At 34.3% G+C, this 72089-nt stretch overlaps 6 protein-coding genes across 11 annotated transcripts in view; 2 read left to right on the forward strand and 4 right to left on the reverse strand.

Annotated features, from left to right (window-relative positions):
* The first annotated feature begins 4631 nt into the window (after positions 1-4631).
* Positions 4632-7417, forward strand: LOC118027856 (monofunctional riboflavin biosynthesis protein RIBA 3, chloroplastic-like). 4 transcript variants are annotated; one of them, XR_004683905.2, is made up of 6 exons: positions 4632-5037; positions 5119-5171; positions 5967-6066; positions 6167-6472; positions 6774-6937; positions 7083-7417. XR_004683905.2 is itself a non-coding variant. In XM_073405727.1 (6 exons), exons 5-6 carry the CDS (start codon positions 6767-6769, stop codon positions 7374-7376), a joined length of 465 nt encoding a protein of 154 aa, XP_073261828.1. In that variant the 5' UTR covers positions 4634-5037; positions 5119-5171; positions 5967-6066; positions 6167-6472; positions 6716-6766; the 3' UTR covers positions 7377-7417. The 4 variants fall into 4 exon arrangements, 3 of the variants coding, with proteins under 3 accessions (XP_073261828.1, XP_073261827.1, XP_073261826.1); XM_073405727.1 differs by having other exon boundaries at positions 4634-5037; positions 6716-6937; XM_073405725.1 differs by having other exon boundaries at positions 4635-5037; positions 6732-6937.
* A 4133-nt stretch (positions 7418-11550) lies between these two features.
* On the forward strand, positions 11551-15815 carry LOC118027854 (uncharacterized). Of its 2 annotated transcripts, XM_035031340.2 has the most exons (6): positions 11551-11679; positions 11766-11822; positions 11934-11976; positions 12587-14237; positions 14945-15032; positions 15270-15815. In XM_035031340.2, exons 1-6 carry the CDS (start codon positions 11588-11590, stop codon positions 15304-15306), a joined length of 1968 nt encoding a protein of 655 aa, XP_034887231.1. In that variant the 5' UTR covers positions 11551-11587; the 3' UTR covers positions 15307-15815. The 2 variants fall into 2 exon arrangements, with proteins under 2 accessions (XP_034887231.1, XP_034887233.1); XM_035031342.2 differs by lacking the exons at positions 11551-11679; positions 11934-11976 and having other exon boundaries at positions 11804-11822.
* A 180-nt stretch (positions 15816-15995) lies between these two features.
* Positions 15996-19156, reverse strand: LOC118027855 (peroxisomal membrane protein 13). 2 transcript variants are annotated; one of them, XM_035031344.2, is made up of 5 exons: positions 18982-19156; positions 17882-18121; positions 17450-17790; positions 16963-17055; positions 15996-16456 (listed from the first exon to the last, which is right to left on the reverse strand). In XM_035031344.2, exons 1-5 carry the CDS (start codon positions 19004-19006, stop codon positions 16235-16237), a joined length of 921 nt encoding a protein of 306 aa, XP_034887235.1. In that variant the 5' UTR covers positions 19007-19156; the 3' UTR covers positions 15996-16234. The 2 variants fall into 2 exon arrangements, with proteins under 2 accessions (XP_034887235.1, XP_034887236.1); XM_035031345.2 differs by having other exon boundaries at positions 17882-18112; positions 18982-19151.
* A 4265-nt stretch (positions 19157-23421) lies between these two features.
* Positions 23422-30047, reverse strand: LOC118027845 (protein NLP8). Its single transcript, XM_035031335.2, has 6 exons — positions 29747-30047; positions 27863-29118; positions 26595-26639; positions 25644-26402; positions 25407-25530; positions 23422-25070 (listed from the first exon to the last, which is right to left on the reverse strand). Exons 2-6 carry the CDS (start codon positions 28802-28804, stop codon positions 23977-23979), a joined length of 2964 nt encoding a protein of 987 aa, XP_034887226.1. The 5' UTR covers positions 28805-29118; positions 29747-30047; the 3' UTR covers positions 23422-23976.
* Positions 30048-44342: 14295 nt separating this feature from the next.
* LOC118027880 (DELLA protein GAI1-like) lies at positions 44343-44720 on the reverse strand. Its single transcript, XM_035031378.1, has one exon. It carries the CDS (start codon positions 44718-44720, stop codon positions 44343-44345), a length of 378 nt encoding a protein of 125 aa, XP_034887269.1.
* A 17135-nt stretch (positions 44721-61855) lies between these two features.
* The window catches only part of LOC118027842 (uncharacterized), a 165043-nt gene continuing 154809 nt past the window's right edge, over positions 61856-72089 (reverse strand). The window contains exons 6-10 of the mRNA XM_073405588.1: positions 63029-63121; positions 62796-62933; positions 62479-62594; positions 62308-62377; positions 61856-62228 (exon numbers count right to left, since the gene is read on the reverse strand). Of these exons, the coding sequence (XP_073261689.1) occupies positions 61998-62228; positions 62308-62377; positions 62479-62594; positions 62796-62933; positions 63029-63121 (648 nt within the window). The 3' untranslated portion in view covers positions 61856-61997. The remainder of the gene's footprint in view (positions 62229-62307; positions 62378-62478; positions 62595-62795; positions 62934-63028; positions 63122-72089) is intronic.

Below are 72089 nucleotides of genomic sequence, written 5' to 3' on the forward strand. Positions count from 1 at the left end.
AAAAAATTTAAAACAATATTCAAGATTTTAATATCTTATATGAAAAAATTAAAAAAAAACAACAACTCATGTAAATGTATACTATATATAAAGTAAATAATGTGTTAAAATAGTGGTTTTAGTTTAAAGGATAAAAACAAATTATTAAAACCATAGTTATCAAGATTTATTTAAAGATAATGTTCTTAAAAAAAGAAAAAAAGTTGAGTTATCTAGGTTTAGCCAGGGGTGTGCAAAAAAACCGAAAAACCGAATAAACTGAAAAAACCGAGAAAAAATTAACCGAAAAAACCAAACCGAAAAAAAAAATCGATTAAACCGATTAGAATAGTTAGGAAAAATCCCGGTTCGGTTCGGTTTTTCGGTTTTGTAATGCAGGAACCGGTTAACCCGGACCGGACCGAACCGGTTAAAAAAAATATATAAATAGAAAAATTATTCTCTCCTCTCACTCTTTCTCTCCAACCCTAGCCCCCTCTCACTTTTTCTCTCCATCCCCCTCCCAGCAGCCCCCTCCCCTCCCCCTCCCACTCTTTCTCTCCATCCCCCTTCCCCTCTCGGCCTCTCCCTTGCAGCAGCCCCCTCTCCCTCTCCCTCCCGTTGAATACAGAACTGGTTTGATTTTTGATTTTTTTTATATATAAAACATGGGTTTTGTTTTTAGCTTCTGGATTTTCTTTTAATTGCAGGGAAGATAAGATTTATTTGTATAAGAAGATTTGAGATTTTGATTTTAAAAAATCGGGTTTTGATTTTTGGCATTTGGGTATTTGAAAAATATAGGAAAAACCATGTTTATTTTGCAAGAAATTTTGGGTTTTGATTTATAGCAGAGTTTTGGATTTGGAATGAAATCAATGGTGTTGATTTTTGGGTTTTAATTCGTTTGTGACTTTGTGTATAGGTTGTCTCGGTTTTTTGAAATAAAAAACCAAACTGGACCGGACCGAAACCTGTCGGTTTGACTCGGTTTCAGTTCGGTTTCGTTTTTTTTTTTTCAAAAAAAAAGAGAGAACCGGTTTGATTTTTTTTTTTCAGTTCAAAACCAAACTGAACCGAAAATACTCACCCCTAGATTTAGGTTTTGTTGGGTGAATTATAGATTAACTTATTGCGTCACTTGAGTTTGACTGAATCAATATCTTAAACATGTCAAAAATAAACTTAATCCATGCTAATAAACTCTGAGTTAGCGGGTCATCGGGAACTTGAGAACTATGATTTGATAAACAATTAGACTAAATTAATTATTTTAGGATCCTAATTCATGCAAAAAAAAAAAAAAAATACTAACTTCATTTTTCTTGTGTAGAAAATGTGCAGCTAGTATTGAATCCATAGGAATAGGACGGCACCATAGAAGAAAAAATGCAGCATTGCATCTCTTATTGCCAAATTCTTGAGTAATTAAAGCTGAAATCTCTTAATGCTACAGTCATCATCTTCTTCTCAAATTCTAAGCACTATATATGCCAGCAATGCCCAAATAAACCAGCTGAAGTCTTATTGAAGCTGTAAGCCTGATCATGATGATCTACAATTCTACAAATTACCCTATCCAAGTTCAGTGGCGGTTCCCATGGCTAACCTGGTTTTATTTCCCCTTTGTTTTAATATATTTCCTAATTTCCATTTAGTTTTCCAATTTCCCGATCACAAACTAATAAAAAATCACAATGAATTTTCAAACAACTTGTAATCCATGACAAGTTAATTTTAAAGTAATTATTTAAAACAAAAAATAATCTAGAATAAGATTTTTTTTTGTGTGATTTTTGTTTGCATTGTTGTTTTTATTTCCCCTATCTCATATTTTTAAGATTGTTAATATTTCCAATAAAAATATTGACTTGAAAAATAATTAAGGTTGTTTAACTCGATGAGGGCTATGACTAAATCACAAAATAGATAGATTACCCAATTTGACTTGTGCACATTAACAATGTCATCGAACCATTCTTTTTATAAATAAAACATTGCACCACTATTTTGATGATATTAGTACATATATAGAAGCTTCAATTTTATTAAGCACATTTCAAACTTTAAATTTGCAATTCTTGTTGTTAAAAACCACGCTAATAATTGTTACTTATTTTTTTATATAAAAAAAGATTTTATTAAAAAAAAAAAAAACCAGTTTAAAGCTAATTCTTTATGGTGAATGATCTTATACTATGGCTGGCTAACTAATGTATGATCCAGCAATCAGAATGCCGTTACAAATGCCTTTGTTCGCTCACAGTGAAAACAATCAACTACTAATGTGCGTGTGTTTATAATTGTGACATTGTTAAGCAAACAAGCAGCAGAGCAAGGTTATGCTGATAGGTTACGAATTGCATGCGACAAAGGCACCCACCAGGGTTCTTGATCTGTGATGTCGGCAAGGCAGACAAGGACATCTCTGCAAGATTTAGGTAGGAGCTGTTGGAACAAGAACTTGAGAACAAGCTGCATATACGGATATAAATTAAGAACAGGTAAGGTTTAGTTCTTTCTTGAGTAGTTGAACATTTACAAGGGGCACAAAGAACCAAGGATGACACGGAAGAAGATGATGGCCATGGAGCTGCGATGTTGTAGGTCAAGTCACATGCATAGCTGAACCCCGTCGATTTGTCCAATATAACATCGGCAGGCAAGCTTCGAAGTAGACACAATACAATTAAACGGCAAAGAAAAATTATTATTGTTATTATTAAATAGTTGATTCCTTTTCGGAACTGTTGCCCAGATTATCAAAAACAGGAGCTGGCTGTGTGAAATTTTCAAAAACAAACTTAATCAATTGGATGCTGTGTAAATTATTATTGTTATTACTGAATGCTAGACATGTAAAAAGGCTTATGTGTAAGTAACTGAGAAGAGATGCTTGCATGTTTGATTTTGTTAATGAGGAAATGAACCGTGGTATTGACAGACACGCCATGAGTAAACACAAGTAAGAAATGTGGTGGCACGTGATTTGACGTACGGTCAACTCCTTCGCACCACTACAAAACGAACCCTTCAAGAGATGGAGGTATCATGCAACACACAAACACTAGAAGTGATTGATTGAGAGCTAGCTAGTAATACAGAAATCGTGCATGGAGATGATCAGCAAGAAGGTTAGTGGTTCGATGCTGCTGCTAGTGGCCTTCACATTTATGGCTGCCTTTGCTCATTCCACCCTAGCCATGCGGCTGATTCCACCACTTTCAAACATTATGTATGCCCAAGGCGAAGCTAATTGCATCGATAAAGGTGGGTTTTGCATGTTTAACCCTATGAGCTGTTGCGGTTCTATGGGATGCTTATATCCAATGGGGATATGCTTTTGATGATCAACGTCCTATCAACTTTTAGCTAATGTGTAATAAAGTCATGTGTATCATGACCAATGCTCGTTATTTTCTGTTTTGATGTTGTTGTTGAAAGGGCTGTGAGAGGTTTGGGGAAGAAGACAATAAAATGGATAAGATCGGTTGTGTTCCTCGTACATATTTTGTTCTTGTTTTATCAGCTATGATTTTTATTTTCTTACAATACTTTCTGCTTGCATAAAATAGGAACTTTAGACTGCGTTTGGTGGTGCGTTTTAACCTGCGTTTCGTTAAATTTTGAAAATTTTTTTTTTTACTAAAATTGAGTTCGGTTTGTACTTTTTAGATCATTTTGATGTGCTGATGTCAAAAATGATTTTTAAAAAATAAAAAAACATCATTGGCATGTATTTCGGCACGAAAAGCTATTTAAAAAGCAACCGCTACCACACTACCAAACACGCTCGCATAGCTACTGGTCCCTAATGATTTGTTTTATTACCTGTGATTTTTTTAATAGTTTGTGATCGGGAAATTGGAAAACTAAAGGGAAATTAGGAAATATATTAATACAAAAGGGAAATAAAACCAGGTTAGCCATGGGAACGCAGTGAACTTAGATAGGGTACGTTGTAGAATTGTAGATCATCTTCTCACTGTGAAGTCACCACTACCGATATCATCCACCGCCGCTGACAGCGTCCCAATCAAAGCCAAACGCAGGAACCATGGTGCACATCACCGAACTTCCTCCACATCCCTCCAACACCTTTCAAACAAAAACTCACCAAAAGCACCTAGACTCCCAACAACAATCTCAAACACAGAGCTCTGTCAACTCTTTCCAATTTGTAGTGCACGTCTTCTATGAAGGATTCCCGAGCTGGGTGGATGGAAAAACCCTCAAAACTTATTTCATGAAGATGGGTAAGATTCAAAGGTTGTTCATATCTAGAAAACGCACGAAAGCAGTAAAACGGTTTGGTTTCGTAACAATTGCGTCCAATTTCTCCGATAAGGTTCTCACTGAATGCATGAATGACCTAAGGTACGGGCAATATAACCTGAAGGCAAATACTGCAAGACACTTTAAGAAATATATGAAAATAACTGAGAAGAACACTACTAGAAAAAGGGCCAATTAGCATCTGAATTTAGCAACGGATAACTCCGTTGCTAAATTCAGCAACAGATTTGCAACGGATTACATATATATTAATATTTTAATATCAGCAACAGATTTTAGTAACGGAAAATCCGTTGCTGATTAAAAAAATAATTATTTAAATTATAATATAAAACCAAAATTACGAGCATCGTTGATTACATTTACAAGGATGAAATCTGAGCCGTTTATTTATCGCTGGCTTTGGTAAATCTCACTTGCACTCTCCCCCCACACCGAAATGCAAATTAACAGAGACCAAATGAACAAAACCAACAGATGCAAATTAATGATCTTCCACTCTTCCAGTCTCCTTCATCCCTAACAACACCGATCCATAACTGTAGAAAAATCACCCTCTCTTCATCGATTTGTTTTTCCTTTATCCCAAACATTTCATCTTCTTCGCGTCTTCAGCGGTGCTAATTTTTTTTCTTCATCTTCTTCTCCTTCATCTGAACAAATCGAACCAGACCCATCATTAATATCACCATCGAACATGCTGATTTAAGGTTTCTCCTTGTAAACAGGTTGGGTGTTTCACGGTTTTCTTCAATAGTTCAGGTAAGTAATTAAGGGTTTTTGTTTTTGTTTGTTGCAATTTAACTTGCACTAACAATTTTTCACCAACTTTCCCAATCTTAGGTTTTTTTCTGTCCTGTAGAACAATCTCGGTCACCTGTAACTCAAGAACACAAGTAACTTTTTTTTTTCAATGCTTTGAATAATGGTTTTAGGCTATTAATTCGATAATATAGGGGTTTAGAAATGTTTTTACCATGATCTAGAACCTAATTATGCATGTGTAATTGATAATTTATCAAAACCCCCAATTCAATTTTTAGGGTTACGGTTCATAAATTTTTTGATGTCCCAGTAGTTGAGCTATAATAATTTTTGCTTCCCTTTGGTTTCTTTTTGCCAGTAGATAGTTGTTTTCCCCCATGAGATACGTTCATATCATTGTGTAAATGGGATGCTTTTTTCTCTTCAAACTACTGTTTTGTAAGATCCAATGCTCTATCTCCACATTTTCTCATCTCCTCAGGCATATAATAATTGTCTTTAAACAAAGCAAGGCTTTTATCACCTTTACTCCCATTTTCTCTCGGGTCACAGCCTAATGTTTTATTTTCCTGAACTTTTCCAGTCAAAGTAGCTTTTGCACTCGGTTCATGAATCTTGCAAGTTTGTTGGCTAAATAATTCCTTCTTTGCCCCTCTCAAATTGGCTCTGAATATTATACCCTGTTGTAACTTGCTACCCTGTTGCTTCAACTTTTTACATTGTAATGTTCTACTTCTATAATTTTGAAGTGTTACAGCAGCGTATGGATGTTGTTAAAATGTAGAGAGTCTAGCAACTGGTTAACCTGTGATGCATTTTCTTCTTCTGTAGCAGTCCAAGTGTTTCTTTTTTTCTTTTTTTTTTCTTGCTGTGATTTGATTATTTTTATTCTATTTTTTATTGACACAATTATTATACACATCCAGAACAAGAGGTGGGCTTTTGTTTTTGAAGCATCTCCAGTTCCATAGACTGTGCCAGCTTATACACTGACCTCTTGTTTCCCTACATGGTCACGAGTTCAAGGTCTGTTCTAGCTAGCTAGCTAGCTAATAGAAGTATATTTAGCTAATTATTAGCACGCTGTCATTAACATAATTTCCAATTAATGATGGTTCTATTGCAGCTTTCGGGGACTTTTAGAGACTTCTCGTGGTATAAGAACAGGAGTAGACCTGTTCAAATGAGTCCTACATGTTGGGCTACTGGGGTTGGAAGTGCGTCTGATGAGAGTTTTTTGAAGGGAAGTGAAAATGGGTCTCTGTTGGGAGCTTTTGATGAGTCTGCTTCTGCACCATTTGTGACACTTGAAGCTGAAATTACTCCTGAAACCATTGATTTCTTCGTCAGTGATGCAGAGGGCGATCCTGACTGCCCAACCGAAGGGTACTCTTCAATTGAGCAGGCACTCCATACTTTACGTGAGGGATAGGTAAATCTTCTCTCCGTCATTCTATATTTGCGGACTATTTTCTGCTTACTTCTGTAGAACTTTGATGATCGATCTCCTTTAGTTTTTCTACTTTGAAGTCAGCAAAAACAATTATACCTGCCGTGTGCGCTCGAGAAATAATGCAGAAAAAAGACCAGAATTATGACCGCAATAAAATTTCCATTATGATCTAACCATAAATAATCATGGGTTAAATGTTAACCATGACTGCAAATCTTTCAGTTTGTAATTGTTGTAGACGATGAAAATAGGGATATTGAAGGAAACCTTATCATGGCAGCATCTCTTGCAAGTCCTCAGCAGGTGTCATTTCTGATTAAGAATGGATCAGTAATTGTTTCGGTAGGCATGAAAGAGGAGGATCTTGAAAGACTTAAGCTTCCTCTGATGTCGCCAGAGACAGAGAACGAAGATTCATCTGCCCCCACGTTCACAGTCACTGTGGTATGTTTTAATTCTTAGATCTTAATAGATATCCATTTCACTCCTGTGTATATAATCCTACTAAAGAAAAGTTCTTTGTAATCCTATAAGTCATTAAAATCTGTTAAACATGTTTGATTAACTATCATTTTCCCCTGCTTTTCAGGATGCAAAATCTGGAACATGTACTGGAGTATCAGCATCAGACAGGGCTAAGACTGTTCTTGCTCTTTCTTCTCCTGAGACCAAGCCTGAAGATTTTAGAAGGCCAGGCCATGTGTTTCCACTCAAGTATCGCAACGGTGGGGTTTTAAGAAGAGCTGGCCCATACAGAGGCTTCTATAGATTTGGTGATGTGGGCTGGATTGCCACCAGTTTCTGTTCTTTTCGGCAATTTATTGATCCAGAAGACGGTTCTATAGCAAGAAAAATAGATTATTTTTATTCTATTTTTTATTAATGACACAATTATTTTTAATATTAAATTATGTTGGTTGCATATATTCCATAACTTTTAAAATATCCATAAATAATTAAATAAATAAATTAATTAAAATTCATTTTAATAAATAAATAATAATTAATTTAATAAAAAATAATATAATCACCAACAGAGAATCAGATTCTCTGTTGGTGATTGTGAATCAGCAACGGAGAATCCGTTGCTGATTCACAAAATTAGCAACGGATTTATCCGTTGCTAAACTGAGCAACAGATAATCCGTTGTTAGTTTTGCAACGGATAATCCGTTGCTAACTCTTAGCAACGGATAATCCGTTGCTGCCAAATCAGCAACGGATAAATCCGTTGCTAAAAAATCAGCAACGACAAATCTGCATCCGATTTTTGTCGTTGCTGATTCCGTTGCTAAAACAATTTAGCAACGGATTTTAGTGTTATTTGCAACGGAGTAGTCCGTTGCTAATTAATCCATTTTTTTGTAGTGGAAGCTGCTGGGAAAGACAAAACACAAAGCCAAACAATCTGTCCCAAAAAAGGAACAAGACAGTAGAAGTTATAAGGAGGTCCTGAGTCCGAGCAAAACAGATCATGTTTATGAACCAAAGCAATCTGGAGACACCGGCTCACAATCTTGTGTTGAAGAGGTTCGCTACAATATCAGTACTGGTGACAGTTTATGGCTAATTAACTATAAAAGTCCCGTTGGGACTCTTCTGGACGACGTTGATTGCATGGAAATTAGTTACCTTCATACTCATTTTTGTCATAATAAAGAGGAATGAGTAAAACAATGTTATCTTTTTATTCAACTTTTATTATTTGTGGCAATGGAGACAAGAATCGGAATCATTAATTTGTTTTTATTTATTTATTTATTGTACTTTCACTTGTTTTTAATCATCATTATTGAATACATATTATATGATATAGCAAAAAATATTATTGAATTTTGTTATATATTTCATCTCGGATTTGGATTCACGTCAATCATTTAATATTTGTAGTATTCAATGCCAACACACGCTCTGGTATTATTATAACTATAAGTTTCTATTAAAATTTATTTTAAATTCTTGGATAAGAATACATGATAAAGAAAATTATAAAATATTATTGGAAGAAAGTATAGTAAAATATCATAATTTCATAGAAAAGTTTCAGCATTTATTGAAACTATCACTTTGATCATGTTTCGACGTGTGCCAATTATCCTAAAAATAGTTGGTTTAGTTGTCGTTGTCGCGAATATTAGATTTTTTAAAACATATATTCATAGCAAAATAATAAATTTAATTTTTTTTAAAATAATTTATAAAATTTTGTTAGATAAATTTAAAGTTTTTAGGATTTATACAAAATTACATGAAGTTTAGATGTTTTTTTTTGTTTTAAATAATTATTTTAAGATTGAGTTGTCGTGAACTACAAGTCATCTAAGTGCTTGATTTATAATGGTAATTCATACGAACCACAAGTAAAAATTTTCTAAAAAAATCTCATAAATCATTTAAAAAAAAAGAAATTGTTAAAAGTTAGTATAAACAAAGGTGTTGTTAAAAAATTCAAAATGAATTTAACATCCCCGCAATTGTATTTTTCTTGTAATTTTGATGAATTACTATTATTTATCTCATCTTGAAAAGTAAGATATAAAAATATAAAAATTACATTTTTTATAACCTAAATTTTTGATTAATCAACATATCAACCTATCCTATCATGTCGTATGCATAAATTATATTTTCGTATATATGTTTCTTACCTCATTGACAAAGAGCTTGTGCTAAAAATGTATATCTTTAACTAGACCGACCGCTAGAAGTTAAAAGGTTGCCCACGAGATCAAATAAGCACCTTACTTTAATTGGTTATGACATCATACTTACAAACTTGAGCTTGTTGTATTTAGTTTATTTATTTATTTATTTCCTTTTCTATATATGTCATCCTTGCCCTCAATTTCACACTCAAATTTTTTTTTTACCGGTTATATAAATTATTTTTTTATCGGTCAAGTTAAATAAATCATATTAAAAGAAATTCTACATGTTTAATTCTAAACCTAAGCTAGGCAAAATGTAAGAGAATTTTTTCTTCAATCTTGTCTTCTTTTTTTTTTATCATTTATTTGGATTGTTTTTAGATCAGTCAAGTCAACTATGTTAGGTTAAAGTAAATCTCATACATTTAATTTTAAAACAAGCTAAACAAGGATTCGAGTCGGAAGGTTTTTTTTCCATTCAACTTTGTCATCAAACTTTTTTTAACGGTCATTCAAGTTATTTTTGGACCGACAAGTAGATTAGGGCATGTAAAGAAACTCCTATATGGCTTAATTTTAAATCTAGTCCAGGCAAGGAGTCATATCAAAAAAAATTTCTTTCTTTCAATTGTCTTTTTTTCTCAATTTTGTCCTCACCTTTTTTTTAATGGTCATTGGGTTGTTTTTGAACCTGCTAATTTGACCAAGCCATATCAAGATAACTCTCACATAGTTAATTTTAAATCGGGCTATGCAAGGAGTCAGATCATAAGATTTTTTTCATTTAATTGTATTTTTTTTTCTCAATTCCTTCCTCAAACTTTTTTTAACTATCATTTAAGTTGTTTTTAGATTTTTAAAGTTAACTGGGTCATGTTGGGGCAATTCTTATACAGTCTAATTTTAAACTAAAGCTGGATAAGGAGTCAGGTATGAAGGTTTTCAGAGCTGATATGTTGGACCAAATTTAATGATAATGCCAAATAATTCTTGATGACCTAAATATTTTTTATTACGTTCAAAAATAAATTTTAATCTAACCCATAATATTACGCAAGCCTATTAACTAATTTCATTCGAAGGAGTTTCAGGACTTGTTAAATTGGTTTTAAAATAGGTTTTATGACCTGTTGTATTTTGCATTGGTTCTTGATTTCTTTTGGTGATTTAAGCTCTAAAAATACATTTTACAACTTGTTTTCAATATCTAAAATTATTTATAAACACTCTATAAATCTTACCAAATTCATTTTCAATATAAAAAATAGCCTATAGAGTCTCTCTAAAAGTCAAAACTAAATAAATAATTTTTTTAAAAATCCTAATCTACTTTTTTTTACAAGATTAAAGTACAACACTAAACTATTCTTGAAAGACAAACTCATTAACATTAATATTAATTTTTTTTATGTTTCAAAAATGTTGTCATTCGAACACTTTCTTTCTCTTTAATATTTTGTAGCAACTTTTTCTTTCATCTCTTAACATCCAATAACTAAAACATATAAAATAAAATTTATGATCAAAATGTGAAATTCTAAAGCAATAAGAACCAAATAATAGGCAGATTGAAACTTTATGGAACAAATTGAAATTTTATGTGACCAATATATGAATGGGGGGATGTTTAGTTTGTTTTTGTTAAACGTGGTTATTCTTCTTTTAGTTTCTTTTTTAGTTACCTAAAATAACTTCAAAGAATGAACTTATAAATATAAAAAGTTCCATTATCCAAATAATATATATATATATATATATATATATATATATATGGAATAACTTTTAACTTTGAGTCATTCAAAAGTTTTTTATAAATAACTTTTTAGAAAAACAAATGTTGAGTTAGAAGTTTGCTTAGAAGGAAATAATTAAATCATTTGAGCAATAAAAATAATACAAGTCATAATTAAAAAAAATTGAGTTAAAAATGTTAACTTTTAATTAAAGCAAAAAAAATTACTTAATTCTAAAATAAAATTTTGATTTAAATAAAAAATTATTTCCAATAAGAGATATTTATGACAATTTCTTTTAATAAAATAATTTTAAAAAAAAATCTAATAAAAAATATTTATGGCAATTTCTTCTAATAAAAAAATTAAAACTAAACGCAAATAAAATATCATTTAAAATACAAGCATATAGCACAAACGGCATTTTCATTACCAGGTATCATGGGTGGTGCCTGGCGACAGCTTTACAATTTTCCCACGATACCCCCTGATTATGGGCCCGGTCTCCATTTGTAAGCCCAAATATCTATCAATTAGCCCAAGCTTTATTGTAGGGTACTTGGGCTTCATGTATTACCTATTAAATAAAATGGGCCTTGACTAGCCTACTTCCCTGGCCCACGTAATTGTTTTTTTCTATATATATAAAACAACTCTCTTGCCCAGCTACCTTGCGCTAAAACCTCAAAATCAAAACCCCTAATTTCTAATGAATGGAAGCCAAATTAGGGCTTTACCGAACAGATGGGGCAGCTATAATTACACATGAAAAACACAAAGAGAAGATTCTTAAGCTCAAAAGAAGGTCAGTTTGCTTCCCATTCAGCTTCAAAGATAAAAACTTTTTCAACTTTTCAAGCTACTAACCAAACTGGGTCTTTTGAAATGCAGGTGGTTATTAGGACTACCTTTTTCAAAATATGAAGACAAGAATTTTCATAAATATGTGTAAGTCAGTTTCTTTTTTTCTTTTTTAACATAAATTTGGTTACTTTTTATTATTTTTTATTGTGATAATAATAGTAATAATTTGTGTTTTTTTTTTTTTTTTTTTTGTAGTGTTTCTAGGTTTGTGCCTGAATCTTTGCAAAGGGATGATGATGTAAGTTGAATTACAAGTGGGTTTTTGTTTTTGTTGGAAAATATTTAGTGTTGAAGTCAGGGGATTATATCAATAATGAGTAATTAGAAGTGGGTTTTTAGTTTCATCGAGGAATACTTAGTGTTTGAGTCATGGTTTATATTAATAATGATAATTTGCAAGTGGGTTTTTAATTTTATTGAGAAATAGGTGGTGTATAAGTTAGGGTGATCATATGAACAATGAGTAATTGGAAGTGGGCTTTTAGTTTTGTTGGGAAATAGTTAGTGTTTAAGTCAGGGTGATATGTAGTTTATACACTTTATTTTTTTTGTATTTGTGTGGAATTTCATAGAGTTTTGTAGACTTTTTTTTCATGGTCTCCATGTGAATGGAAAGGAGGCATGAAGGGGAAAATATGAATTGCATATTGTTCTGTCCGTGTTAATTAATTGGAAAAGAATTTGGACTTTAAGATGGTTTTAAAAGGTGATGATTTTATCTTAGTTGTAGATGAGATTTATATTATCTGCGAACCCTTGAGCATGAATATGTGTTTCTCTCTAGCTTGTGTGGCTTGCCATACATCCTGAAGTTTTGACATTCATATTTTGCATGTTTTGTTCACCAGATATTTTATGAGAAAGTAAAAGAGTATGTTGAAGAAGCTTTTGGCGCATGTAATGCTAAAAGAGAGGCTTATATTGCTCCAGACTCTAAACTTTTATTTGACAGAACCAAGATGAAAAGAATGCTCTTATCACGCTTGGATGCTCTGAACAATAAAGGGCTTCACCTTATTGCTATGTTACTTACAGGAGGTGCAGTCAATTTTGAAACCACTCGTAAAAAAATGAAAGAGGTGATTAAACAATCAAGATTTCTTAGGGATCCAAATTGTGATCATGACCAAACAGAAATTTTGATGCTGCTGTATCAACTAATCAATAGCCCTCAAAATTTTAGAGAGAATTGTTTGGCATTGGTGAATTCCACATTTCAATCTCATCATTCTGCAGCTATTCAAGTATTGGATGGACTAGAGGACTTGCCAACTGAAGCCCTGCTTGCAATGCGCAGAAAACTTAGTGGTGTCCCAGCAAGCATTCCCCGTTTACTGAAGAAGAAATACAATCGCTGTCGAGATAGTGTGATTCATTACATAAGGAAGACTAGCGAGAAAATGCTTTCAGAAATTGATGGAGGGGATGAGCTGCAGGAACCACTAGCCAAAGCACTTGGGATTGCAGGTTTATCTGTAAAGCTAACATCAGGCTCTCTAAATTCCTCTTTGAACGACTTCTGTCAATTCTCTCCAGAAATAAAAGTCTTGCAGAATGAGATATTGAAGGCTCTCTGGTTACTAGGAATGAAGAAGCTTAAATTACCGGAGGTGCAAACTTTGCAGCTTCTGCTGGACCCAAAGGCTGATGTACCAAAAGGAAGTCTGCGAACAGCGATGAATAAATTGTTAACAGAATATCTTTTCGAGTGCAGTGAGTTTAGTACCGTTCCTAAACCTTTAACAGAAGCTCTTGCTATTATCAACAGGAGTTCTTGCAAAACCCGGAGTGGATGCTACCCGAAGGAGCAAATTGAAGAAGAGGTGGAATGCATTTTAGGTTTAAGTTCTGAGATAAAGCAGGTGGTTTGGGATGTTTTTCCTCATCATGAATTTGACGAGGATTTTGCTGATGCTTATGTGGAAGAGTCGGAAGAAAGTGATGGTGGAGATGATGATTTTGTCTCTGATCATCACAATATTGGTGAAGGTAAATCATATTCAATTGATTGGAATTACCAAGAAGAGAGTTGTGGGGAGCATATACCAATGGACTCCTCTCCACCTATCTCAAACCCTAACACAAGTTGTGGTCCTACTCTGTTCCATGAAACAAGAAATCATAATGTAGATGTCAGTAAGTTGAGCATAGCAACATTTGGGACATCTAGTGTAAATGAAGATGACTTGTCCGGGCACCATTCTCCAAATGGAAATTCAAAAGTCCATTCTTCAATTAGAAATGAACCTGAAAAGGGTGCTGCAATTGATCCAGGAAACTCTCAGGATGTATCACCACCTTCTACCTTCTGCTTGAAAGGGAAAAACATAGGTGGTAACCTATACCTTGGCATCCAAGAGATCTGTGACGAGACGAGTATGGTTGCTTACAATCTCATTGGTTACTTAATGGAGGGGCTGGCACGGAAAGAGGGCTTGGATTTAGATTTGGGAGATATTTCTTATCTCAGAGGTGATAAGTCAAGCAAAGAAAATCAAGGTAGTGAACTTGTTTTTTCTTTTTTTCAAATATGCATGCCCCCCTAACTACAGAAATTATCCCAGAGAGAACATAAAGATGGTGCTATTATGGTTGTCACTCTGGTTAAATTTTATCCTGTATTGGAAGTGAACTGACAGAAATGTTCGAAGTCTTAGAGAACACATGGTATCTTTAATATTAAGAGTTAAAATCAATCCTCTTCTGACAAGCGAAGTTTGTGAGTCAAACCTTTGCTCGTCTCTCGGTTAATCATGCTTTGAGAGAGACTAAAATATTGCTGCTTCAAGTATCAATATTTTTTTCATGTGTCATTGATTTATAACCCACCTTGACTTGTTTTTTGTTTTTTATGTTGTATTTTTGTTGCAATCTGCATACTAAGTAAAGCAAATGTCACTGGGGCACCCGATAAATATCATTAACCATATCACCTTCATTTTTCCTTCCTTTCTTTTGTCTGCTTTCATTGCACAAAATTCTGGAGGATAGAATCTGCTATGGAATATTTTTCCAATAGTTGTCTAATTCATCATTTTAGCGATCTGGTTTACTTATTTTGCATTTGTTTTTAGAAACAAAGAGTTACTAGGTAAACCTATTAAGGAATTGATTGTGGAAGTATGGTCCACCTGGTATTTACTCTATGAACCTATATTGCCTATGCTAGGAATGCAATTAATGAGGTCTTCCATTTGTATTTGCAGAAGACAGAAAGAAATCTTCTGAGAATAATGTGGCTGGTTCAGATATTGCTCAAGTTGTTGAAGAGTTACTACCTTCCCTCCCGAAGAGGTAATAGAATTTGATTCTCTTTTTATTATAACTTGATGCATAATACTGGTGTGTCCAGTCCACATTTTGATGCAATACTATAAGTTATAGAATGAAACTGAGTGTTTTTTCGATACCGGGCTTAAATAATGTTAATAAATGCAGCATTAGGAAGAGATAGAATTATGTAAAATGAACTATAATGTATCTAGATCTTTTTTTTCGATAGCATTGATATTTGGGATCTTGTGACTGCAGTGAGAGCACAAGGTTAAAGGACTTGATGGCCACATAGCAGAACTCGTCGAGACTTTCATGGAACGTTTCTGAGCATTCCACAACAAAAGAAAAAAATATAAGCAGCTTGGTTTGTCATTCAAGCTTGCAATTTTAAGATTTTCTCCATTCTTCCCGATGTTTAGCAATGAGTTGTGAACTGCCAAGGAAAGCCATTTTGGACGGCAACAAAGATGGTTGACACCCTCATCAATTATGACTGGTCATTATACAGAGTTGCGACAGGATTTTAATCGCCTGTTCTAACGGCCATGTTTTGTGATCAAGGTTAGCTAGATGAATCATACCCGTGCCCCCATCCAAGAAGGATGTTGGACAAGCTTACTCGAAGACAGCAACTTCATAGTCAATTTTGACCAGAGTTCAGTGAAGCTGTTACAATTAAAATCACACGATGTAATAATCATTTGCTGTTCGTTGATCTGGAACAGCTAAAATTTTGCCTCAACATGTATACGTTGACATTGCAGTCAAGTTATGAGAAAGAACTAGCACGTTTGTTTTGTATCTTCCCATTTTCCTTACATTTTGATTTTCTAACCCCTGTGAAGCTGGAAATATTTATATATGATAAAAGACTGCCAATATTGAAAACTCCATTTTCTTGCATTGTTGAGTTGTGCTGGTTTAGTACCCTTTCTTGTTCCCCATCAAGCGGAGATAAACCTTTAAACACAACTTCACAAATTTGATGAAGAACCTTCACAGTTAAATCCAACATCCAAACCAAGTTTTCAGCACACCAATATTTGTTCTCGCTATTAAATTTAGATCAAATACAAATTGATTTTGCTAAGGTTACAAAGATTACATTTCATTTCACACTGGAAGTTCCATGCGCAGACCATGTCGCTGAGGATTACACCAGAGATGTCTTTTCTATCAATAAAGAATATCAGATTCGCTCCATAAGAGATGTTATTTCCTCATTTGCCAGCATCATTCTCCCAAACATTGTCCCAAGAACCACTTGGAGCAGCCTTTGGTCCTTCAATGTAGCGAGAGTTCGCATTTGTACCTTCAGGTCCTGGAAGAGGAAGTCCATTGGGACCTTGTGGGTTAACCATTCTGGGCTTTGTTCTGATCCCCAGCAGCCTCAATACAAATCTAGCCAACTCTCCATACAACATGCCTGAGCGATCGAAAAGCTGACAAAAGAACAACAATTAACTAATTAAGGATTTGGACAGCAAAAGACAGATGTTCCTTGTGCTGCAGTTCAAAGAATTTTGAATTTCGAAAGATGGCCGTCTAGAAACTTCAACTCAGAGAAAGTGATATACTATGAAACACAATAAAAGCCCTCCAGCCATTAATACTGCACTTAAATATGAAATGGGAATTAAATACAAGCACTCTCACAAACAGTGGAAGAAATTGCTTCCGAGTGTAATGCATACCATGAAGTGATCGTGATCACACTCAATTACAGAACTTACCACTAAGGTTAACACCTTTGCAGAAGGTAGCTTAAGTGAATGAGAACCAGTTAATACTATCAAGTTGGATAGCATAGGTTTGTTCATGCTCAATGGCAGTATCAGAAACAGAAAGAAGCTAAAGTGTAGAGAGCTAGAAAATGTAAGCAAACATTTGAGTGGCAATCACTTATCCAGTAAATAACAAAGTGCAAGGAAAAAGATAGGGAGAAAACCTGCAGAAGCGCAGTCATGAACATGTGAAAAGCCTGTGTATTCTGGTCTATGAGAATTGATAAGCGGCCAAAGAAGTTCACCACTCCTTGCAACTGCCATCATTGAGAAAATGGTGAAGGTCCAGAAAAGAATAAAATATATTTAACTAACTAGAAATGTTGGTGAACTAATTAATAACATTGTAGCAATTTGCAACCATGAAAAAAGAGTTCAAGAGTAAGCAGTAGACAATCTTAGTACAAGCAGCAAAACAATTTTATTGCCTCATGCAAAGCTGCAAATTTTTTTTATCGATGCAACCAAGTAAAACACAGATAAAAATCCATTAGACTATTGATAATCTAATTTGAAGAAGTCTCAGGTCTTAACCAACTACGAGTTTGATAAACCTTTAGCTGGGCCAAGTCTATTAATAAAATATATCTACACCTCCAACCATTTCTCGAAACAGGATATATAACTAGTCAAAAGAAAACCATGTCTTACGACTCGAAGAAATGAAATCCAGAACCCCGGTGGAGATGGAGGTTCACCAAATGGATTATTAGGGTCTTGAACTCCATAAGGACCACCCATGCCCATTCCATAACCACCCATTGCGCCTCCAAAACCACTATTGTACATTCCACCACCATTCATCCCAGAACCATAAAGCCCACCATACCCGCCTCGATACATGCTGTTTCCATACATCCCTCCACCATATAATCCTCCAACCCCTCCATATGATCCTCCAACCCCACCATATGATCCTCCAACCCCACCATATGATGAGCCATAGGTCCCTGAACCATATCCGGAATTATAGTTCAGAGTGGAATTATAACCTGAGTCAGGTTAAGAGAAAAAAAAAAAAGTTAAAAAAGATTCAACCATCAGACCGTAGAGTAAAACTTTATATTGCTAATCATTACTCACCTCCATAGTTGCCAGTGCTATAACTTTGCTCCCAAGGTCTTGCAGGAAGAGGCCTACCAACAGCATTTGTGTTATTTGTGGTATTACCTGAACTTTGAACAATTTCTCCAGGTCTTGCAGTTCCTGAAGCTTCAACAACATCACTTGTGCTGCCAGCTGATGGTGGTTTAAAAGGTGTAGCACCAGAAGAACCACCAGATTGCTCCCATGGTTTTGGAGGAGGATTGTTAGCTGCAATATCTAACCACATGATTATCTCACAGAAAAAAAATCTTACAAAGTAAAGCAGAGGAAAATTAAAATACACCTAAAGAGTTAGCAAGGCCAAAAGATTGTATGCAGAGAAGATAAATGACATGATTTTTACAGAGCTAATAAAAAGCATCTTGGCAGTTAAGTTCAGCTCAAGGAAAATACATTTTCAGCATCATCAACATTTCACAAAATGAATCACAGAAAGTTGAGACATTCGAAAAAGATGAAAAAAGAGAAGGCAGTGATCAAAGTCAATGCAAGAGAGAAAAGGAAAGAATAAACTTTTACACAAAAAGCTAAAAATCATGTTTCCTAAGCATCTTCCAAAAACAACTCGAGCATAGCTTAGAATCAGAGCAAGTCTCCACATGATTACAGAACCTTTTGGATTTCACAACTTCATCTCATAGTCCTAACAAAAAATCTGAAGAAATTCTATTCCATCATCAAAGACAAAATCCCATAAAAAAGTTCACAATTTTCTAACCTAAAACGACCTTCAGACTATTATTGTAACTGTCAACAACACCAAACCCAATATTCCTTTATCAAATAAAAAATACCCCATTTCTTCTTTTCTTTTCTTTCACATTTTTCTCACCTACCAAACAAAACCCAACTTCACAAACCCATAGTTACAATCAAAAACCCATAAAGATCCCATCTTTAAAACCAAACAAAACCTCCCATCATCTCTTGATTACTAATATCCCAAACCCATAAATCAATCCTCTTTCATTTCAACTACAAATATCATCTCAAAATAAAAAGGGTAAGCACATAAAGCTTGAATCATAATTTGAGAGAATCAGAAAGATGGGTTTTTGTTGTTTTTCAAGACAAACCTGATGGCTGAGGATTAGATGCCATGTGAGTTGAAGAGACAAGGCATCAGTTGTTGGTAAGACCAAGGCACCAGCTACTGCAAAAGCAAAACCAGGAAAAGAGTTGTCTTTATTTTATTTTTATTTTTCTTTCTTTTTAAAAAATTTTATTTCCTTTTTATTATTTCGTGATTGTTATTATTACACTCTCTTGCCTCTCCGTTACAAGGATCCAGTTGTGTTTACTGTAGCTTTTATGTAGCTGACATGGTCTTTTCCTTTCCTATTGCCAACAGACTTGTGGAAATCATATAGTTATAAAACTCAACTCATTCCATAATCAATCTCAAAATTCTTTGCCTGGTTCAAAGCCTAGGCCATGGATTAACCTAGTTAATCCAAATCAACATTTCAAGATTTTTGTTTGAAAAGCAAAAAACGTTGTGGTTTTGAAAACTCTTTTAAAAAAGTCGAATAGAATCTCAGCTAGGTATTGACTAAAGTATGAAATAATTTTGTAGGTTAATATATTTTAATTAGGCTAATTTTCAATATGAAATTAATAACATTAGTCAAGATATACGAGAATAATAATTAACTATATGATGAATATCTATTTGAATTAATGAATTGATTTGAATAAATGAGTTTTTTTATAGTTATTATTTTGAATTGAAAATTACATAGTTTTATTACATTTATGAACTTAATATATGTATATGTATTTGTGTTCTGTGATGAATATTTCCTAATTATTCCATTATGAATTATCATTAATCTATCTATTTATTTAATCAAAAAAAGTTAATAACCATAAAACTATCAGAGCCAGAAAAGGTTTTATATGAGTGGTTTATTCCATATTAAAAATGTGTAAATATAATTAAAGAATTAATCATAAATAAGACAAAGAAGTTTTTGAAAAAGATAAACAATGTAGTATTCTAGAATTCTATTTTTTTTTTTTTCAAAGTTCTAGTGTTTGAAATCAAGATAGGGCATCAAGATGCATAATCATTTTGGAGAAAGTGATTAATTGATACAAAGTTTTTGAAAAGCAATTTGCAATTCATGAAAAAAAATAATAGATTAATTTTTCTTACAAAATATTTTTAATTTAAATGAAACAAAATTGTTTTATAGATTATAACGATGTCATTCTCTTACAACAAAGTAATTTGAAAGTAATAAAAAGATAAAGAAAAGACTTACAATTATTAGTTGTAATAAGGATGTTATCAGAAAATTTCCTTATGGTTCATTGCCAAGTATGCTAAACCATGATTTTTCAAGAATGTGAACCTAAATAGTATGATTTGTCAGTATTATGCCAACAAACAAGCATGACTTATTGTGATTTTATTCCAAGATTATGTTAAACAACATGGTAGAAAAATGGATGGAAGAAAAATCCTCTTACATGTTGAAAATTATATTTCTCATCCAAAAATTATTAAAGGTTCAAAAAATATTGAATTATTTTTCTTGCCACACAATATAATATCAAATAATTAGCCTCAAGGATTACACGAGCTTTCAAAATGTATTATCATTGTTGATTTTATCAAAATTCTTTAAAGGGTTATGAAATTGTAATCTCAAATTCAAGAAAGATAAATGTTTTAGATATAACTTGTAATCTCAGCTTGGATAACAATTATTTAAGAAAGTATAGTTATAAATTGTTTTCAACATGGTAAAATTATGTCTATAAATAATGTGGCTTCAGAGAATTTGAATCAACACTAAGATAATGGAGGCATTCAACAATTGCATGTTCTAATAAAATAATTGAAGTATAGTAATATAATAAATATTGAATATCTTTTGAGCTATCTCTAAGAAAACGAGCAACTTTAAAATTGTTAAGTGAAGTAAATTATCGAGAATAACATAAAAATAACAAAAAAGATAAAGTTGAAGATAATAATTTTGCATTGAAGCCTATCTCATGCAAGAAGCTTTGAAAGCAGTAGTTGCATTGCATAATTTTGTATTGCAATACAAAAACACTATACAATAGTTCCATAATGAACTAAGAAAAGTTAGATGAGGTTCAATGAGACTTCAACTTTTTGAAAAAACAAGTAATATTAGAGTTATATTTTACAGGGGTCTTTTGATTTAGTCATATGTGTGTATAATTTTAATTTATAAAGAGATTATTAATTTATATTTCAAGTGAGATTTATGTGTCTCTTTTTATGTATTATCTTATAAGTTAGTGAATTATTAATTTACCATAGTAGTCTAAGTTGAGACCAATAAAAATTATTATTTAATCAAAACTAGTAACTTATCATTATTATAATGTAACAGTAGTTTATATTATCTAGGAGAAGCATTTCAAAAGTTATCAAATTATACTTTACATAAGGATGAGCAAAAGTTTTAAAAAATCAATTAAACTGAACCCTAAAAAAAACTTAATTAAATTGATTAGAATATTTAAAAAACCTGATCAGTTCTGTTTGGTTTTATAAACTTGAAACTGAAATATCAAATTGAACCGAAATTAATAAAAAAATCAAACAAAAAAAACAGAGTCAAATCGAAAAACTGAACCAAACCGAAATCAAAGCCATTAAAAATTACAAAAAAAAACCCCCCAAAAAAATATAGTTTTTGGTTTTAAATATAAAATAACGTAATTAAACCGAAACTGAACCAAAACCGGTCAGTTGGGTTTTGGTTTTTGTTCTAGATAACCGAACCGAACCAAAACAGGTCGGTTTATACCGGTTTTAATTTTTAAAATAAAAAACTTGATTTGGTTATTTTTTTAGGTAAAAACCAAACCAAACAATAAATAGAGTGTGTTTGGCATTGCGGTAGCTGTTGCGGTTGTGGTTTGAAAAAAGTTGTTTTATAAAAAGTACTTTTAGTTGAGGTTGGTTTGAAAAAATAAGTGTTTGGTTAAAACTGTGGTTGAAATTAAGGTTGAATAAAAAGTAGTTTAATGTGTTTGGTTAAAAATGCTTTTAATGTATTTCAAGAAACCATCTATAATTCTATTATCTACAAAATACATCCGACAAAAACTACAATTTTCATAATTTTTTAGCATATAATAAAATTAGATAAAGTATTATAATGTATAAAATTCATTCTGACTTTTTTTTTTAATTTACACTAAAAAAAAAAAAAAAAAAGAAGAAGAAGAAGAAGAAGAAGAAGAAGTAGTCTGCGTGCAAGTGAACAGTGCAAGAGAATTGCACTGTTCACTTAAAAATAGTGAACAGTGCAATTCCTTGCACTGTTCACATGAACAGTGCACCACAATGCACTGTTCACGTTAATTGCAATGAACAGTGCAATTAACGTAAACAGTAAACAAAAAGCGACGAATTCTTGCTTCTCAAATGCTGCGTTTCCAACGCAGAAAAAAGGTGGGTCCCAGTGAACAGCACGCCTCAATTTTAATTAACCAAACGGCTGCAACTGCGTTTTCAATAAAACGCAGCCGCAGCCGCAGCCGCAGCCGCAGAGCCAAACGGGCTCATAATCACCTCTACCTCCAAAGCAATGAAGATTCATGCCTTATTTGTTAACTCGATCCAACCCACTTTCCCAATTAAACTGCAAAAACCGAATTGTGAAAAAAAATTTGATTAAATTGATTAGAATATTTAAAAAACCAACCGGTTCGGTTTGGTTTAATAAGCTTAAAACCAAACTGAACCAAAATTAATAAAAAAACCGAGCCAACCGAAACCAAACCCATTAGAAATTATAAAAAAAAACCCAATATAGTTTTTGGTTTTTAATATAAAATAACTGAACTGAACCAAAACTGAATCAAAATCAAACCGAATCTAAACCAGTTAGTTGGGTTTTAATTTTTGTTCTAAAATAACCGAACCAAATTGAAACTGATCGGTTTAAACCAGTTTCAGTTTTTTAAAAAAAATATTAGTTTGGTTATTTTTTAAAATAAAAATCAAACCAAATCAAAATTATCACTCTTATCTCCAAAACAATGAGGATTCATGCCTCATTTGTTAACTCGGTCCAACCCGCTTTGCAAAGATATTAGAAAGCTTTGCTGCTTCAAATTTCTTTTCTTTGGGTTTGGTAATGTCGGTAGAATACTCTATACAATACTCTTTAATCATAGAAAGAACCCTTTAATCTTTAAATTCTCTAGTATTTCAAGAATTACCAAATCATAAACCCTCCAGCCATAGGGTGGAGCTAACTAGATTCCAGATTAAATATGATCATACATCAAATGCAGTTGCTTTGTGAAAATGTTTGTGCACAGTGAATGCTTTTGCTCAATGAGTTCCATTGATCTGGTCAATCATTTTAACGTTTATTGATTATCTAGTAGCTTATACACCTACAAAGAAGATTACAGGAGTGTGCATTTGTGCTTATCTGTGTAATGCTGTCATGTCATGCTCCTTCACAATGCTGACAGACAAGGAAGCTTGACAGCTATAGTAGAAAAGGAACACCTTCAAACTTGAACATTGCCACTGTCTCTAATTGATATGTAATCCCTGTACAATCTAGATTTAAGGGCTCCCCGGTACATAACATCAGAATACAGTGCCCCGATTGTTTCTACAACTACAACCTCCTTTGCCACTACTAGCATATACAACACTACATATTAACATATAATATTTCATACAAAATCATATCTCCTTTACTTTTTCCTAGTTTTATCCCCTCTCTTTCTTTTCTGGAATTCTGACAACCAATCCTGGAAGATAAGTTTGTGCTGGGATTGTTCAGTTGTACTTTTTGGAAGTCGAGCGGCAATTCAACGCCAAAGAACAGCATGTCTTCCACTCTGTGGCTGATTTTTATAAACTTCAAAGAAAGAAATGCAGAGAATGTATAGCCAGTTCATATTCCCCATTCCAACTTCCATAGTTTTACTCACCTAGTATGATGCAGAACCTGCATAATCATGAAATCTCTGGAAAAAGCAAGACACTAGCTAGAAGGTAGAAGAAAGACACTAGCAGAAGTCAGAGATGGCCCATGGAACGCATCACCCATGTGCTAGGAGCTTCCTACCAAAAAGCTATTGCTGCTGCCAGAGCTTCCCATTACAAAAGGCGCAACAGCATCACGAACAAGGAACTTCACATTACGAGTCCCAGCATATTCCATTATCTCCAGACACTCCTGCAAGTCAGAGTCACTCACCAACAGTACCCACTCATCTTCGTCATCTAGATACTTGAGTTGGAATGTTCCAGTTTGCAATTTGAACCTATTTGATACTTCTTTGTAGAGCTGCAAACATCCCGCTGATGGATCAAACTTGAAGCGGATTATATCTTCTTTGTAACTGGCTTTTACAGTAATTTTTAAATCACCATCACAAAAACTAGTTTGCACTTTTGAATGCTTCCTCTCCTCAAAGCTCGAAGAGCTTGATATACTGCCATGCATCATGGAACCAGTGCCATTTGATGAGTCAGTCATGCTTGAAGAAGTAGGCTGGTTATGTTCTACATTTCCATCGTCACCCTCCATTTTGGTATCCATCTCCTTGGCGAAGGAGCTTGAGCTTTGAGACACAAAGTGAGAGTCGAAATTCTCTAGTATAATACCACCATTTTGCACGCCCCATTTGTTGCCTGCTTTTGCAAGAGAACCCGTGATGTCATTTTCAAGACAAGCCCAAGGTCCAGAGCCAAAGTTAGCCTGCTCACATAATCCAGCATCCATTGCAGCTGACTTGGCATCTTCACTACAATCAATCACATGAACGCAAGACTCCTTTAATACTCCCCTGCTACCTATATGACATTCTTCATTTTCTACTTTAACAGTAGAATTATTGCCATCAGTACAAGGAGCTGGACGTACAGAAACTACATCATGGTTAGCTGGATCAGAATTTCTATTGGACAGATTTTTCTCTTGAAATACAAAACCATTTCGAAGATCAAATTCTTGCATCATGGCTCCCCCAGCAATGAAACCACCTGCGGTGGGATCAAATTTCAGCCCTCCTTCTACCCCCTGAACAGTGTCAAGCACAGTCTGTATTTTTTTTAATGAGCGGTTCACCTTGTTTATCTTGCGGGATGGCCATCTGGATATTCCATGTTGTCTGCAAATTCTTTTCAGTGTTGTGGGGCAAACTACACAAGAAAGAAATTTAAAGATTAACTACAAATTCTTCTAAAAGATGGCTAAAAGGCTATCCTATCCTAATAAGATCTTTTGATAAAGGACTTTGGGAAAAGAACTAACACAAGGTAACCACCAACACTTCATCATGAATTACTAGTTTCATCAATACCAGGAATAAAAGAACCTTGGTTAATGAAGCTAAATGATCTAAAAAAGAATTTCAATAGTGGAAAATGACAATTTCTTGACTCAAATGAAAAGTTTTTCCGAAAGTTTAGACATTCATTCAGAAAGTTTAGATACCAAGTCTGATTTAATAATTATATACATGGCATGGAGCTCACCACCAATGCTTTTGGCAGCATCCTTGAGACTTCCAGAAAAGTATTGCTGAAGAACGCTCAGGCTCACAGTTTTCTCTGCTGTGCTTCTCTTTTTCTCCACCTGTCTTCTAGATCCACTCATTTTCTATGCAAAATATTCATAAAAAAAGAGTTAGAAATCAATACAATAAGCATGCTATTACTTCTTTTTCAGGAAAGTAACCAAAAGGGACAGAAATATGTCTTCAAGGAAGTTACCTGTTCATTAGAGCTATTTGATTCTGTTTGATCATTTTTTGAACCAGACATATTAAAAAGCATCTTGGCAGCCGAATTCAAGCTTCCTTCTGATAATGCAGTTTGAGAGCTGCCCTTTGAAATGGACATTGGTCTGACGCTTGGAACTGCTTCTTTTGGCAAACCATCTTCAGAACATTCCTGCCTAACAAATTCTGTCTCTGAAACCGTTCTCAAACTCTTACAAATTCTCTGCATGGTACCTGAGAGATTGTTCAACAGGAGTTGTTGGTCTGAACTGCCGTCTATATTGACAGGGAGAAAGAACTCTAAAATATAGTCCTCATCACCAGTGTAGGTGCTTCTTAGCCTGATTGCAACTGCAGCATTCAGACCATACTTGCGTGCATGATGAACAAGTGGATACTCATTTATATCATATGCCTTCACATCAGAGAAGAAGAATGGATGATTTGATTGTAGTGCTTTTCCAGCTATACCTTGCCCTTCCTCGATATAATGTTCTGCACATGCATGCACAAAACCTTGCATTTTTCTGTCATTCACATAGCAAGCTGTATCTTCAATGCACAATACACATTTACCACTTGACCTTGAATTGGCTTCCCTGACACGCACTTTCATGATTTCATCAAGAGCTTCCTCAGTATAATTGCAAGGAATCCACGTGAGAGCCAGTGGCAATCTATGTGCATGGCATACAGCTCGTAGAACATCAGCTATTTCAGACAAGGCAGCTTTTTTGTTGCTTGAGAGACACTGAAAAGTAATAATTTCCCTTAGATTAAGTGCTGAGTGAAAACAGAAGAGTTTAAAGCGAAAGCCATGTCATCTTTTTCTCTTAGTTTATTTAACTATCAATTTGCAGGCATCTGGTTTCCCCCCTTTCTTTTGGGTGTGAATGCTAGAACTATCCAATAAAAAAAGAAAAAGGAAGTTGCTGATAAATACCTGAGGAAGAAGTCGAGGAGGTGCAGTACTCCGTAAGTTCACAGCCTGCAAACCATCAAGTCAACAATTAGGGTACCATCTGAAATATATTTGCACATAAAAGTTTGGATTCTGATTCATATGGTAGCCACATAAAACAACTGGCAAGCTTTAATCATTGGTGCATAAATTTCAAGATGCAAAAATTGTCCGAGTGATGAAAATAAAGAGCTTTAAGAAGTAAGATGCTTCAAGGAAACCAAAAGGCATAGACTTTTATACACTCAACTAACTCAGGAGAATCCTTAGGTTGCATTTGGTTCAGAGTTGAAGGTTAGAGGTTAAGTGTTAAGGTATGAAGTGTTAATGGGGTAAGAAAATGGTTGAAGTGTGAAGTGTTAAAGGGGTAAGAAAAAGGTTGAAGTGTTAAGTGTTAAAGATGTTTGGTAAGTGTATCAAAATATAAGATGGCGGGGTTCAATAAATTTTTAAAATAAAAATTTATAGAAAATAATTAAAAATTAGGAAACGAAGTGTATTAGTAGGGCCTAATAGGGCCAAATAAGGAAAATGAAAGGAGAAATTGAGCGGTGAGGTGGAGGAAGGGAGAGAAATGCACAAAAATAAAAATAAAATTTTTTTTAACCCCTTTAACAAAGAAAGTTACCAAACAAGATTAATGGGGGTAAAAAATTAAGCCCCTTTTTGGTGGTTAAAAGTTTACCAAACAAGATTAAAAGGGGTTAAAAGTTAACCACTTTAACCCATTTTAATCTAAAATCAAAACCTTAGATGTATCAGTAGTTGTTTTAGAAGTATAAAAACAAAATCCAGGTAGTTAAAGATGTATTCCCATCATATGCAACAATTTTGCTTGCATCCTTAAATGATGCAGAATATTCAAGATAACAAAGTAATTCCCAGCAGAGAAATCTAACATTTTCTTCATAAAAATGCATCATATTATGGTTCTAAAACATAATATCGAGGGAAAGGAATTTATCCGTCAACAAAATACCAAGAATCCGTGCATACACGCTGGACTTGAGTCCAAAGATATTGCAGAAGCAAGAACAAGAGGCTTCCAAAGGGAGAAACTTATTTATGATCAACATTTTGTTCTCACTCCAGAACAAACAATTTCTGCCCTCTCTCTCTTTTATTAGATTTTTTAGTGGAAAACAGGTTGCTAGGCAAGTTACTTAATTTATCAACTAAATTGAGGAACAGAGACAGATAAAGGAGAACAAAAGCTTCTGTACTAGAATATGTAGTAAAATGAAACTAACCTCAAGTGCATGGCAAACATTTTCCATCTCTGAATCAAAATCCGGTTTCTCCTTCTTAGTGACAAGTTCCAGAACAGCACAGCAGGACATCTCATCAGGATCAAAGATCGGTAATGCAAAAGAACCCCGTACTTCATGATCAGCTGCCTGCTTTGCTCGTAAGTATTCACCCTTGTTATAATAAATTACATTTGACGTCCACTCTGGAACTTTGGAAGTAAATACACGACCAGGAAGCCCTAGAGTCAAACCAGGCTTCACTTCTGCAGGGAAGGTAAATGTTCTAGACACCTCTCGGAACCCTGCTAGCTTTTCGTCAAGCAAGTATGGTTGCTCTGTAGTGCTTAACATGTATTGATTCCCAATCCTTCTGGGAACCCACACTTGTGCCAAAAAACTCCCTCCAGATGAAACCTTCAACAAGGATAATGCCCTTAGCATCCTCTCATCAAGTGATGGTGCAAGTGGCCGAGCAATAATATGATCTGTCAAGTTTGAGAAACCATTTTGTTGACCAGCATCGTTACTGTGCTTTGCACCCAAATGATCAGTATCAATTGAATCTGAGGGATAACAAAAATGGGAATTTATTTGCTGAAGCGCCACTTTATCCCCACCACTGTAAGAAGTTCCAGCAGCATTTGTTGTATTTTGTACAGGAGCAGAATTTTGTGCTGCAAAACTTCCTGGATCAAAGGATGGATAGGATGTTGATGGAAAGGATGGCATTCCAAATGGATCAAGCATTTGATCCATAGCTGATGGGTTGTTGCACAATTCAGCATAAATATCAAAATTCATAAGCTCCGAAAAACTGTTGAATGGATCCTCAAGAAGTAAATTCCTCGGGGAACCATCTAAAGGTGTGACACCATCCATCTGAGCTCTTGGAGAAGCCCAGTAACCCGTCCCCTTTTCTTTTGACGAGAAGGGGTTCTCCATTTTTATACAATCAAGCACTCTCCTAATAACCTCTCCCCTCTTTTCAATCAGAGTACCATCCAAAGGAACTTAATTGACCTGATTCTTCCTCTCATATTACTACACTTGAACTCAACCTTCAAATTCATTAAGGTTTCCCTCTTTCCTCTGATTTTGTCCACCCTCTAAACAAAACACCTCGATTTCATCTCTTTTAACCTTCTTTGTTTTTTATTTGAACAACTACAACCAACTCAGGTACTCTTAAAAAAGCAAGCCCTTTACCTCTTTCGCCCGCAATAACCCACAGAACTAAATCTCACCTCCTTCCAATCCTGCATAAATATAGCAGCACAAGACCATAAATCAAGATATATCAGCTTTCAGCTACCACTAAAAACATGTCACTACATGCGCGGTCTAATTAATACATCACTCGGCAACAACAATCTAATAACATGACATCCAAAAATTTTGCAGTCTCCAAAGCTTCCGTGATTTAATGGAGCACTAGTCCAGACTCCACAATCAACAATAACTAACAAGACCCACCTCCAAGTTTGTCCCCCTCGCACAGATAAGAACATAAACATAACTAAATATGAATAAAGATTGTGTCTTTGTTATGCATATGTGTATAAAGCTTGAGTTTTTTTTTTTTTATGTGGGTTTGCTCAGAAATGGTCAACAAAGACACTGAATGATTGAATTCAAAGTAAAAGATTGTGTCTTTGTTATGCATATGTGTATAAAGCTTGAGTTTTTTTTTTTATGTGGGTTTGCTCAGAAATGGTCAACAAAGGCACTGAATGATTGAATTCAATGTACAAGAACAAAAGTGAATCAAGACCACAGAATGATTGAAATCAATGTAAAAGAACTAAACTCCAACAAGACCACATACATAACATCAAACTTAACCTTAAAAGAAACAAAATTGTCAAAAAAAACACAACCACTTACAAATCCCAATCTCCTCGAAACTTTGCGATTTGTTTCAGTATGGAAGAAGACAAGGGAGAGAATCAAGTTTTGAAGGGAGAAAGAGGGAATGCCGTGTATGAGTAATTACTAAAAAGGGAAGCCCTGGTGAGCAGGTAAGTAGCAGGTTTGGATTTGGCGAGCTGATGCCGGTGCTAGATGTTTCTATGCAGAAGACCTCGCGTTTACTAAGAATAGAAATGTTGGTTATCCTAGTAAATTCCAGGAGCAATAGTAGTAACCGTAATGGAATAGAGGAGTTAACCATGCGCAAAGACAAGCGAACTCAGAATATATTTTCTTTTAATTCACTGTTTTATGTTAGAATTTTGAAAAAGGGTAGGGTAGTAAATCTGTTAAAAGTTAATATTCTCATACAGCTTCAAAGGACGGAAGAGGCTGTCTGGTATTTCAAGTGTTTTTAAAATATTTTTTATTTTAAAAAATATTAAATTAATTATTTTTTTAATAGATATATATTTTTAAAAGTTTTAATGTTTTAATATTAAAAAATAAAAAAATTTTAATATATTTTTAAATAAAAATCACTTTTAAAAAAGTAGTAAATATCAAAATATCAAATATACGTTAAAAAGGGTGGTTTGACAATGATTTCAATCTTATTAAAAATATCAAAATGATATTTTTTAAATATATTTAAAAGTATAATAATAATTATTTTTTAAAATAATAATTACTTTTTAAAATATTTTTTATTTAAAAATATATAATAATATTAAAAAAATAATGATACGTTGTTCATTAAATAAATAAATAATTTCAAAATGGTAAAATTCCTCAATCGTCCATAATGAAAGAAACAAACTCATGATTCTTGATTTGTAAAGATATGTTGTTCGGTACTTTTTTTTATTTTTCTATTTAAATCGAATATAAACATATAGTCGAGACATAGTTATCTTGATAAATAATATATATCTATTCAGTTATGAAAAATATATAACTTCTAGAAGATTAAAAAAAAAAAAGTCATGGGTTTTTTTTAATTGGAAAGTATTTTTTTTTAAAAGTATTTTTCTTGCAAAGTGCCTAAAAAATGATTTATTTTTTTATATTTATTGGTCTCATGAAAAAAAATTAGAAAAAAAAAAATTGATGTTTAATTATATCATGAACAATAAGTTGGAAAATGACTTATTAATATTTTAAATTTTTTTCAAGTTTATTAAAAAAACGATAACTAAATATTATAGATAAAAAAAGTTGGAGGATGAAATTGAAAAGAAATCTAATTTCATAAACTACTTTAAATAAAAAAATAACAATTAAAATAATAAATAATAAATTTGACAGAAAAAAAATATGAAAGATAATTAAATATATATATATATATAAAAATTATAAATTATTTCAAATAAAAATAAATAGCAATCAAAAGAACAAGGACTAAATATGATAGATAAAAAAATAATTTAAAAAATAATAAAATAAAAGCAAATAATAATAAATAAATAAGGATCAAAGTTGACATAAAAATTAAATTAAATTAAATTTTAAGGTCAAAACAAAATATATAACAATAAAAAAAAACAAGGACCAAATATGATAAAAAAAAATTAATTAAAAAATAATAAGAGAAAAACAAATAATAATAAAAAATAAGGACCAAAGTTAATATAAAAATCAAATTAAATAAAATTTTAAGGGATGAAATTGAAGAAGAAAAAGATTCAAAACAAAACATATAACAATCAAAAGATTGAGAATTAAACTTGATATAATCAATAAATAACAAAATATTTCAGAATTTTCCATAATTTATGAAAATTATTTCAAGTTAATTTTTTCTTTGACTGAAAAATATTTTTCATTAATCAATTTTTCTAATAATAAACAAATATAAAAAATTTTAGATAGCAATTTTCAAAAATATCATTTTTCATGAAAACAAATAGGGTTATACAATTTATTTGTTTTTGTGGTAAACATTTTGTTTTCCAAAAAAAAAAATTAACTTCTTTTGTTTAAGATTATTTTTTAGTGTTTTTAGATCGTTTTAATATGTTAATATCGAAAATAAATTTATAAAAAATAAAAAATATTATTTTAATATATTTTAAAATAAAATATGTTGTAAAATATAATTATTACTATATTATCAAACTTACTAGTGCATGTGCTTTCTTCATAAATAGAGGAGTTTACAACAAAAATTCTTAAATATATATTCAACCTTTTGGATGTATAGAACTCATTCATCTATCCTCTTTAATTTTGTTTGTGAAAAACAATATCATTGTTTATTTGGACAAACCAAGAATAACATAAAACAAGTAAAGAGCCTGAATTTATGTGTGTTTAGTAATGTGGTGTAGACTAGTCATAAAAAAATCACATAAAAAAATTAATTTAATGTTTTTAAGATGAAAAATAATTTGAAAAATAAGCTAAACCACAAAAACAAATCCTTGCTTCCTTTGTTATGTTGAAGTTGAAGATAAAAAAGCATAGTAATGGAATTTGAGCTAATCTAAGTTTTAAGTTATAAGTTAAGTGGATTAATATAGATTAATCAAATGGATATGATTTTAATTTTTTTATATTAAAATGATGTTATTTTGGATTTTTTAAAAAAAATATTAAATTGGGTTTTAATAAGATTTTTATCAAGTTACATTGTTACATGTTGGTGCAACTGGTTTAATAATTATGACAAGAAGTGAAATAATAGCTTAATAATTTGTAAAAAAAGAATCAATAAAAGCTCATTATTATCCTACTCATCCTTCTCCCATCAGCATTGTCGATAGCCTCACCTTTTTGAAAAGAAAATTAATGGTGCGGTCCAAATGATAAGTTTACATTTATTGTGAAATTTAATTTTCCATGGAAAAGTCCTTGCACGACTTGGAAAATCGTATAAGAAAAGGATACTTTTCACACACCATAGAAAGTAAAACTCCATTACAGACTCTCCTTTAGTAAAGAAGATGACTTCCAGCAAATTACCAATTGCTAGCTGGTAAAAATGACATAAATTTCAAAGATAGGTTGATGTTTTCTAGGGCATACTTCAATTTTACCCCTATTGTTCTCTAATGTTGCACATCCATCCCTAAAAGTTCATGTGCTCCTCCTAATTGTTTGGATAGCTAGAAAAGGTCTTTTATTTTTCATTGTTTTTATCTACCACTCTTGTTCTACTCATATTTTATTTTGTACATGAGATACTTAGTATTAGAAAGCATTTGGTTATTGTTTTATGATAAAAGAGACGGAGATAATAAAGAAAAAACATGATTGATTAAATAAATAAATATATAAACATATAATAAATTTGTTATTGTTATAATTGGAGAATGAATTTTTATACTTTTAAAATTAAAAAACAAAAACCAAAGAGACTTGTTCCTGGTCTTTATCTTTTTTATCTCAAAATAATAATCAATTGCTATATTAAATCCACTTAAAAATTAAAGAAACAAAAGTTCAAGTTGGGATTTTTATTGGCTAGTTCATTATAGTGATCAAAATAGAAACTTCTGAAAACTCTAAGAATAATATTGAAAGATTTTAAATCACATGGATAAAGATAGGAAATTGTTGAACATGTAGGGGTATAAAATATAGTTTACACTAGGTCATTCCCCCGCACCTCACGCTGACTTGTGTGAATTTTCTTTAAACTTTAAAAAATAATGTTGCTAATGTGTTTTTATGGTAAAAAATTAAATTATATAATATTCACGACTCGAGAATAAAATAATTTTCATAGAAAATAAATTATAAAATTTAATTCCTGATAAATTTAATATTAAATAATAAAATTAAATAAAAAAATAATAAAAAAAAAACAATGAATAATACTTTGTAAAGAGAGGGTTGAGTTCTCCTCCTCTTTTAGTTTATGGTAACTAGCTTTGGTGCCGACACTTTGCCACAGCGTTTAACTATTTTTTTTTTTTATATAAAAAATAATATTTAAATGCTGAGATGAGGTGAAAAGGGACATAAAAAATCAATCATGATAAATCTATAACAATAGCAATTAAAGCTGAGCCAACTAAATATATCAAATCAAATCTATGATTTAAAATTTAAATTGAAATAACCTGATCAAAATATAAAAATAACTATAAAAATATTTTAAAAAAAACTATACTAAGTTGTCAAACTCACTCGAGTAATAACATATAAAACACCTATCTTACGCCAGACATAGAAAAGAGATCGGCAATGACATGATCCCACTGGCATAAATTCTCGAGGAGAATTGGAAAATAATAATAATAATAATAATAAAACAAAGTATATATATATATATATATATATATATAATATATATAGTGGGGGCGGGCGGGGGGGCGATCGAGACGTGTGGTGGAAGCTCATAAATCAATAATTAAGAGAATCATGTACTGTTCATAGAATCTTGAGCCACGAGAAATGAAGAAATTGTTGAAGAAAGAAAAAGATTTTTTTTTGTCCCTTCCAGGCGATCAGAAAATAAAAAACAGTTAATATATTCAAGATAATTATAAATTCAAAATACCATTTCAATGCATTCTATTTTATTAGATCCGAAATGTAATATAATACTAAAAGATGAACGGGATATAAACAATTCCAATAAAAAAAATTTCTGGAATAAAAATTTATTAATTTTTTAATCTATTTCATGATCAAAATAAAAGAGGAGGGGATACACGTTACACCATAATTTTAAATAAAATAGAGATTTCAAGAAATTTTATATAGGAATTATCAACATATAAGATATTTTATTAGAGATATATGTGTAATAATTTATGTTATGGGGTTTACACATACTTATAATTGTTGTTATAACTAAAATGAAAAATGTTTTTTTTTATTGAAAATAATCAATACTGGATAGTTAAATATTTATTTTTATTTTCTTTTATCATTCGGGAAATACCATAGAATAATGAAAAAAAGATGATGTTTTTTTTTTAATGTTTTTCCTTTCTAATATTGAAAATAGCACTGGTGAATTTTTTTTTTTTATATAAAAATAACATAGTTGTGAAAAACCATTGTTGACATACATGTGATATTTTACACACACAAAAAAAATCATTAAGAGGAAATAAAGTATTTTGAAAAGTAAAAATATTGTATTTAAAAAACTTCTATCCATGTTTTTTAAAAAATCATAAATTTTTAAAAAATAAAAAAAAAAAAACACTTTAAAAAATAACATAAATATATTGCTTGCACTATTAGGAACAACAAGATAATAAAACAACACAACCAATATAATTTTTTAAGGTTGCGTTGTTTTTAGTAGCGCAATTTTCATAATTTTTTTATTTTTATTTTTAAAATTTTGAAATATATTAATTTGCCAAAACCCTTTTTTTTATATAAATTGTTATTTAAGAAAAAAAAAATGAATAAGAGGTGTCATGTGGTTATGTGATAAGGCTCTAACATTCATTAAACATGGGAAGCACCTATCCATATGTTTAATTCGCATAGTTATTAAATTCGGTCTGGGAATTGACCCGGCTGAGGGGCTGGTTCTTGGGTTTTATGGGTCAACCCATATCAACCTAAAAATTCACTAATTTTTTTTTAATAAAAAAAGCTGTAGACAATAGCTTCAACACAAAAATAACATTCCCACAACTTTATAATTTACCTTTCCTTGCCAAATGGCTCCAAAAAGCAAATGCTACGGGGAATGCCCCACACACAAAACCTAAACTTTTCCCTCTCTGTCAAATAAAACAAGAAGCCACCGCTCCCCTAGCTTTTAGATTTTCTCTCCCAAAACCAGCCTCTCCCAAAACCAGCCAAAGCTTCCCTTTTTGCTTGGCCAAAACAACTATCATGCCCAACTGACTATCAAAAATTAGAAGATAAAAGACATTCTCTTCCCTTCTTTCTTCACTCTCGTTCTAGAAGGCATTCCATCAAGCAGCAGGAGACTAGAGAGCCACGACTTCCGTCATCCCTCTCTCAGTCACCCCCCTGGTTTTTTGGCCAAAACTAGGGAGCCCCTCCTTCTTCCCCAGCCGCCTCCGTCTCTTGGCCAAACCAGAACCGCCGCCCACCGACACAGGAGACCAGCTCGACCAGCCTCTCCTTTGACCAGCCTCCAACGACAGCATCCCTCACTCTCCTTTCCTCTCTGCTGCTGCTAACAACAACTAATTGCAAAAAAGATGATGAAATAAGAAGGGAGGCCGAAGGACAGAAACCACATTTGAAAAGGGGGAAAAAACCGGGTCTCGTCCGGGTTCGCCCGGGTCGTCCGGGTCATGGGTCGACTCACCAGGTTGACCGGGTTTTGCCGGGTTGTTGCATCAGCCGGTCTTTTAACAAACCCGAATTGGGTCGGCCGGGTCCCGGGTCAACCCACCGGACCAGTCCAGGTTTAATAACTGTGCTAATTCGTGGCTTGATGGTAATACGAGGTAACAGACGACAAGACACGTGTCCTCAAAGGAAATTGATTGATAGCAAAATATATATCTTAAAAATGACAAGAGTAAATTCCTGAGATGAATTATCGCATGTATAGCTTTTGTTGTGATTACGATTGCTGTTTAATTCCTTGAATTGTTGGTGGAAAGCAATATTATTTTAAAAGTGACGAGCAGATTTCCAGGTCTTATTATTATTATTATTTATTAATGTAGGTGTTTGGACAGTTTATGCACACCTTAATTAATCTTACGAGCTTTGAAGTTAACAGTCATGTAAGCCTTCAGTGACCATTATATTAGCAATCATAGAGCTCGAACTTGAGATCATAGGAAAAGCAAACCCCTTGGTCACAAGCTCTTACCACTGGACTACTTACTAAATGGTTAGATTATCGTGTCTTTGTTTAGCATCATCAAGTTTCTAATATGTTTTTTTTTTATTAAGATTTTATTTAAAAAAAATTAATTTTTCAGTGTTTTTAAATTGCTATAACGTATTGATATAAAAAAATGTTAAAAATTAAAAATAAATTATTTTAATATATTTTTAAAAATAAATTCCTGAGATGAAATTGACTAAAGTGTATGTCATGAATTACTATATGCATAGCTTTCGTTGTGATTGTGATTGCTGTTTAATTCCTTGGAGAATTGTTTGAAAGCAATTTTATAATAAAATTGATTAATAGATTCCTGAGTCTTTGTTTAGCATTATCGAGGTTGAATTTATTTTTTATTATGATTTAATTTTTTTTAAATTAATTTTTTCAGTAATTTTACATTGTTTTTCTAAGTTGATATAAAAAATAAATTTTAAAAAATAAAAAAATATTTTTTTAATATATTTTCAAATAAAATATATTTTAAAAATAATAATTACCACTTTCTCGAAAACCTCCGGAAAAAAAAAACAGATGTCTCCAAAGTGCATGCATGCACGTAGATGCATGAATGGTTGCATTTATAGTTTTTGGTTGTGGTTCATGTTTCCTTAAAAGTTGAGGCAGTTCAGAGCTGCTAAAAACGTTTGAAAGTCTCGACTACATAAAGGTGGAAAGCATATTTATCTCCACAACTTTTCCGTGCGAGAAATATAGTAAGTGTTTGCACTATAGGAGGTTCAGTGTACATGAGCACATTTCCACATACATTTGATCTCCTTTCGTGGAGCTCTCATTTGCCTATGGAACCCTTGGTGGAAAGCTGGAGATGCCATATTCACCTAGGGTGGCTGGATGGTCGGAAAGGTAGAGAAAACTATATTATATCTGGTGTGAATATTTTTTAAAATGTTTTTTGTTTGAAAATATATTAAAATAATTTTTTTTTGTAATTTGTTAAAAACTATTTTCTAACACTATCACATCAAAACAATATGAAAACACTAAGAAAAAAATAATATGAAGTTAAGATAAAAAATTTAATTTTGTCCCTCAAGATAGAAGTAGATATGAGAACATGGATTTTGCATTGTGTTTGGCCGGTTTAATAAAATGATAGATACAAAAAGAGATTGATTGAAATAATAGGAATAAAAATATATATTTGGAATAGTTTTAGAGCTATATTTTTAAAATATAAAGTATAAATAGACATGTTTCATTTTCATCCACTATTCTTATCTTTTTTATTATGAGACAATAACAAAAAGAAAATTACTTAATAAATTTTATATTTTTTATCTTATGAGATTAAGTTGGTTAATATAACAACTAATAAATTTCAAGTCAAAAGTACGGACCATGTACTTTTCTTTTTGATAAGAGAAAGAAAAATAAATATACATCAAAGAAAAATTAAATTATCATTATTGACGCAAATCAATCTACTAGAAAAAGAGTATGGTAATACTTTCAATGATAAAAAAAAATATGTTTCTGAACATGGAAAAATGTCATATGCATCGGGAAGTGTGCTTCAAGCACATCACCTTTTTGCTTTATTTTTTATATTTATTTAAATATTAAATTACCTCTAAGTTTAAGTAATAATAATAAAAAAAAAACATTGAGATAAAAAAAACCCCTTAATTCTAGGTTTGAAATTCTCATTTAGGGGTATTTTTGTAAAAATACATGAAAAGATCTCAATTCACTTGATTGTTAGTGTTTCAAATAGCTAATGTACTATTTTTTTTTTTTTTGATAAAAAGACAAAACTATCATTATATCATTCAAGCGAATTACATTGTTTTCCATAGTTCATTTTACTTCTTTTAATAATGAGGATATGATCCTAGTACTTGAAAAATTGATCAAAATATTAAATTTTAATTTTAATTTATATTGATCAAAATATTAAATTTTCCAAGTTATAGTACTTGGAAAATTGAGACTTTTTAGTTGAGCTATGGAAAGTTCGATTCTCATATATATCAAGCCCATTATCATTTGAAATCTCACTTTCTTAGCTCACTTTTTTCCTCTAATTCGGTAAACCAAAGTCACTTACGAAAAATGTTATTGTCACACATGAATGATAGAACCTTGTCCTCATCTAATAAATGCATGCCTTTGTGTGCATTTGTATAAATAGTGGGTCTCTACAATACACAACTATACATGTCTCGATTAGATTCAATTGTAATGAAAAATAATATTTATCCATTCAGCATTTAACCACAATTTTAAAATCTAATCCAATGTAAAGTCTAGATCACAAATTAAAACAATCCACTTCTAAACTATTAAAAAAATAAAATCAAAACCAAGTCTTTCTAGCATGAAAAAAAACATTCACGAATTAATTACTAGATTTTGACTGGATTAGACCTAGATTATGAGACCAATTGAAATATCTTAAGTTTCTAACCAGATCAGCCATATGTTTTTTTTTGAAAACCAAGACCGATCTAGACCCTGAATCAACTTGCTGGGCAGTCCAGGATTTAAGAATATATATTAAACACCCAAATATAAAAATATTATTACTTAGATAACGTTTGTTTTTGCAATTAAATTGTGTTTTTGAAACTTGTATTTTATATTATTTTTTTAAAAATAACTTTTTAGGTGTTTTTTGATTAATTTGATATGCTGATATCAAAAATAAATTTTAAAAATTATATATATATAAATATTTTAATATATTTCTAAAAAAATATATTAAAAAAACAACTATTTTTACAATGCCAAACTCTACACTAGTACGATACTAGTGGTAATCAATTAAACCAATGTTTAGAAATGTAAGTGCCCATGTTAGAGCTTCCTATTACTTACATTTTGTGAATTAACAATCAAAATTAGGAACAATTTATAACTTTAATTAGCTTATCATTGTTTTGCTCCAGTCAATGATCTTGTTAGTGCCAACTCGTAATGGATCAAACGAGTGGTATTTATTAATGACTCACCAACTTGATTATTTTCACCAATTAATTACATTAATTAGTACAGCAAAACATTACATAGTAGATCTAAACAATTAATAGTCTCCACTGAAATTTCTGCAGAATCTATCCTCTAAATAATGCCTCCCACACATCTATATACCTTCCCACTTGTGCTTAAAAAGTAGATCAAGTCCCCTCTAGCTCTAGGTATTACAGCTAATTCTAACCCTAGATTATTGAAAAATAAATCATGCTTAGTTACGAGCATGTATGTGCCTAGCACTTGTAGGCTTCGGTCTATTGAAAATTATGCTCGTTTTGAGCACCTTGTCCAGGTCGAGTTAGATTATGAGTTGAATTGCAAGATTGACTATATATATATATATATCAGCTTTAGATTAATATTTTTTAAAATCTAATCTAGATTGTGGGTTAGATCAACTCTCTAACTCGATAAATCAACTTTAGTTTAAATTTAATAATTATAAATTTTAAGTTAAATATATCAAATTTCTCTCTCTCTCTCTCTTATCTTTTGAAGTTGTAAGTGTAATTATTTGGGAACATTTATAATATTATATAGACTAAATTTTAACAAAATTATAAATTCAACTTAATACATGACTAATTTAAAAATTCAAGTCATTAATTAAACGAATTAATCCAAGTTAATTAGATTAATTAAAATAATCATTTTAATTTTTATATATAAAAATAAACTAGATTGAATTAAATTATGAGTTGACTTGCAAGGATAATCAGATCAATTTAGATCAGTTTTAAATTAATAATTTTTAAAACCCAACTTGGATAATGGGTTTAATCGATCACATTTAATAAAAACTAATTGTTTCCAATCCAATAAACATAGAACAAATATTTTATTTTCCAAGGGAAACATCTCATTGAATGGTTAAAATTTGATTTTCTTTTTCCTAATTTGAAGGCTCTCAAAAAATTCGAATTTTAAAAGAGATGCGCATAGATTTATAACCGAAGATCGACTACCCTCCATTTTCCATGTAAAAATTGATTAACTTACAAACATCTATCAAACTCAAAGGTTATATTGATCCAAACCACTTCGAAATTATTATTATTATTATTATCTGACCCAGTTCAATTATACCTTCCAAGGTACACATAGACCCACCAAGTTTATATTTTGTTGGAGTAGGTATACAATAAGTGTGATAGTCGCATTGGATTCTTCCTGAAGATTCAGATTCTCTTCCAAGATTTCTGGCTCATACAAATTAATTTATTATTGACGATAAACATATCATTTGATCAATCGTGTCCCCTATATTCCTTCACCAAGGAAATTTGTTCCCAGGTAAATCAAACCTAGCTAGGGCAGCAATTATCAAGAACCTCTTAAAAAAATCAAGAAAAGAAGAGAAGAGTTAATTCCAAATATTTCTTAATAAGGCAAGCTCCATCTTTGAGATTTTTTTTAAAATAATCGAAAAGAAGAAGAAAGTCTTTGAGAATCATCAGCTACACATACTTGTATGCAACGTACTCCATTCTTAACTCTATTAGCATGTTGAATTATTATTTTAGTTCAATCATCTTCTTTGTTCATTCAACAACAAAACAAATCATGTTGTTAAAAATCATTTTTTCCCAAGATAATCTTAGTTCGGTATCTTTTATTTGACTTGACAATACCTTATATGATACTTTTAAAAAATATTTTTTAAATTAAAAATGTATTAAAATAATTTTTTTTATATTTTTATATTGTCACATTGAAATTATTGAAAAAATCTAAAAAAGTATTAGTTTAATATCTTTTCAAGTAAAACAATAATTAAAAAAATAGGTTGTATCACGAAAACAAATATTTTTTAATCAAATAAAATAATTAAACATATGAAATGATCTTTGTGGCACACAACTTTGACAAACAGAGAATTTATGTTATTAACCTTGAGGGATGTAGCTTAACTAGTCAGATTCTAGGTTTGCTTTTAAGATATCACCGGTTCAAGTTTCACAAATCTCAAGATCATTAGAGACTTACATAGTCGTTAACTTTAGACCCGGTGATATTAGTTGAGGTGCACATAAGCTAAACTGAATACCCATAATAATAATAATAATAATAAAAATTCATGTAATTAATCCTTTTTTCAGTTCCCATCGTTGCCAGCATAGACGTTGGAGACTGATCTTTATCATATTTATTGGATAATTAATGGCAGCGACTTTGTATCTATTATAAGCTTTGTTGAAAAGCAATATTATGGTTTTAGTAAAACAATAGTCTAATCCTTAATTATCTTCGTGATTGGAGACTGTTTAATTTCATAATGTATTGATAGATATTTTATTATTGTCATTATCTCTTACGTAGGCAAAAATGGCTGTCCAATTATTTTATTTTTCTCAAGTCTTCTCCTGCCATGTCCCTCACAACTTCTTTGTTAATGACAAAAAAGAAAAAGAAAAAGAAAAAGAAAAAGAAAAAGAAGAGATTTGTGGCCTCAATGAGCTACATGTCGTTTTCGCCCTCGTTGTCAACTCACGGCATCAAATCACGGTTAAGAAACAATTTGATTCCCATCAATAAAATCGAGAGAAGAAAAATGGTGCGTTTAATGGAAGATGACATAAAGATGAGTGTGAATATATGTATGCATTGACTGTTAATTTAAATAGCAAGATATTTTCATCCTAATTACATCATCTTGAAAACTAGTTGTTTCATTGTCTCTTGGTAATTGATTTGAAAACTTGTCTATGTCAATATTTTAACATGAGAATATCTAGTGGATTGATTTGTAACTAGATTAATTCGATTCATAAAAAGATTGATTGATTTTTAGTTAATTCCAAATCTTAAAAAAGTAAATTTTGAGTTAACAGGTTAAGTTTTAACTTGGATAAATCTGTTGTTTTTTTTTATAACAAAAAACTTAGTTTTTAACTGAATTATTATTTGAATCCTGGATTTTATCAACAACAAATCTAAATTAATAATTAGATGAATACTAATATTCTATATTGATATTTATAGATTTACATAATCATTGTTATATAAACCTAGTTGACCATTGTGGAAGTGGAAATCTAAATTAATATTGCAAATGGAGTACAATTTTGGTAATGTTTGCATAATCAGGAATGAAAATAACTAGCTAGTTGACTGTTATGTACTTGATCCAAGACTATCATTAAGTAGGACAAGCAATCTTCCATGAATTATTAGATAAAATACACATTTTAAAATCATTATGATATTCGCAAGTGGGATTCACTTGAAAATTGTAAGTAGTTGTTAATTCTTGGGGAAAATCTCATGTTAGTTGCTAATCATCTTTCAATTCTCGAATTGGATCCCCAATATGATTATTTTCTCAATTAAACCCCTAATGTATTGAAGATTAATTTTTTGATCAAATCTTGGGTTTTATAATTTATATTTTATACCATAATGATGTTTTTTCATTTTAAATTTTTTTTGATATTTTCATTAAATAGTTGCCATCATTCAAAAGGAAGAACCCGATTGAAAGTGCTTGATATCAAGGGGATGGACTTGAAGGTTTCGTTTGAGATTGTAGTAGCAATAACAGTTTAAATTGTTTTTTTTAGAAATATATTAAAATCTTTTTTTTTATTTTTTAAAAATTATTTTTGACATCAACACATCACAACGATATAAAAATATAATTTTTTTCATTATAAACAAAAAAAAAAGTTTCAAAATTTTCTGAAATTGACTTGAGAAAAATCAAGAAAACGCAATATAATATGGGGAGAGAATGAGGTGTTCCTGTTTTTTATATACTTAATTAGAGCTCCATCTAAAGGCACATGTATATATTTTTAAAAAAACTATAGTATTTCTATTAATCACTACTGAATATTCGAGGAGCTAGTCTAGTCTCTTCTTGGCATAAGAAAGCTGAATCTAGCCACCAGCACAAATTTGAGGTGCTTTTCTAGTCTCTTGCAAGCACATTGAATTCGTTGAATTCACATATATTTTGGTTTCAAAAGCTTGGCAGGGAATGTTCTTTGGACTTATGATAGGTTTAAATTTCTGGGTTTTTCTTGAGCCTTGCACTTCGAGTCCTGTGTATCAGCTGAGACTGTCCCATATACTTAATGAAACTATAGTTTATTTATTAATTTGGAAAAATCAAGCACTAATTTCTACACCTAATATGTTTTAAAGCAATGTTAGAGATAATTCGCCGAGGTGAGTTCAATGGTAGAAACACATATGGCTTCAATCTAACTTCTGTTGCGAAAGTTGCAGCTTATGGCCGAATAGAAAGGATCACGTTTCAAGCAAGCTGGGCCTTAAGCCTATTCTTTCTGCTCACACCCCTTAATTTCTGTATCTGGGACCTTTTTATTTTTTATTTTCCAAATTAAATATAAATGGGAATTCTAGGATTTAACAAAGCAAGAACATGAATAAATAAATGGGAATTCTGTCCCTGTTTTGAAGTTTCCCACGTAGTTTATTGCAAGGCCGCTCTTTCGAAGAGGCCCGATTGAATATTATAATGATGTCCGATTCTTCATTGCCTTCCGTTGATTTTTATAATGAGAGGTCCGATTCTATAATGTTAATTTAATATCCTCGATCACATTACTAGATGCCCATCAAATCATATAATTAATGGATTAAGAACTAAATATTAGATATTATAAAAGATTCATAATAAGAACTTATAGTGTATCTAAAACACCCATCAAGGTAATTTTATCATCTAAGATGTTAGAAATGGTTTACATTTATTACTAGGAATACGGTTTAAAATTTTTTAATCTTTTTTATAAAAAAATAATTTTTTTATATGTTTATTCATCCATCCACGATATCAAGCAAAAGACACCACCGCCGGCCGTTAGCCATCAATGAAAAGTCAATAACTTGGACTCTTCTCTTTCCGGTTAATGCATCCACGATGGAGTTACGGGTTGTCAATTCTGAAAACCAGAAGAAAGGAAAGAACTGGTAATCCATGTTGCGTCTCAAATCAGTGCAGGAAGGCACTAAAGGTCTGGGATTTCGAGGATACAGTTTATAGACTCGTCGAACTAGAGCTTCAGCAAAGTATTTGACAAGTTTGTCATCATTGTCTGTCAGGATATCCTTGATGAGTGAATCAGCAAGATGCAGGTCCCCAGCTTCAATTGCCTTGGCACAATCCAACAATTTGTTGAAACCAGGAGTAGCCATTTTAACAGATAAGTGATCCCTTGATTTTTGTAGATGGCTTCAGTTCAAGCACCAAGGAGTTTCTGGTTTAAGTTCTCATGGAGAAACCAGCTCCTCTAGATGCTATCATTTGATCAATGTCCTCTCCTAGTTTACTTCCAGAAATCAACAGGAAAATGTTAAGAGTTTGGATACAAACATCAACTGTTTCAATGAAAAACTCCACCCCTTTTTGTATTGTAATTAAAAAAAGGTAATTATTAAATCATTACAAAACAAATCATACTAAGAGACAAGATAGGTTTTCCATGAAAGGACTCTTACGTTTGTCAGGAAAACAGACAATACGAAGTTACAAGGATCAAATGAAGGTGCCATAATTTACAAAGGTAAATGACTCAAAACTGTTAGGATTCTTGCTAATGGACTGCACCATCCATTGACAAAGCAGCCTCTGAAGCCCATTTTCTAAAAAAGGATGGCTGCCAGCAGCTTGTGAGAAAGTCAAGGAGGGCTGCTGGTGCAGCAACCGAAAGACAAAGAATAGCCTCCATTGTTGACAAAAAAAGAGTAAAAAGAGCTGTTTGAAGTCTATAAATAAAAATATTATTTAAAAATTAAAAAAAAAAACAGAAAAAAATATAAATATGTGAAAAGAAAAAAAAAGAGAAGAGCTATCGATAGTAGCAGCTACAAGTGCATCAATAAGATATGGTAGTTGAGTTGGGTGAATATGGTAGCTTGTTGATAATTGATCCGCAATTGCATTAACAAAGAACCTAGTATATCATGAAAGAAGCAAACACATCGATATACATCACTTTATGCAAGAGCATATGAAGAACAAAGAAATTGAACTGATATTGAGCAAAACAAATGATGAAGTTACATATATCTTTACAAAGCTATTGAATGAAGATATATTTATCATATTGAAGTTCATGCTTTGCATGACATCCCTTAATTGAGTATAAAAGGAGAATTTGTTATAGTAAACTCAATTCAAAAGGTGAAGGATGACAACTACTAACTATTGATCGGTAGCCACCAACTACCTTCATACTACAACCAACTGTTTTTATTCACACTTCAAATTTGATCTTTTTATATTTTCAATTTGTGTATAAATTTATGTTATTATGAATGGAAAATAAAAGAGAAAAATACTAGAGAAAAAAAAAGAGTGTTTTTAAGAGCTTAATAATATATGTAAGCTTCTTGTTTATGAAATAAAACAATGTGTTTTATCCCCTTAAGTGTTTCAAAACCACTGCATATCAATGATTTTTCTCACCAACGCACTTAATTATTGAAAAATTATTTAATATATATATTTTATTTTATTTATAATTTAATATATAATTTAAATAATTTTTTAATAGAGATGTTATTTCTTGATTTAATTTTCTTATTGCATTATACTCCCACTCCCACCGTATGAGTTCTTCGCCCAATTCACACTTTGCTTGAAATTTCCTTTTTTTACGAAAATATTGTGTCCCTTCGAATATTTGACTTTTAAGAAATATTTCTCTACAAAGAAACCTTTAATGTCCTATCGAGAAACTTTTTTTTTTCTCTACCTACTTAGCTGTCTTCACATCCTGCTTTCCAAATTCTCTAAATAATAATAATATTATTTCTCAAGCTAGTCTTCGCATCCTATCCAGCCATTGCTTTCCAGGAAGTGGCGTAATGCACATGCCCCAAGAGGAAAAAGTACACAGACATAACGCTCTTCCTTAGCTTATACTGGAGAAGCATGCACATCCTTCCTTTTATTATTTTAATGGAGTGTTATTTTCAAGATTTGAATTAGACCACTTGAATATTATTGAAAAACTGTTTAACATAAAGATCAAGCTGTTATACTTGCAGGCAATATTGATGTCTTTGCGGTTTAATATATGGTTATGTGATTGGCTACTAACCCTTAATTATATTGGCGTGGCTGAAAGGGAAAACATTTGGCCCAACAGTTCTAATGTAAATCTTTCATGAAAACCAGCAACGAGTTCCTATAGCAGAAAATATGCGTACATGTTCCTAGAAAGAATTATTGCAAGACATTAATCAGGAGAGGCAAGGCAAGTATGGACTGTTCTCTATAATCAATTTTAATCCCTAGAGACCAAACACACTATGTTTTTTACAACAATTGAAATTTGTTAGAGTATATTAAAGCATTGCTTAAGATCGTGACACTTGTCACGATCTCAATATAATAGATAGTTAGTTATATAACAATAGTTTGTTAAGTCTGTTATCAACAGATATATAAACACTCAACTATCATGTTGTATTCGGTATTATGAAATAAGAACTCTTATGAACAATATACTCCTCTGCTCTTCTCTCTTCTCTCTGTTATTCTTTCTTTCTTCCTTTCTACAGAATTATATTAATCAATTGATACAGATTAACATGGTATCAGAGCTAGTTATTGCTCACGCATGAAAATTTCTTGATCCTTTTGTTGCTTCCGCATTTTTCTGTTATTTTCTCTGCACTCACAGAGTGTTCTTCATATTTGGAGTACATATTGTTCTTGTACAACTCACAGAGTGTTTCAGTCATATTGCTCTGCTGTGATCTTCATCTTTCTTTCTACAACTTGCACAGCAAGTGTTTGATATATTGTCTCATTCATGGATTAAACTTGAAATCCTAATGGTGACTGCTTCGCAACTCCAGTTGCTCCAATCTCCAATTACAGCTCTCATTACCTCCATTCCTACATCAGTCAATGTCAAACTGGATGAATCAAATTACCTTAATTGGAACTTCCAGATGCAACTTTTACTTGAAAGTAATGGAATTATGGGGTATGTTGATGGTTTGCTCCCCTGTCCACCTCAACATTGTTCAATCTCGGCTGAATCTGGTATCACCTCTTCTTCCTCTCAAACTGATGAATATATAGTATGGAAAATGCATGATAGAGCAATTATGCAATTGATTACTGCAACCTTATCACCGATTGCTATGTCCTGTGCAATTGGTAGCACTAGCTCTAAAGAATTGTGGATTAGATTAAAGGAACAATTTTCCACTGTATCTAGGACTAGTATTTTTCAGATGAAATCCAATTTGCAAACCATTAAAAAAGGTTCAGATTCAGTTGCACAATATCTTCATCGGATTAAAGAGGCTAGGGACTACTTGTCTGCTGCTGGGGTATATTTTGCAGATGAAGACATTGTGATTCTTGCCTTGAATGGCTTACCTGCTGAGTATAATACCTTTAGATGTGTTATAAGGGGAAGGGAAAGTGTGATCTCGTTGAAAGACTTTCGCTCACAATTGCTTGCAGAGGAAATAATCATTGACACTTCAGTTAATTCACCGTTTCTGTCAGCTATGGTTGCTAGTACCGGTGATACATACACACAAGGGAGTTTCTCTCCAAATCATGGGCAATCTCAGGTGCACACTAGACAGTTTCAGTCATATAATGGAAACAGGAACAGGAGTAAAGGTCGATTTCCTCAGGGCTCTCGATTCTTTGGTCCTAAACCAGGTTTTTCCTCCATGGCACCTGTGCTTCCCAACTCAAATTCTGGAGTTCTTGGTCAATCCCCTGCTCAGCCATTTCGACATCCTTCTGCACTCATGGTTCCAATTTGTCAGTTATGCAACTCTGAGGGACATACTGCTCCTTTCTGTAGGGCTTCTCCTCCTAAGAGAACCAGATGCAATATTTGTGGTAGAAGCAATCATACCTCCTGGTATTGCTTCTACAATGATAAGGGTCCAAACTACATGGCTTCATATTCCCCACAGTCATCTTTTTCTATGCAACCCCAACCTCTGCAGTATACTCCATATCAGGCTTCCCCTTCACAGAGCAGGGAAGTCCAACAATCCCCAATGCAAGCTATGCAGCAATATACTCCATATCAGGCTTCATCTTCACAGAACAGGGAAGTCCAGCAATCTCCAATGCAAGCTATGCACACAGTGATTCACTCTGCCTCTCCATCATCCTGTTCTTCAGGATCTTCTCAGGTGTGGCTCACCGATTCTGGTGCCACGAATCATATGACGGCTGATTTGGCTAATCTATCATTGGCCTCCCCATATCCATCCACTGAAATAATTCATACTGCTAATGGTGAAGGTTTGACCGTATCCCACATTGGTCATTCTACTCTTCATTCATCAATTTCTCCAATCAAATTGCATTCTGTACTTTGTGTTCCTCAAATTACTCAGAATCTGTTATCAGTACATCGTCTTTGTCTTGATAATAACTGTCGGCTCATCTTTGATGCTCTTTGTTTTTGGATTCAGGACAAAGCCACAGGGAGGATCCTGTACAAAGGGTTATGCAGTAATGGATTGTATCCTATCCACTCTTCCTCACCTTCAACCTCACAACAACCCTATCAAGCTACGGCTTATCTTGGTCAACTTGTTCAGTCCATCTTGTGGCATCATAGGTTAGGTCATCCTACAAATCATATTGTTTCCTTGATGTTAAATAAAGCTCACATGCCTGTTTCTAAAATACCTACACCCCTCATGTGTCATCCATGTCTTGAAGGGAAGTTTAGTAAACTACCTTTTCCACAGCATGTCAATAAGTCTGTAACTCCATTTGACACTATTCATACTGATTTGTGGGGTCCTGCACCATCTATATCGGTTGATGGTTATAGATATTACACTATCTTTGTTGATGAATGTACCAGATATTGTTGGATTTTCCCTTTAGTCAATAAATCTGATTTGTTTTCTACCTTTGTTGTTTTTTATTCCTTTGTTTCTACTCAATTTGCATCTACCATTAAGACTCTTCAAACTGATGGGGGGGGTGAGTATACCAGCAATCGATTGAAACTTTTTCTTCTTGACAAGGGCATTTCACATCGCCTCTCTTGTCCCTATACTCCTGAACAAAATGGGGTCGCCGAGAGGAAACATAGACACATCATTGAAACCACTATCACCTTATTACAATCCGCTCAATTGCCATCCAAATTCTGGTCTTATGCCTGTCAAACAGCCACTTATCTCATCAATCGTATGCCTACTGTTGTTCTTCATAATAGTTCCCCATTTGAGATGTTATTTGGATCCTCCCCCACTATTACTCATCTTCGAATTTTTGGATGTGCTTGTTTTCCTCTTCTCAAGCCTTATACTAGCACCAAATTACAGGCCAAAACTGCAAAATGTGTATTTCTTGGATATGCCACAAAATATAAAGGCTATTTGTGTTATCATATACCAACATTGAGAATGTTTGTGTCTAGGCATGTTATCTTTGATGAGAACCAATTTCCATACTCAGATTTAGTGTCTACCCCTTCAAATACAATCCAATCCAGTCTGTTGTCTTCTTGTCCTGTGACTGTTGTCAATACAACAAACTCCATTATCTCCACTAGTCCAGCGTCATCACCTCGCCCTTTTACCACTCATACACCTGCTTCCACACCTGCTCCATCTGCAGATTCTGTTAGTTCTCAATCCGTTACTGCCCCATTGTCCACCACTCCCCTGCTCCCTGTGGCACCTGAGGTCAATTTACATTCTGATTTTTCTTCTCATGGCTTTATTCCTGATAACCTACAAGTGGTGTTGTCCATTCCTCCACTTAATCTTCACCCAATGCAGACTCGAAGCAAGAATGGAATTATCAAAAAGAAGGCTCTCTTAGCCACTATACAGGTTTCTGCAGCCACTGATCTGCATTTGGTTGAACCAGCCACTTACAAGGCTGCCCTTAAAATTCCTGTGTGGCTCCAAGCCATGAAAGATGAAGTTCATGCATTACATACTCAAGGCACTTGGAGTTTAGTTTCCTTGCCAGCACACAGGAACCTCGTTGGCTGTAAGTGGATTTTTAAGGTCAAGAAACATTCTGATGGTTCTATTGCCAGGCACAAAGCAAGGTTAGTTGCTAAGGGTTTCAGTCAAGAACCTGGATTGGACTATGGGGAGACATTTAGTCCTGTCGTGAAACCTACCACAGTCCGGTTAGTTTTGGCTCTTGCTGCACATTTCAATTGGTCTCTACGCCAGTTAGATGTCAAAAATGCATTTTTGCATGGCATTCTCCAAGAGGAAGTCTACATGTCTCAACCTCCTGGTTTTGAAGATCTCAATCATCCTCATCTAGTCTGTAAACTGCATAAATCTCTGTATGGCCTCAAACAGGCTCCTCGAGCTTGGAATGACAGGTTTACTCAGTTCCTTCTTTCTTTGGGTTTTGCAACCACGTACTCTGATTCTTCATTATTTGTCAAACATGCTGATCATGCAATTGTGGTGCTGCTTCTCTATGTGGATGATATCATTATCACAGGGAGTGTGTCTGCTGTGATTCAGCAAGTCATTAGTGCTCTTACTTCTGAATTTGATCTCACAGATTTTAGGCTCCTTACATTATTTCTTGGGCATTCAAATTACTGGAACTGCTGCTGGTTTCTTTATGTCACAATCCAAATATGTTGAGGACTTATTAGTTAAATCTGAAATGAGTGAGGCTAAACCGTGTGATACTCCTTGTCTACCTTATCATCGACTCCTGAAAGACGATGGGGAGCCTTATCCAAATCCTCAACTATACAGAAGTCTTGTAGGAGCTCTACAATACCTCACTTTCACTAGGCCGGATATTGCTTTCTCGGTACATCAGGTCTGCCAGTTTATGCAGAACCCTATGATGTCTCATTTTACTGCTGTTAAAAGAATCTTACGATACCTCAAAGGCACTCTGAAGTTTGGTCTCTCATATACTCGTGGCGATTTACAATTAAAGGCATTTAGTGATGCTGATTGGGCGGGGGATCCTAATGACAGGAGATCCACTACTGGTTTGGTGGTCTTCTTAGGTAACAATCCAATTTCGTGGTCCTCTAAGAAGCAACAAACTGTTTCTCGATCTTCCACCGAAGCTGAGTATCGTGCCTTATCCTTCACCTCTGCTGAGTTGGATTGGATTAAACAATTACTAGCATTTCTGCACATTTCTTTGCCTGGTGTGCCTGTTCTATTTTGTGATAACCTGTCAGCTATTGCTTTGTCTTTCAATCCTGTTCAGCATCAAAAGACTAAGCATATCGAAGTTGATGTTCATTTTGTTCGCGAAAGGGTATCGCGTCAACAACTCTCAGTGCAGTTTGTGTCCTCCCAAGAGCAGTTTGCTGATATACTTACCAAGGGGCTGAGTGCTCCTCTGTTTCACACTCATTGTTGCAATCTCACGCTTGGTTCCTCACCGCGTGATCTTGCGGGGGGATGTTAGAGTATATTAAAGCATTGCTTAAGATCGTGACACTTGTCACGATCTCAATATAATAGATAGTTAGTTATATAACAATAGTTTGTTAAGTCTGTTATCAACAGATATATAAACACTCAACTATCATGTTGTATTCGGTATTATGAAATAAGAACTCTTATGAACAATATACTCCTCTGCTCTTCTCTCTTCTCTCTGTTATTCTTTCTTTCTTCCTTTCTACAGAATTATATTAATCAATTGATACAGATTAACAAAATTCACATTTGATTTAATGCTGGGTTTACGTCAGCATTGATTCCTTTCAGCATGCTATATTTGTTTGCTGTCTCCTCATCCATATTCTGGACATATATTCTCAAGGAGTCATTGGTTCCTGAACTTCTTAGAAAATATGCCTCAGCCTTAGCAGCCAATTCATTTCTGCATGAGTTGACATTACCATCAAGCAATCTCAACACCACATCCAATCTCTCCGTATCGCTGTCGAACTGCATGTCGGAGTCAAAAGATTAGAAAGAATGTGACAGTCGTGACAGTAAAGAGCTCATTAGAGTGAGAATCCTACAGCAAAACCAGGTTGAGTTGCTTCTTCTGGTGCTAGCATAAACTTGATAACATAAACTAAAGAAAGCAAGAAAATTGACAGAGGAAGTTTGAAGAATAGCAGGGCAGACTTATTATTCAGTGTGTTTGCTACACTCCGTATACATAGTTTATATAGGAAAGTTCTTGTCTAAATAAGTAAACTGACAGACTAGCAACTAATATTTAGGACTTAATTACAACAATAACAATCAAACTAAATCTCTAAGATACTATTTACAAATCAAGCTTTAATTGTTTTGATTCCGAATCTTAACACGCCCCCTCAAGCTGGAGCATGGATGTCCAAGGTTCCCAGCTTGCGCAGCAGATTATGAAATAACGGGCTACCAAGAGGCTTTGTGAATATATCTGCTATCTGTTGTGTTGAAGGTACATAAATGGTCTTTATCAATCCTGATTGTATTTTCTCACGCACAATATGATAATCAATCTCGATATGTTTTGTGCGTTCATGAAATACGGGGTTGGCTGTGATGTGTAATGCAGCTTGGTTGTCACAGTACAGGAGGGTTGGCTTCAAGTGTGGCACCTGCAAATCACATAGGAGTTGTTTAAGCCAAACCAACTCACAGGTAAGTGATGCCATTGATCTATATTCTGATTCTGCTAAAGAACGTGATACCACCGACTGTTTCTTGCTCTTCCAAGATATGGGAGCTCCTCCAAGGAAAACGCAGAAGCCAGTAATAGATCGCCTGGTTGTTGGAAAACTTGCCCAATCAGCATCACAATACCCTTTCAACTGTAACTCTCCATGTGATGGAAATAAAATGCCTTGTCCTGGTGCCTGCTTCAAATATCGTAGGACATGGTGAGCTGCATCCAAGTGAGGTTTCCTTGGTTGCTGCATGAATTGGCTGAGAACGTGTACAGAGAAGGCAATGTCTGGCCTTGTGATGGTGAGATATAGAAGACGGCCAACAAGGCATCGATATGGTGATGGATCATTGAGCAGTTCACCTTCTGAAGGGGTGAGTCGTTGGTTTTGTTCCATTGGAATTTTAGTTGGTCTTGACCCAATCAAACCTGCATCTTTAAGTATATTAAGAGTGTATTTACGTTGGGAGATGGCAATACCTTGTTTGGAGTAGGCAACTTCAATTCCAAGGAAGTACTTGAGATTGCCCAAATCCTTAATCCGAAAATGGTTGTGAAGAAACTTTTTCAGTTTTCCAACTATAGCAGTGTCATTTCCTGTGATGATCATATCATCAACGTAGAGTAGTATTGCTGTAAAGGAAGCCCTTTGTACCTTAGTAAACAGAGAGTAATCTGCTTTGGATTGTTGAAATCCAAAGCTCTTGATGGCTGTGGAAAATTTTGAGAACCAATTACGTGATGCCTGCTTTAAACCGTATATGGACTTCTGAAGCCGACACACAATATTCGCCCCCTGACGAGGAAGGCCAGGAGGAGGCTGCATGTAAACCTCTTCATTCAAATCACCGTGAAGGAAGGCATTTTGAACGTCGAGTTGGTGTAAGGGCCAGTGACGAACAGCAGCAACAACAAGCAAGCATTTGAGAGTAACTAACTTGGCAACAGGGGAGAAGGTGTCTGTGTAGTCAAGTCCTTCCAATTGTGTGTAACCCTTGGCAACGAGGCGAGCTTTGAACCGGTCGATAGTGCCATCAGAGTGATATTTAAGCTTATAAACCCATCTGCTCCCAATGGCACGTTTACCTGCTGGTAAGGGACATAATATCCAGGTATTGTTCAGTTCAAGAGCTGTTAATTCAGCTTGCATGGCATCCTGCCAGCGGGGATCAGAGGCAGCCTGCGCAAATGATGTAGGCTCACTGTGGGCAGAAAGGCTTGTAATGAAAGCACGGTGAGATGGAGATAAATGAGCATAAGAAACAAATTTAGATAAAGGATGGTGAGTACCTGAACGAGAACATGACGAGCCAGGGGGAAGCAAGGCGGCATGAAAGCAGTGATAATCTTGGAGGTGGGAGGGGCGGGTATGGGTTCGAGTACTTCGGCGTGGGAGAGTAGGCGATGTGGAAACAGGTGGTGATAAAGGTGGCTCAACAAGGCTAGGGATGTTGATAGGAGATGATGGTAGAGCATGGTTTGAGGGAGGAGAAAGCATAGGAGAGGAAAGTGTGTCATCGTTGGAGGAGGGAATGGATAGTGTTTGAGGGGAAATAAGAGCTGATAAGGGTAAGCTGGAGGTGAAAGTGATTGGCTAATCGGGTAGTGTGCCTTGTAGTTGAGTAGAGAAGGGGAATATAGATTCATGGAAAGTGACATCTCGGCTAGAGAAGAATGTGTGAGTTGAGAGATCATAAAGGCGATATGCTTTTTGACCCAAAGGATAACCCACAAAAACACATTTACGTGCTCTAGAATCAAATTTGTGTGAAGGTGTAATAGTGGTGGCATAACAAAGACAACCAAAAACCTTCATGTGATGGTATGTAGGTATGGTATTGTGCAGCTTCTCATATGGTGAAGCTTTTGAAAGAATGGGTGTAGGTAAGCGATTGATGATATAGGCTGCAGTGAGTATACTTTTCCCCCCAAAATTGAAGTGGCAAACAAGCTTGGAAGCGTAGAGCGCGAGCAACGTTTAAAAGATGACGATGCTTGCGCTCTATGACACCATTTTGTTGTGGTGTGGCTGGACAGGAGTGTTGAAAGAGAATTCCTAAATCATTGAAAAAGGGTCGCATAGAAGTAAACTCACTCCCATTGTCTGCTCTCACACATTTAACATTACATTGAAATTGTGTTTTGACAAACGCAATAAAGGACTTGAGTAAGGTTTGCGTTTCAGATTTAAGCTTCATAAGATGGATCCAAGTGTAACGTGAGTAATCATCTACAATGGTTAAAAAATATCGAGCACCCGAGTGTGTATGTGTGCGATGAGGACCCCATATGTCATAATGGATAAGATCAAAAGATGCATGTGAGGAAATAGAACTCATATTGAAAGGTAGTCTGGTTTGTTTTGCCATAGGGTAGATGCCACAATGCATAGGATGATGAATAGAAAAATTAGGAATCGTCTTAGATAAAAATTGTAATGGTGCAGTAGAGGGGTGTCCTAAGCGATAGTGCTATAAATCTGGGATGGTGGAAATGGTGTTGGCTTGAATTTTTGATGGTGGCTTGATAACAGTGTGCTCGGATAGATAGTATAAGCCATTATGCTCCTTCCCTAGGCCAATCATCTTCATCGTGTTTAGGTCCTGCAAGATACAGAAGTTAGGATGGAAAGTGATGATACAATTTAGGTCACGGGTGAGTTTACTGACAGAGAGAAGATTAACTTGAAAGGATGGTATGTGGAGAACATTCTTGACACACAAATGTTGATTAACTTGTGCATTACCAACTGATAAGGTTTTTAAATGTGAGCCATCAGGTAAATGAACAATATCATGATGTGGTGTTTGGGATAGTAAATGAGAGGAAGATGATATATGATCGCTAGCACCGCTATCAATGATCCATGCTTTATGACATTTAGAAGTTTGTTTACCTGTCACATTTCCACAGAACTGATTTTTACCAAGTAATGCCCTTATTTGATTGTATTCCTCTTCTGTAAACTGAAGAAAGGTCTGATGTCCGCTTGCTGCCGTGTTGGGTTTGACTGCGTTGCTGGCATTATTGACTGCAAGCCGTTTGTGTCGATTTGGTGGTTTGATTTCTCTGCCATGAAATTTATGTCCTGGTGGAAATCCAATGATATAATAGCAACGATCAACTGTGTGTGTATCTCCCTCATAGTGTGAGCAAAATAAAGATTTGCCCTTGCTGTTTTGTAGCCGTGTGGATTGTCTATTCTCTGTGATCCTTGTGTTCCTTTTCACATTCATGGCATGAACGGGGCTGTTAGTGGCTTCAGTGAGTTGCCGTTGTTTTTCCTCTTGAAGCAGGAGTGAATATATCTTCCTGATGTTAGGGAGTGGCTGCATCAACAAGATCTGTCCACGGACAGCAGAATACGTATCATTCAGCCCCATGAGGAATTGGAAAATTCATTCATGTTCTTCTCTTTCAGCAATCTGTTTTAGTCCTGCACAGTTACATAAAGGTGGATCATTGTATGATCCTAATTCATCCCAAAAGGACTTGAGTGCTGAATAATAAGCTGTTATGGTTTGTTGTTGTTGACGACGTTCAACGATCCCTCGTTTGAGCTCAAATATGCGTGAGAGATTTCCTTGTGAGAAACGCTCACTGAGATCTGCCCAGACATCAGCAGCAGTATCAGAGAAGATTACAGTATTTGTCAAGGATGGACTGATGGAGTTGAGGATCCATGACTTTACGATCTGATTGCATCGTCTCCAAGCTCTATATTTAGGATCTGTCTCTGAAGGTGCTTTTAATGTGCCATCAATGAAACCAAGCTTATTCTTGGCCTCCAGAGACATCATCATGGCACGGCTCCATGTTGCATGATTATCACCTTCCAAAAGTTGGTTGACAATGGCGTGATTGATGTGATCTGAGGGATGGATGTAGTATGGATCATAAAAATCCATTGTTTCTGTCATGGTGATGTTGGCGGAAGCAAAATAATGAGCAGTATTAGGTGTTGAACCACTGCTCTGATACCATAAAGAAAGCAAGAAAATTGACAGAGGAAGTTTGAAGAATAGCAGGGCAGACTTATTATTCAGTGTGTTTGCTACACTCCGTATACATAGTTTATATATGAAAGTTCTTGTCTAAATAAGTAAACTGACAGACTAGCAACTAATATTTAGGACTTAATTACAGCAATAACAATCAAACTAAATCTCTAAGATACTATTTACAAATCAAGCTTTAATTGTTTTGATTCCGAATCTTAACATAAACCCCACAGTCATATCTGCATAGAGAGAAATCACATTTACAATGTGTTTATAGTGTAAATTTACTTAATGTTAGGCAATAAAATCAAAATGCTGTTAGCCAAAAATATGCTCTTACCTGTTGGTTTGTTGTGGGACATTCGGTGATCTGTCCATGGAAAAACTTGCAAATGACCAGCCATCAGGGTAGTTCTGTTGTATATCATCTACTGAATGGTGGGATTTCTCAAAAAAACCAAGGAAGAAATTTGCAGGAAAAGCCATGATGACCACGGCTGAAGTTCAGACTACTACTGTTGATAAACTACCTGCTGTTGATAACCTGCCGCCTACTGTTAATGTTGCTCACTCTAGCAGCACTGGTAAGGAAAATACATTCTCTACAATTACTAAAGATAATAATTAGATAATTGATACAGGTGCATCAGATCACATGGTTAGAGACACTGGTCAGTTACAATTCCTCCACTCTTCCACACATTCTTTTATTTCTACAGCTAACGGGAGTATCTCCCCTACTGTTGGGGAAGGCACTATCATTTTGACTCAAAAAATCATGTTGAACTCAGTTCTAGTTGTCCCATCCCTTGAACATAATTTGTTTTCAGTTGGCCAAATTACTTCTGCTCTTAATTGTACAGTAACCTTCAGGCCGTTATTCTGTGTGTTTCAGGACATTCTGACCCGAAAGATTCTTGGTTATGGTGTTAAACGTGGCAAACTCTATTATTTAGAACTTACAGAAAATGGAGGACAGAGATTCGGCCAAGCATATCAAACTAGAAGTTCAGATATAGATTGAGCCACAATATGGTTATGACACCAATGATTGGGACATCTTTCCTTTGGATATCTTAGAAAATTACAACCACATCTTTTTAACGTAGTTCATGATTCTGAGTTTCATTGCAATATTTGTGAAATGGCTAAAAGCCATCGTATTACTTATCTACTGAGTTTGAATAAAGTTTAGAACCTTTTGCTGTTATACATTCTGATGTATGGGGTCCTGCAAAAATTTCTACCATATCAAAAGCCCGTTATTTTGTTACATTTATTGATGAATGTACTAGAATGACTTGGATATCTTTGCTACATAAAAAAAGTGATGTATTTACAGCATTTTAGGAATTTCATCGTATGGTGGGTACTTAGTATCAGAAACAGATTCGTAGTTGGCAAACTGATAATGCTATGGAATTCCTGGATACCTTTGTTCATAAGTATCTACATCACTATGGAATTTGGCATCAAACTTCATGTACTTATACTCCACAGCAGAACGGGTTGGCCGAACAAAAAAATAGGCAAATTTTAGAAGTGGTCCATGCCTCTCTTTTTGGCATGCACATGCCTCGGTACTACTGGGGAGAAGCTGCAAAGTTTGCTGTGTATCTGATCAATCAAACACCTTCTCGAGTGATAGATTTTCAAACACCTCAACAACGGATGCAATCTTTATTATCCACCCCACACCTTCCAAACCTTAAGCCTAGAGTGTTTGGGTGTACTGCTTATGTTCACATTCCAAAGGTGTTACGAACTAAACTTGATCCATGTGCCACTCGATGTGTTTTTGTTGGATATTCAGACTTACAGAAAGGGTACAGATGCTATGATCCTCACATTCAAAAGTTACATGTCACATTGGATGTCTCCTTCCATGAGACTGAACCTTTTTATTCAAAAGAAGGTTCCATCATTTCCTCTCAGGGAGAGCAATCCAGCACCGAACATTTGCTACAAGAGAGTGACAGGAACGAATATGTTGAGGTGGAAAATATGATTGAACAGCTTGGGAATAATGGCACCGATGAGGAGTCACGGGGCAGGAGCATTGATGAGGAGTCACCACTAAATATAGAGTTGCCTTTGTTAACACCATCAACCAATGAATCTTTTTAGAATGCTGAATCCCAGGTACTCCTACAACCTATATCTGATGAGTCAAATGTAATTTCTGATATCTCTTATGCCCAGGATGTTCACCTTACTCCTGCAGCCCCACGATGTTCCCAAAGATCAAACAAAGGTGTCCTAAAGAAACAGTATGAACCCGATCATAGAGTCAATATCCAATATCCAATCAACAATTATGTCTCTAACCATAGGCTATCTGAATCATATGCACTCACTATTAATCAATTATCCAATATATCCATCCCTAGTAATGTGCAGGAAGCTTTGACAAATCTAGCTTGGGCCAAGGCAGTAAATGAAGAAATGCAAGCTTTGCATAGGAACTCTACTTGGGAAGTTGTCTCCCTACCCGAAGGAAAGAAAACAATTGGGTGTTGTTGGGTGTTCACTGTGAAACTTAAAACTGATGGCAGCATTGATAGGTATAAAGCTCGGTTGGTTGCAAAAGGGTATACGCAAAAATACAACATAGATTATCAAGAGACTTTTGCACCAGTTGCCAAGCTTGACACAATCCATATTCTCATATCTATAGCAGCCAGTCGGGAATGGCCTTTGAAACAGTTTGATGTTAAAAATGCATTCCTTAATGGGGACTTAGATGAAGAAGTGTATATGGACTTGCCACCGAGTGTGCAGGGCAATTCTGCAACTATGAGCAAAGTCTGTTGTTTGAAGAAATCTTTATATGGGCTGAAACAATCCCCTAGAGCTTGGTTTGGGCGGTTCTCATCTGCTATGACAACATTCAATTATAAACAGAGTAATGCAGACCATACTCTGTTTATAAAGCACCAAAACGGGAAGGTAACAACCCTCATTGTTTACGTGGATGGCATGGTGTTAACAGGTGATGATCTAGAGGAGATGAAGCTATTACAAGAACATTTAGCTGTGGCATTCGAAATGAAAAGCCTTAGGCATTGAAGTCGCCAGATCAGCTCACGGGATTTCTATGTCACAACGTAAATATGTGCTTGATCTGCTAACAGAGACTGGCATGCTTGCTTGCAAACTAACATCAACCCCTATGGACATCAATCACAAGCTCGGTGTATTTCCTAATCAGGTTCCAACAAACATGGGCCGCTATCAACGGTTGGTTGGTCGATTGATTTATTTATCCCATACAAGATCGGGCATCGCCTATACTGTTAGTGTCGTAAGTCAATTTATGCATGCACCCAACGAAGAACATTTGCATGCTGTGAATAGAATTTTACGACGCTTAAAGGGTACCCCATGTAAAGGTTTATTATTCTCAAAACATGGAGTCTCCAGCATTGAGGGATATACCGATGCTGATTGGGCAGGGGATCAAACAACCAGAAAATCTACATCAGGTTACTTTACTTTTGTCAACGGAAATCTGGTTACATGGCGTAGTAAGAAGCAAAAAGTGGTGGCCCGGTCAAGTGCGGAGGCAGAATTTCGAGGTATGGCTCATGGGGTATGTGAATTATTATGGATTCAGATGGTCTTGACAGAATTAGGGATTCACTTTACAGATCCGGTGACTCTATACTGTGATAATAAGGCGGCCATTTCCATTGCGCATAATCCTGTTCAACATGATCGCACAAACATGTTGAATTAGATCGTCACTTCATCAAAGATTAGAAACTCATACAATTTCCCTTCGTTCAGTCAACATATCAGTTAGCTGATATTCTTACCAAGGCCGTTTTAGGACCGACATTTCAGAGAATAATTACCAAGTTGGGCATGACTGATATCTATGCTCCAACTCGAGGGGGAGTGTTGACATGATTAATTACGATTATGTGATCTGATTAATTATAGGAACTAGATCAAATATTATTTTGTAATCTGATTATTGCCTATTCAGATCAAATCTTGTATAGGCAGTAATTATGTAAATCTGATCAATTATAGAAGTCATATCAAATCTTGTACAAAATTACTATACTTTCTTATAATAGGATTGTTACCTATTCAGAGCTCTGCTTATTCAAAGCACTGTTTATTTAGGGCACTGTCTATTCAGAGTTCTGTCTATATATTTCCTCCTACAAGGAGAAGAATACAATTGAAAAATTAAGCTAGTATACATTATTGTTCTCTACACTATTAAGACAATTTTTTTTTTCTCTACCTACTTAGCTGTCTTTGCATCCTTCTTTCCAAATCCTCTAAATAATAATATTATTTCTCAAGATAGTCTTCGCATCCTATCCAGCCATTGCTTTCCAGGAAGTGGCGTAATGCACATGCCCCAAGAGGAAAAAGTACACAGACATAACGCTCTTCCTTTGAAGCTTATATTGGAGAAGCATGCACATGCCTCCTTTTATTATTTTAATGGAGTGTTATTTTCAAGATTTGAATTAGACCACTTGAATATTATTGAAAAACTGTTTAACATAAAGATCAAGCTGTTATACTTGCAGGCAATATTGATGTCTTTGCGGTTTAATATATGGTTATGTGATTGGCTACTAACCCTTAATTATATTGGCGTGGCTGAAAGGGAAAACATTTGGCCCAACAGTTCTAATGTAAATCTTTCATGAAAACCAGCAACGAGTTCCTATAGCAGAAAATATGCGTACATGTTCCTAGAAAGAATTATTGCAAGACATTAATCAGGAGAGGCAAGGCAAGTATGGACTGTTCTCTGTAATCAATTTTAATCCCTAGAGACCAAACACACTATGTTGTTACAGCAATTGAAATTCACATTTGATTTAATGCTGGGTTTACGTCAACATTGATTCCTCTCAGCATGCTATATTTGTTTGCTGTCTCCTCATCCATATTCTGGACATATATTCTCAAGGAGTCATTGGTTCCTGAACTTCTTAGAAAATATGCCCCAGCCTTAGCAGCCAATTCATTTCTGCATGAGTTGACATTACCATCGAGCAATCTCAACACCACATCCAATCTCTCTGTATCGCTGTCGAACTGCATGTCGGAGTCAAAAGATTAGAAAGAATGTGACAGAGTCATCACAGTAAAGAGCTCATTAGAGTGAGAATCTTACAACAAAATCAGGTTGTGTCGCTTGTTCTGGTGCTAGCATAAACTTGATAACATAAACCCCACAGTCATATCTGCATAGAGAGAAATCACATTTACAATGTGTTTAGAGTGTAAATTTACTTAATGTTAGGCAATAAAATCAAAATGCTGTCAGCCAGAAATATGCTCTTACCCGTTGGTTTGTTGTGCGACATTCGGTGATCTGTCCACTGAAAAACTTGCAAATGACCAGCCATCAGGGTAGTTCTGTTGTATATCATCTTCGAATAGGACATCCAGGATGGCCAACTATTTTTTTAAATATCATAACATGATTGGTGTTAAAGAATAATATAAAACTAATAATTGGATTTCACCTTAAAACCAAGTTGTCAGAAGTTTGAATGAAAGAAATAGTTTTTAGACAAGTGGAAGGAAGCATAAATAGAAGGAAAGATATAGTTAAATTAGCAGACAAGACAAGGTAGCTCGAAGGGTGCTAGCACTTACCATGTTAGGCAATCTCTTGTCGACGGAACTGCCACTAGATTTAGCTAATGAGTCCCAAATCTCAACAAATTGCTTCTTTATATGCAGAACAAATAGATAGAAGTGTCTTCTTTCCTTGTCAAAGACAGGAACATACATCTGCAACCATATGTAGTTAACTGGTTGTCACCTTTCAAATGGGTCAACTAAGCATGGGAATGCATGAATTGGACTTGACGAAATTCAGACTTTACCTTCTCACAGCCGAACAGAGCAGACATATAATTCTCCCTGAACATGTGTTTCTTTGCAAAAGAGATACACTCGGATGTATCATATGCGTACTCCTGTTTTACGAATGCGTAAGTATTTCTAAGGAAATTATGTCTTGCAAGTAGGACTACATGGTAAATTGAATCGAACCAATTATACTATATGGAATTAAGATAGAGGAAAAATTACCGAAAAACAAATTGGAAGGTACCAATTTATAGAACCTTTCTTCTTCCTTCTCTCAGCTACGGTTAGGGCATCAGACATGATAGAAATGACGTTATCATCAAGGCACGTCTGTGGTCTTAGTGTGCACAATTCACTCCGAGTCAAATAATTATGGTTGCAATGAACAACAATCTCACTGACAAAAGACAAGGTTCACAATACAAGAAGTTAATTTTTTTTTTTTTAAATACATATAGTAACTTGGAAGAGGGGAGGAAATCTAACCTTTCATCCGAAGATGAGTTAAAAATGTAGTTGATTAACTTTAAATCCTCTGGACTCGTAGATTTGATCACCTTAAATGGACCTGCCTGGTGTCTAGGCATTTGATGTTCTGAATTTCCCTGTTGCTTTCTTGAACTAGACATTAAGCGATCTATAGTCTCGAAAAGTGAAGGTGAAAATATGTTGTCGATTAACTCAAAATGCTCTGGGCTGTCCGCTTCGATCACCATAAATGGAACAGGCTGATCTTTAGGTGTTCGCTGTTCTGCTTCTCTCTTTTTCTGACAATTTCTCAAGTGTTTAAGTAGATTGGTAGTTCCCCTAGTGCTTTCACCTCGATACCTCTTCTTACAATGTTTACAGATGGCCCATAATGCACCATTGTCATCTTTCAACTTATAGAAGTCTTTCCACGCTTTGGATCTCGATTCTTTGGAACTTGGAGGTTTTATTGGACGAGGCCAACGGGGAGTTTTGGGCAATTTGGTGCCAGTAGTTTGTCCTTTGACTTCCTTATAAGAGATAGCCAAGTAATGTTAGATAATTTTGGGCATAATATACGCGTAGAATATGATCAATAGAGCAATTCACCAAGTTATTATAGAGACCGAGATTGAGTTAAAAAAAGGTACCTGCTTACCATGCCCATCACTCAAACAGCTATCCAATGTAATGATTATATCTTTTGTATTCAAACCGCCAATATCTGAAAACCCCTGTGAGCTGCCAGAAACAATAGATGCTGTTTCATCAGACTTCCCTGCCTTCTCAATCCCAGCTCTATTACCCCAAAGTCTCCATGAATTCCCACAGTTTTTGGTCAAGGTTGATATGATTTCCTTCATCAATACCAACTGTTCTGAAAGTTCTCTAGTTTCCAGAGGGAAAACAAGTTCTAATATATAATCAACATTACTCATGTAGGTGCTTGCAAGCTTAATTGCAAGAACAGCATGAAGGCCAAACTCCCATGCAACATGAAGAAATGGATAATCGATTGCATCAAGGTCTGCAACGTCAGGGACAAATTGCATCTTTGATTGCAGTGCTTTCCCAGCTACCCCTTGCCCTTCCTCAAGAGGAGGTCCTTCAACACATGCCTCAACGAAACCTTTCATTCCTACATCATTAACAAAGCAAGCAGTATCCACGATGTGCAGCCTAAATCTCTCTCTTGAATTTGTATCTTCCTCTCTCCTGTCTGAAATCCATGTAAGAGCCATCGGCAGATCATGTACATGACATACATATTCTAATATGTCAAATATCTCAGCTGAAGCAGCGATCTGGTTAATTGAGAAGCACTGCAACAAGAATAATATGAACTTTTAATTGAGGTACAATAAAACACCGAAGTAAAGCACTTCTATAATAACACCTATGAAATTTTATTTTGTTTATGCGGTGCAAACGGCTTCTTCTACCTCCATGGAGATTATCAAAATCTAAATCTAAAAATTCGCTAAAAAAGAATGTACATAGATATTAAAAATTCAATTAATGATTTTGTATTATTTATTAACACTCTCTCTCAAGTTAAAAGCTACTTGAATTATTTATTATTAAAACTATGATATCATGTTAATCACCCAAAATTTTGAGGAGGATGAACTCTAATAAATAATTTTATATTATTTAATAACTTTAGAAGACAATAGATTAAGTGAGGGTCCTTATTTTACCAAATTGCCATTATATTTTTCTCAAAAGAATCATCTCATCGAAACGTTTAAACTTATTAGTTGAGATCTCAAGATATAATCCTCCTCAAGTGAGAACCCTTGAAGCTTGAGTTCAAGATATATAATTTATATTATTCTCTAGTATGCACTCCTTGAGTAAAAGCCATTGGACTTTGAACTCAAGATATGATTTATTCTCTCAAGTGAATACTCTTAAACCTTGAAATTTATACAGACCAGTACTATATTATTCTTTATTTTTATCAAATAGAATTGAGACCCCGTTTATTTGCTGTAAAGTAGTTTCTTTTTGGAAAGTGAATTTAAGGAAAGTGAATTATTTTCCGATGTTTGGTGGTGTAATAGAAAATAAGTTGGAAAACACTTTCTAATGTTTGGTTATATCATGGAAAATGAGCTGCAAAATAACTTATTAATGTTTTATTTTTCTCAAGTTTATTAAAATAATGAGGAATAAATCTTACAAATTAAAAAGTTGAATGAGAATGAAATTGAAAAAAAAATATAATTTCATAAATTATCTCAAATAAAATAAATAATAATCAAAATAATAGAGATTAAATCTAAAAAATAAAAAAAAATGAAAGATGAAGAAATTATAATAATAATAATTAACATTTCTTAAATTATTTCATATAAAATAAGTAACAATCAAAAGAATGAGGACCAAATTTGATAGATAAAAAAATTTCAATAAAAAAATGATAAGGAAAAAGCAAATAAACAATTATAAAAATGAGGACCAAAGTTAATATAAAAATTAAATTTTAAGAGATGAAATTAAAAAATAAATATTGAAAACAAAATATATATAGCAATCAAAAGTTTGAGGACCAAATTTGATAATTAGCAAATAATATAACATTTCTAAAATTTTCACAATTTCCGGAAAGTGTTTTCCATCCAAATTTTCCAGGAAAACACTTTCCTGGAAACCAAGCCAAATTTTTCTTTAACTAGAAAGTGTTTTCCGTTGACCAACTTTTTTAATGGCAAATAAATACAGAAAAGTTTGAAAAATGGTTTTTCAGAAATCACTTTTCAGGAAACAAACATAGCCTGAGATGTTGAGATTTGAATTTGTAAGTGTTTCATCATCAAGACTGATTTGACATCATGTCAAAGAACCATCTCACCTAAAATTTAAGCTGTTAGATGAGATACCAAGATATAATTTATATTATTCTTCAACACATTTTATTCTAACTTAATCCTATTGATAGCTTTCTTTATAATTTTTTCATTAGAATGCAAATATGATTTAAAGCCATATTGGCTCATTTAATGATGCAATCTAATGGAAACTATCAATCTGACGAAGGGGACAAATTTGACCAATACACAATAAAATAAAGTGGTTTTTCCATTATGACAGAAATAGAGAAAACGATACCTCTGTCGACCGCATACTTCCTCTCATCATGATAGTAGCATCATCTGCGTCGTCTTCATGGGATACAGAATTGCTTGCTTTCCCGGACTCCCGACTGGCATCTTGTGCCATGTTAAAACTGCCCAGCATAGATCCTAGGTCTCCTATCTCCATGCTTATTGACTCTGCATAGTCAATATTATTATTACCGCAGCCAAAAAACATGCATTTCAATAATTACTTCATGAAACCAAACTATATTTAGTACATTAAATAACTAGGTTTCTTAATCAGTAGAAACTCTGATAGATGTAATTAATTGTAGGAAGCAGTGTGCTCACCATCGTGAGTTAGGTCAGGTTTCCAAGCCGAAGAGATAGCGAAAGGGTAATCGAGCCGGCAGAGCAGGGGACGCCGATTCTTTTCTTCTATTCTGTATTCATTAGTCTTGTTATTAAAAAACATAGTTTCACGGAACAATATGCGAGCAGGATGAAAACCAGCTCGAAACAGTCTGTCTCGCCACTGAGCCCATGTCTCATGTCGCTCAACATGGCCGATGCCCTCTTCAGCCACCACTTTGCTGATCTGGCGCCTAAAATTCCTCTCCCATAGAACTCTATAATCTTCAAGCTTTTCAAATTTATCCTCCTCGAGGGAGTCAAACATAACAGAGTAATACTTGAATGATTTGCCGAGGCGGTCCATCAAATCGGGACTGTTATGATCCGCTTCCTGTTCGACAATTACCATGACCTCTGGTTTGAGGTCCTTCAATTTTGACATCACCAGATTGAATATTGCACTGGGTACTGCAAGCAATTTGTGTAGTTCAAATTCCCATTCCACCACCACCGCCTCTCCCTTGCTTCTTCTGCCGAGTTGGAGAGTAGCTCCAACTATCTCACCCGCACTATTAGCAAGATATTCTCCATACTCGAAATCAATTTGATGGTTTTCAGCCGTTTTAGTGAGGATCAAACTAATTAACTTGAGGTACCCAAGATGTTTTGATAATTTTGGCCCGACGAAAGTTATCCGGTATGACAACCGGCTACCAAGCTCGCTTGCAAGCACTTTCATCAGAGTAGCATGCTGCCAGATATCCACCGCAACGGAAAAGTCAATAATGTGAACTTGTTTTTTTCCACGCAGTGCATCGTAGAAGGGAGGCATGATGGTGTAGCTAGCAAACGAGAGGAAAGGTTCGAATTTGCAACCGAGGATGTCCATATCTTCTCTGAAACGTACCAACGGCATAGGATTTCGAGGATACAGTTTATACAGTCGCCGAACAAGAGCTTCAGCGAAGTATTTGACAACTTTTCTTGTGGCTAAATTGGCTTCGGTGGAACTTTGGAGTCCGATTTCCTTGAAGAGTGAATCTGCATGTTTCAGATCACCATCTTCAATTGCCTGAGCGCATTCCATCAATTTTTCAAGAAGGGGAGGGGCCATTTTTAGCAATAAATGAAGCTGTGAATTTATCTATCGTTTTCTGGTACATGGTTTTATGCAGGTAACTATTTGCCTTTATAGATGGTCACAAGTCATCTCCTATAATTCTGTACTATTATTATTTCTTAAAGTTGACTTCCCATCCCAGCATAGAAGTGATCATCATTGACATTTTGATTACATCGAAAAGCCAACAGAGACAAAGTGCAAAAAAAATTCTGACAAGAAACTACTAAGAACATGATAAATTGTTTCATTTTTATTGGTACGTGAGTTTCAAGATTGGATGGAATTAGACCACTTGATAATTGAAAATCAGTTAATCAAGATGTTATAGCTAGAGTCAAGATGCAAACAAGATAAACAAATTTAATCAATATATTACTCTAACTAAAGAGGGCAATGGACAAGACAGACAAGCTACGCCTACTTAGGCCTTCAAAAACAAGTGCCACTGAACGGGGAAGGACAGCCCTGCACACCTGCCTTAATATATATTTTATTACTCTAAGTATTCGGACTAACTTTCGTGTACTTTAACTAATTCTATAAGTTTTGAAAATAACAACCATATAAGATTTTAATGGCCCTGAAATTTATGAGGCTTGAATGGGCGACCTCTAGAAAATAAACTCAAGATCTAATCAGTTAAACTACATTCCTCGAGATTACTTGTCCTAAAATATCATACAATAATCAACATGCCGCTTGCTTGGATAGACCATGTGTTATCTTCTAGTACAATTTCCAACAACCTTCTTTTGCTTGGAAATTAGAGGCTTACAGTTTGGATCTAAAATATCAAACTTCAACCTCTTTCACTATAAACATCTAAAATATACTCTAACAATCTTCATAAACTTATTTCCATCCCAAGACACATTTTAATTAACCTAAAACTTTGCAAATCAAATCAAATCAAATTAAAAAAAAAAAAAGCTCAAGGCTTTTAGCCAACACCAACTTTCCTCACCAACCTGAATACAAGGAAGCTAAGATCAATGATTTCTGTGACTAAAAATATCAAATCAAGATTTTCTTTCTTCACCTCTCTATCTCTCCCCTCAAATTTATCCTCGGAACAAAATAAAACATTAAATGGAATTAATCATCCACAAGCAATTGTTATAAAAAAAAAGAACAAGGATTGAGTTGTAAGAACAAACTCAATAGAGAAGAAGAAACCATATCTATATATATACCCTTTGCTTTTTTCCCACTAATAAATATTCTCCCATTGATGATAGAGTTCATCAATAGTGTTTGGAACCACCCATAACCCCACCATACCATGAATCTGTGAAGCTAGCTAGCACCATCACCAATTAGTGCTACTGATGTAGAACCAGTTGCAGCTTGAAGAATAGATTGCAAAAGGGAAGTCTAACTGCAGCAGAATCAGCAACAACAACTCATGGCAGAGGCAATGCTGAAGAGACAAATCAGGAGTTGCAGCTGGCTTTTCCATTCTATTTTAGGACTTTCAATTTACGTTTTAAATATCAGAATTTAATTACCGTCAGGACTCTATTATATTTTTCCTATTTCAGTATTTCTTTCCTAAACAGTTTAATCCTAGTTGAACTAGGATGTGCAACTTATATAAAGACTGCTTATTTTCATTGTAAGGCACCTTTTAATTTTGATAATAAACCTTCTCTTTGAGAATTCTATTCTCTAGCTCGTGGAATCGGGCAGTTCTTGTGTTTGTGGATTCGAACAATTAGTGTCTTTCAAAGCAGACGGTGATCTGTTTTCTTCAAAGCTTCCACTACGTCAGTTCGTATCAGAGTAGGCTTAATCCTGATCAGATGGCGAATGCATGAAATGAAAGAGAAATCCTTGGCGGCGATGAAAGTGAGGATAATTTGGTTACAGGAGTAGAATTCAGGAATTTCCAACATGTAACACAACAAACATTACGAGAGATCCAGGCAGCTCTTGCTAGGCTAATAGCAGGAAATCATCAAAGAGGTAATGATCCTCCCGATCGTCACCCCTACAGAAACAGAACTGACGTTATGTTTGAACGTTATCCAAGGATACCACAAAGGCAAACAAACTATGAAGATACATTGAGCGAGGATGAAGATGAAGCTGAAACCATGCTTCAGGGTAATCGCAGGGGAAACCAAAAAGAGCCAGACCGACAAACATTTCGCATGAAGATGGATTTACCCAGTTTTAATGGCCAACTTCAAATTGAAGGATTCCTTGACTGGCTGGTATTAGTTGAATGATTTTTCGATTATATGGACACCTCTGAAGACAAAAAGGTCAAACTAGTTGCATACAAGCTCCTAGAAGGAGCCTTTGCATGGTGGGAGCAACTACAAACCATACGATTGCGACAAGGAAAGGGGATGGTTCAGACATGGGCTAAAATGAAACGACTACTGTGATCTCGATATCTACCCCCAGATTATGAACAAACTCTGTTTAAACAATATCAAGATTGCAGGCAGGGAAGTAGAACTGTCGAGACTTTCCTAGAAGAGTTCCACCGGTTATCATCTCGAAATAACCTGCTGGAAAAAGAGGCACAACAAGTGGCTAGGTTTGTTGGGGGACTACGTTGGACTATACAGGATCGAGTGGCAATGCAAACAATATATACCTTAACTGAAGTAGTAGCACTAGCTATTAAGGTGGAAACCTAACTAGACAGATCAAGGATTGCAACCGGAGCAAGAAGTTTGGTGGACAATAATTGGACTACAATAAACAAAGGAAAAGCTCTCATAGCACAACCATCCTTCTCTAACACTGTGAATAACAATGGAGCGCCCACAAAACCAGTCCCTATTGCACCACCAGAAATAGCACCCCGCAATCCTTATGCTCGTTCGGGAGCTGATAAATGCTATAGGTGTGGACAACCGGGACACCGTTCCAACCAATGTCTAAGGAGGGGCACTGTAAACTTAGTGGAACCAGAAGAAGACTGCAGACGCGAGGCAGACAAAAATGAAGCATTCTATGCATATGAAGAGGAAGAGATAATAGGCAGTGATGAAGGAGAACTTTTATCACATTCTCTAGTGGTCCAACGACTGTTGTTGATGCCAAAACGAGAAAAGCCATCCCAACGACACAAGATATTCAGAACCAGATGCACTGTAAACAAAAGGGTTTGTGATATTATTATCGGCAGTGGTAGTAGCGAGAACATAGTATCAAAGGTCATGGTTACCAAACTAGGGTTACAAACTAGAAAGCACCCTGCCCCGTATAAAATTGGATGGATCAAACGAGGAAGTGAAGTGAAGATAACTGAAACCTGTCACATTAAATTCTCAATTAGGAAGAGCTACATAGATGAGGTTATATGTGACATAGTAGAAATGGATGCCTGCCACATAATTTTAGGACGCCCTTGGCAGTATGATGTGGATGCTCCTTACAGGGGTCGTGATAACGTGTATGTCTTCATGAAGGGTGACCTAAAAGTCATACTAGGACCCATAAAAGAAGGGCTCACCAGCAGCGAGACGAAGATAGAAAAATCTAGTACTGTTAATGGACGACGAAAAATTCATGGAAGAAGCTAAGGAAGCCTAAGAGATTTTTGCGATAGTAGTGGGAGGAGAAGTCGGCAGGGAATCCAATGACATTCCACGAACACTAATGTCTTTACTGGAAGAATTTCAGGAAATTATACCCATGGAATTGCCTAATGGGTTACCTCTCGTACTGGACATACAACACCAGATTGATTTTATGCCAGGAGCCAGTTTACCTAATCGTCCACATTACCGGATGAACCCCAAAGAAAGTTAAAGCCAGGTTGAAGAACTGATAAAAAAGGGTTTGGTACAAGAGAGCATGAGTCCTTATGCGGTTCCAACATTGTTAGTTCTGAAGGAGGATGGCAGTTGGTGCATGTGCATTGACAGTCGGGCAATCAATAAAATCACTATCAAATATAGATTCCCCATCCCTCGGTTAGAAGACATGTTGTCTGGATCCAAAGTCTTCTTGAAAATTGACTTGTGCAGCGAGTACCATCAAATTCGAATCAGACCAGGCGATGAGTGGAAGACTACTTTTAAAACG

This window comes from Populus alba, chromosome 17, assembly GCF_005239225.2.
Source record: "Populus alba chromosome 17, ASM523922v2, whole genome shotgun sequence".
In the NCBI taxonomy this organism is placed as follows: Eukaryota; Viridiplantae; Streptophyta; class Magnoliopsida; order Malpighiales; family Salicaceae; genus Populus; species Populus alba.

Coding starts and splice junctions, on each gene's coding strand:
- LOC118027856 (XM_073405727.1), top strand. CDS start 6,767: ATGGCAGCATCTCTTGCAAGTCCTCAGCAGGTGTCATTTCTGATTAAG. Junction 6,938..7,082: donor CCACGTTCACAGTCACTGTG/GTATGTTTTAAT, acceptor CCTGCTTTTCAG/GATGCAAAATCTGGAACATG.
- LOC118027880 (XM_035031378.1), bottom strand. CDS start 44,720: ATGGCTACTCCTGGTTTCAACAAATTGTTGGATTGTGCCAAGGCAATT.
- LOC118027854 (XM_035031340.2), top strand. CDS start 11,588: ATGGAAGCCAAATTAGGGCTTTACCGAACAGATGGGGCAGCTATAATT. Junction 11,977..12,586: donor CTTTGCAAAGGGATGATGAT/GTAAGTTGAATT, acceptor TTTGTTCACCAG/ATATTTTATGAGAAAGTAAA. Junction 15,033..15,269: donor CTACCTTCCCTCCCGAAGAG/GTAATAGAATTT, acceptor TTGTGACTGCAG/TGAGAGCACAAGGTTAAAGG.
- LOC118027855 (XM_035031344.2), bottom strand. CDS start 19,006: ATGGCATCTAATCCTCAGCCATCAG. Junction 18,122..18,981: donor ATCTAATCCTCAGCCATCAG/GTTTGTCTTGAA, acceptor TCATGTGGTTAG/ATATTGCAGCTAACAATCCT. Junction 16,457..16,962: donor TCATGACTGCGCTTCTGCAG/GTTTTCTCCCTA, acceptor TTCTTTTGTCAG/CTTTTCGATCGCTCAGGCAT.
- LOC118027845 (XM_035031335.2), bottom strand. CDS start 28,804: ATGGAGAACCCCTTCTCGTCAAAAGAAAAGGGGACGGGTTACTGGGCT. Junction 26,403..26,594: donor CTCCTCGACTTCTTCCTCAG/GTATTTATCAGC, acceptor ATTACTTTTCAG/TGTCTCTCAAGCAACAAAAA. Junction 25,071..25,406: donor TGCTGCCAAAAGCATTGGTG/GTGAGCTCCATG, acceptor TTTCTTGTGTAG/TTTGCCCCACAACACTGAAA.